Raw genomic sequence first — 72,089 nt, forward strand, 5'->3', positions numbered from 1 at the left:
CGACGCACCAGTATGAAGATACCTGTATGGTAAATACCTTGTACTGATGTGTGAAGAAGTCCGTAATTGCCTGCTGCACATCCTCCTCCGACAGAAATCATTGACCCTTGAATGCCTTTTTAAAGCGACCGGAAGCGTGATAACTGCAGAGGGCTCATGCTCGTATGTCTCCACTTGAGCTGACGAAATTCTCCGTTAAGTCATTTGCAATATTCGGATTTGTGTTATTATGCAACTACAACCTCTGCAGTTATCTCGGACCTTTGGCTTCAATAGCACAAAATATTCTCCAGTGTTGCGCATCACGTTTCTCCAGTGATTAACACACCAGTTTCAATGAAATCATCAAGCAATGGACCAAAAATCAAAGCCCGGCAAGTGGCTGATGCTTGAAATTCTTGATACGAGGGAACGAAAGTCTACCAGTGTTGGTCCAACGTCAGCCAAGGAAACAATAACAGAACATTGGCTCTGTTTCGATGTGTTTGGTAATAACATGGAAATAACTCAGGCCTTTGTATTTAGCGAATGCACTTCGGAAAGTCACGAATGCCACACACATCTCTTTCCTATATTTGAGTGCTTATATTCGAACATGATTGTCCCGCTACATTCCATATAATTTCAAATGGAAACTCTCTCAGACGGACTTTCTTCATCACCCCTTATATAAACCACCCCTTTGGGAGTGACAATAGAAACTGTGTTACATCTATTGGTTAACCAGTGTTTGGAGTTACTGGACCTTTCCAAGGCTCAATAACGTCATGTTCGTGGCATATCGATGTTTGATTGTTCTGGGAGAAGTTCTCAAGATACTGAATACTAGCTGTATGGCAAGCTGTTGAGTTTAGGGAATCCATTGACCGACATTTCCTTGGAGAAATATATGAGCGCATAGTGTATAAATTGCCGAGGACTACCCTCAATTTCTTCCGTCTATCGTGCAAACTATCTTCCTCTCTACGATATAAATGGGTTTAACACTCCAAACATCCACCATAAGAAAATAAATTCCTAAAAGCACATCATTGTACACTTTACTTTCACCGATGTATGTTCACAACGATATAAATACGTCGAATGTGGTCTCTGGCCTTTCGAGTATCCAGCACGGTTCTGGGATCCCAGGTAAACAACGAAAATCCTCCGATTTGACATACACTCGCTGGTTAGAGGTGTCTTGTCAGATCCGAACCTCGTGGCCAGCACTTTAGTGGAAAACGACGGGACTGAGAGAGGTGGGTCGGATCCGTCAACGATCTCCGAAAACTTACCTGCCGTTTTCAATTGTTCACAAAAATAACCTCGCGTGCGCATTAACTGTTACACAGCATATGGACCAAACGTAATACCTCATAAAGAAGACAAAAAATTTGGTAACATTAAACAATCGTCTGCTCGAGAGAATAGCAACTCACCTGCATAAAACCACAAAGCTTTAATGAGTAGGCAGCTTCCGCTCCGCATTGTTATTTTCTCCTTCTGGTTCATTCTGTGGATGTGTCCGAAGAACATGCTCTTCCTTGTCCTGATGACGACAGAAATTTTCTCTACCTTGGTATACAGTTTCTGGTTTCTCGGTTTCTAAACTGACAATCTTCTGTTTTTTGAGGTCGTAATGTTCTGCTTAGAATCTAGCGTTCTATCATTTCATGTCTCTGCATCACTCCGTTTCTTGCTAAGTTGATAGTTTCCGCTGCGTATAGAGCTTCAGGGCATATCACTGTTTGATAATGTTTCAGTTATGCATTTATCGAAATATTCTTCTAATTGTAGGTGTGATATTTACTTTATATGCTAAGTTCATTTTGTTTATTCATGCTCCCATTGCTTCTTCTTCGGTCAGTTCAATGTCTATCCATTCTCCAAGGTGTCCGAATCCCTCCACCTTCCGAATTTTGCCTCCTTCTATTGTGATCCATCTAGGGACTGTCTTGATGCCTGTCATATACTGTGTCTTCTCGACAGAGACCTGTAGGCCCTTTTTAGCTGCATGTCTCTGCAGCTCAGTGGTTTGGTTAATTGCCTCTTCTAGTGATTCCGACAATGTCACAATACCATCTGCGAATGCTAGACAATCTACCTGTAATCCTTTATTCTTACACTCATTTTGTATTCCACCCATTCCTTTCATACCTTGTCGCCACATTCTGATCGCCTTTTCGAGGACACAATTAAAGAGCTTATGGGAGAGTCCGTCTCCCTATCTCGCCCTGGTGTTAATCTTATAGGCCTCGGAGAGCTTTCCTTTTAACTTGACCATGGACGTTATGTCTTTTATGGTCCGTTTAAATAGTTCACTAGATTTTGTATCCAAAGTCATCGCTCCTAAAATTTGGAACACAGTGTGTCTGTCTACAACATCTTAGGCTTTTTTGAAAACTATTAATGTAAACACGAACTTTTTGCTCCACAGTTTTTGATGAGCGATTATCAGTTTTAGATTCAGGATCTGTTCTGCGCATGATCTCCCGTTTCTTAAGCCTCCTTGGTACACACAAATATATGGATTTAAATATTCTTTCACTCTGTTTAGCAGTGTTTTTGGAAATATCTTATAGGTCACAGGTATTAATTAAATTCCCCTATAGTTCCCATGTTCCGTTTCATCGCTCTTCTTGTAGGATGTATTAGTGCCGATGTTCAGCCTACTTGAAGCTGCTCTCCTTCCCAGATTTTTCGTATAATATTCTATAGCAGTCTCCCGTATTGTTCTTCCGGAGAACTACTTCAATTACACTCCTGGAAATGGAAAAAAGAACACATTGACACCGGTGTGTCAGACCCACCATACTTGCTCCGGACACTGCGAGAGGGCTGTACAAGCAATGATCACACGCACGGCACAGCGGACACACCAGGAGCCGCGGTGTTGGCCGTCGAATGGCGCTAGCTGCGCAGCATTTGTGCACCGCCGCCGTCAGTGTCAGCCAGTTTGCCGTGGCATACGGAGCTCCATCGCAGTCTTTAACACTGGTAGCATGCCGCGACAGCGTGGACGTGAACCGTATGTGCAGTTGACGGACTTTGAGCGAGGGCGTATAGTGGGCATGCGGGAGGCCGGGTGGACGTACCGCCGAATTGCTCAACACGTGGGGCGTGAGGTCTCCACAGTACATCGATGTTGTCGCCAGTGGTCGGCGGAAGGTGCACGTGCCCGTCGACCTGGGACCGGACCGCAGCGACGCACGGATGCACGCCAAGACCGTAGGATCCTACACAGTGCCGTAGGGGACCGCACCGCCACTTCCCAGCAAATTAGGGACACTGTTGCTCCTGGGGTATCGGCGAGGACCATTCGCAACCGTCTCCATGAAGCTGGGCTACGGTCCCGCACACCGTTAGGCCGTCTTCCACTCACGCCCCAACATCGTGCTGCCCGCCTCCAGTGGTGTCGCGACAGGCGTGAATGGAGGGACGAATGGAGACGTGTCGTCTTCAGCGATGAGAGTCGCTTCTGCCTTGGTGCCAATGATGGTCGTATGCGTGTTTGGCGCCGTGCAGGTGAGCGCCACAATCAGGACTGCATACGACCGAGGCACACAGGGCCAACACCCGGCATCATGGTGTGGGGAGCGATCTCCTACACTGGCCGTACACCACTGGTGATCGTCGAGGGGACACTGAATAGTGCACGGTACATCCAAACCGTCATCGAACCCATCGTTCTACCATTCCTAGACCGGCAAGGGAACTTGCTGTTCCAACAGGACAATGCACGTCCGCATGTATCCCGTGCCACCCAACGTGCTCTAGAAGGTGTAAGTCAACTACCCTTGCCAGCAAGATCTCCGGATCTGTCCCCCATTGAGCATGTTTGGGACTGGATGAAGCGTCGTCTCACGCGGTCTGCACGTCCAGCACGAACGCTGGTCCAACTGAGGCGCCAGGTGGAAATGGCATGGCAAGCCGTTCCACAGGACTACATCCAGCATCTCTACGATCGTCTCCATGGGAGAATAGCAGCCTGCATTGCTGCGAAAGGTGGATATACACTGCACTAGTGCCGATATTGTGCATGCTCTGTTGCCTGTGTCTATGTGCCTGTGGTTCTGTCAGTGTGATCATGTGATGTATCTGACCCCAGGAATGTGTCAATAAAGTTTCCCCTTCCTGGGACAATGAATTCACGGTGTTCTTATTTCAATTTCCAGGAGTGTAGATTTAAACGGTCTTGCAATAATTCCTCTTGAGACTTCTGATAGTTTTAGCAGTGGCTTTCCTAACTTCTTGAAAGTTCTTTGGATTTTCTTGTGTTTTATGAAAGCACCAATCAATCCACGCTTTCCGCCGCTTTTCGATTGCTTTATCTAAAACTACCGACCACCATGCATGTGTGTACCTCTTCTCAGGGTGAATTGTTTCCTTTGAGCTGTCAGTCAGTGCATCTTTCAACTGCTGTCAATCCCCATTTACATTAATGCAAGACAGAAGACTGTATACGATGATCCAGGAGTGGATATCGGGAATGTTAGAAGATGGATTCATAGCTGTAACAAAGTTGAGGGTCAAACACCCTTTGATGACGAATCGCTGGGCGGCAGGCCTGTGCATTTAAGGCTTCCACACAACATTCAGCGAGTCGGCATCGTTCCTGGTTGTCGCCGGTTGATTTCATATGATTTGTTTCACGTAACCTGCGTCAGTAAATTGTGACGATTATTCAAAAGCTGGGATGCTCGAATGTTTACGCAACTTGAGTACCAAGAATGTTAATCCATCACGATAACGAGGCAAGGAAAAGAATCGCCTCTCAACCCATGCAGCTCTTCTGTTTGGACGGAGACGAGTTTCTTGAAAGAAATTGCCCAAAGACGAAACTTGATTAGATTTTTTAAACAAGAATCAAACAGGCAGCAAATGGAATGGCATCACAGAAACTCACAGAAGGAGAAAAATATCAAAAGTGTGCTATCGGCAGAGACGTTATGATTACAGTATTCTGGAATGCAGAGTGTGCGTTTATGGTCGATTTTTGGAGCGGGGATTATCAATCAGTACAGACCAGAACGTTACCATCTTGAGGCACCTTACAACACATCTTTTTTATAATTCGCCAAACGAAAGTTATGGCTGATGTTCTACATTTGCATGACGATGACACTTCCAGTTGTTTCGGTCCTAAAAGAATTTCGTCGTGAAATTCACTTTGAACACGATGACGCTGAGAAAACATTTTTGATTCAATGCCGTCAGAAGCAACACGAAGCGTTTAACTTTACTAAAATATATCCCTTTGTTAAAAGGATCCAGAGCAAGAAAATAGACGGCAGTTATATTGAAAGTACTAAAATCAATCGCCAATGTTGTTTTGTCAGCCGAAGTAGTTCGTGTTCGGGGTTCCTTATGCCATCCACCATACTATTTTCCCCCAATTAACTGGTGTCTAACCCGTTGTCGCTCAGTTATATTGTTTTCAAGGGATTACTCTCGTTTTAGATTTTTTTTAACAATGAGATCTTGCACCTATTTTATCTCTTTATGCCACACAAAGACACGATTACACGATAAATCATTTCATTATTTTTACCAAAGCATTATAAATTGCTATAAATATAGCATGGAACATGTAATATGCTAAACTTAAAAATATTTCAACATTCAAAGAGTTTACAAACACTTTTGATTACATTTACAACACCTGTGTGAACAGCAGTTCGTAATATTTATAGCAAGTGATGAATCAAGGTTAACCACACTCATTTTTACTCTTCGGATTCAGATATGGCTTCTTGTGACATACACTCCTCGCAAATAAGAACACTCGATGCTGTATGTTCTTTACAGATAGGGCTGGAACAACGATGGCAGCGATGCTGTGTAAATATGTTTTTCCTTTTAGGGCTGTAGTGACATCTTGTTTTTTTCTCTTGATTCATTTTCCTCTTTACCTGTCGGTAGTTTGCACATGTGTACAACACCTTTCATTGTCTCCTTCAACTGAAGTGATATCCTCGGAATCGACATGCATTTGATCATGTGGGCTTTTGTAAGCATCATACCGAATTCTGTGAAGAATCTTCTCTGTGCAATTAAGCCATTTGTGTTTACCTTTTATATAATTTGAGCATTTATTGCTCCAATGTTAAACAAGCCGAAAACAATACTGCCTGAATTTGCAACGTCCACCGAATGGTTCTTCCACCTCGTCTATCGTTGTCAATGCACTGGCACTAAAGTTCTTGCAAACACCCACAAATTCGTCAAATATTTCTCTAATAGGTGCCAGATTATCTGTTTCCTTTCTCTGAGAACTCGTAGATGCGTCGTCAAAACATTTAGTTTGAAAAAGTGTAAGTGGAACCTTCGTTTGCTCATCGATGCAGTGAAGAAATTCGGTGTAGTCCCATCAGTGGCCCATAGCTGATGAATATTGAGATTTTGTGCCTTTTTCACTCCTGCGAGATATAATACACCAAAGAAAGCAGATAACTCTTCAAAATCTGTCTGACGAAAGCCTTGAGAATTCTGCGAATTATATGCTGCCATTCTGTCAAGTTCTTGGTTTCTGTATTCCACAATACGAACAATTAAACTATATGGAAATATAATTTCCAGCATTCCAAAATTGTTTTCGAATTGTTTACGGCGCTCTTCGCACCCGGAAATTGTGTTACAATAATCAGACGGGCAGTTTTTCCTGGAGGAGCATGTTCTTTCAACCATTCTGTTATTACATCCTTACCAAGAAATGTTTCACGATCTGTATACTAAGAAACAGTTGTAGCAGATGTATCAGATTCGCTGTCTGACTGATCGGTTACGGTATTGATCTCTTCAAGCACAGAGAGGTAATCGTTACGTAAAGATCCCGCGTTAGAAAAGATCTAACACTGTCCACCACTTCAATAATGGCACAACTAGCAAGGTATTGTTGAAATATGATTTTCGAGTCAGAGATTAATTGAAGCACGGGATATGAAAGAAAGCATTTTTTTGATCGTTAATTCATTATTTTTGAAACGCGCTGGAATATTTAACTGAAATCATAAGTGTTAGATTTTTTCTAAGAACGCGAGTGATGGCGGGTTGTGGGAGACAAAGTCATATCGTTTCATTTTTTACTTCAGATATAATATTATGTCCTCTAGATATTTAATGCGTATCCTCTGCAAATTCTTTGCTTACCGACATTTACTTAGCAATTTTTCAGCCGTTGTGTATTGCGTCTGGTAGCACTTTTTGATATTGTGATAACTACATCTGAAATATCACTAGTGTTCCTTAGGCAACAGGTATGCACACTATTGTGTACTCCATATGTAATATCGCGCGTTTTTATTTTCAATGGTAATAATTTTTCCCAAGAACTAGAGTTATTATCTTCTGTAAGTGTTGTGGATATTGTTTATAAATGAGCTAGACAAAAGTTATCCCTTTGTGCCTCTGATCTTATAAACTTCCTATTTTATGCGTTTGCAGTTTTGGACTCATTATAATATAACTCTGTGATGTCAAGATTGCTAGTTTCGATGCTACCCAGCATGTGTACTAATTTTTCTTTGTTATGCACACAGATACTCTTCTTGTAGGTTTTCGAGGGTTTTTGTCACTACGCTTCATTTTCTAGAATGTCAGCTGTTGTATACCTTACATATACTACACGTACACTCGTTTTTAACATGTAGTTGCCTGGAGACGAGGTTAATTGAACGCCGAAACTGGTTGTGACAATAAAATAACCATTTCTAAGAGCGGACGATTGTTTCTTGATCCTTTTTGCGTAAATATTTGACAAAACTCTGCCCTGTAATCGCGATGGATCTTCACAGGCAGTCTACAACATTCAGCTTCCCCCCTAAGCGCTTTATTATCCCTCACAGAACCACATTGTCATCGGCAAACTCCAAAGATTTTATTTCTTCTCCTTGAACTAAAAGTCCTACACATAATCTTGCTGGGGTTTTGATTAAAGCTTTCTCAATGTGCAGGCTGAGTAGGCTCCAGGATAGGCTACAAACGTGTCTCAGTTCCTTACCCACCACTGATTACCTTTCACGACCTTCGACACTTGCAACTGCCGACTGGTTAAAGTAAAAGTTCTAAAAAGGCTTTCGCTCCCTGTTTTTTTACCCCTGCTGCAATCGAAATTCCAAAGAGTTTAATCCAGGCTACAATGCCAAAAGATTACTGTTAAGTATACAAAGGCTATTAAATTAGTGTTGATTCTCCTTAAACTGTCTTCTAAGGTAAGTCACAGGGTCAGATAGCCACATGTCCTAATATAATTCTTCTCAATCCAAACTGATCTACTTCAAAGTCTACTTCTACCAGTTTTGTCATTCTTCTGTTAGGAATTCGTGTATTTTCCGACCATGACTTATTAAATTCATAGTATGGTCGTATTCGCACCAGCAACATCTTCTTCCTTTGAAATTGCAATTATTATATTTATCTTGAAGTCTGAGGATACTTCGGTTGTCACACATTTTGCGCACGAAATGGAGGAGTTTTGTCACAGTTGGCTCTCTCATGGCTACAGCAGGTCTGGCGGAATGAAATCTACTCCTGTGGCCTTGTTCCGACATAGATATCTCAGTGCTCTGTCGAATTCCTCTCGCACTATCAAATCTTCCATCTCGTGTTCATCTACGTCCTCATCCATTTCTATAATATTTTTTTCTCGTTGATATTCCTTTCATTAACTATCCATGTACATAATTTATAGATTATTGCTCAACAATTTTTTCCATGTGTTACTTGTCTTCTAAATATGTGGCTGAAGTAGGTTTTTGTCATTGGTTTCTCGTGTGGTGCAGGTTACCTTGTGAAATTTGGTAGTAATTATTAAGTTAGTCTCGTGTGTGATGTTGGATATGGTTATTGTTATGATGTTATGTAGGCTGATATTTCACTGATGCACAGAGATGCATTATTACACCATATCGTGTTACAACAGAGCACATTAACAGCCACATCAACTAAGCCTATGGCGCTTCTACAAACCTCTTTTCCATCTGGGAATCAGAGGAAAAAACATTGCGAACCAAATTGTGGATATTTGAAAGTAATGTAAAATCTATGTTTCTGTATGGTTGTGAAATATGGAAAGTGACAAAGCAGCTAATCCATAAGCTGCGAGACATCCAACAACAGATGTCTCTGGAACGTACCAGGGATATGTTGGCCACATGTCATCCCTAACGTAACAGTCTTGGAACGAACCAACCACAAGTCAACTGAGCTGCAAATAAGAAGCAGGAAGTGGAGCAGGTTAATATATACAATTAGGAGGCCAGATGAACATATTGCGAAGGAAGCACTTCTTTGAATGCTGCATGGACGACACAGACGAGGCAAGCCCGAAATGAGGTGGAGACGACCTGTTGGAGCAGAAGGTCAACAGCAAATAAGGATGGGATGAAGTGAAAATAGTAGCAGAAGATAGAACAAGATAGCGATTCTCTGTTGCAGCTCTATGCCACATGTAAGGAGTTGGAGGTGATATCAATAATTAATAATAAATAATGCAGACGTTTCTGTTCACTTGCTGACTATATATAGAAAATGATCGTCAATTATCGTACCTTAAATAGTATCTGCTATTCTCATAGCATTGATGAAAATTGTATGGTGTGTTTTAAACAGTTCGTCATCTTGTTGCCTTTTTAGTGGTCCATAGACGCGTTGTATCCCAGCAAGTACAGGATTCTGAGCCATGTACCAGCATTTCACTCCTCACTGTTCCACGCTACATTATTTGCTCTTTTTTCCATTTACCTATGTGTCCTACCTCTCCCCGTTGTGTTTACACTCTGAGCGGTACTCCAGTTATGATTTTAGCGTTATAATATTACGTCACATTTGTCACAAAGTCTGAGTACATTTTACATTACATATTTAAATCAGAATGTTTCTTTTAAAAATGAACTTGCTTCTTTTTCATGCATTTTTCTTGAGACTCCACCAAAAAGTAACTTGATCAATTTTAGTTCTACTAATTATCTTAATGATATAAGTGTCACACTGGTATCGAAAAAATTGTTGCAGTGTTGAGTGATAAAGTCTAATTACAGAATTGTTGAATATAAATCGACAATAATTAATTTTTGTTCACCTCTCTAAAGTGTGCTACAATCAGCCATTATGTAGGAAACATGTATATGTAAGGTGTAATACCATAAGTAGCACCTTTTGGGAACAATGCCAGTTACACATTAAAGTCATTGTTGGTCACCAAAAAAAATCTTAATTTAGAGTCAAACACAAAAAGCCAAACATCTTGAAACAAATAAATGATATACGTTCTTGTGAGGTTTGAGAAAAAATTATATTGAAAATTCACTATTTATGTTGAACAGCTAATTTTGTCTCCAGTCAAGGTATTAGAGAGACGTAGTGAACTAAGCCAATGATTAACATTATTGCGAAGTTCCACTTATGCTTATGTATCAAAGATTTTTGTAAGATGTTAAGAATACAAAGAAATGCTTGAAAAATACGTGAATTTTTAATGATCATGGTGATGATAGTTTTATATTCTATAAAATTATAGCATTTTTAATGTTGGGTAATTGTTTGAAAATCTATGATATTGATGTTTCGTTTGGTAACCAATAATCACAAAATGTAGTATGTTGTGTATTTTTAATCATGTCACGTATATTTACTGGAAGTGTATATGATTTATTTCAGTAAATGAGGAGATGGTTATTGACAAGAGAGATATTTATGTGCCAACTCTAGGTAGAGCAGTGAATTAGTAATAATTAACTGCAGATTATATTATGATAAAATTTTGGTGCTGTCTAAATCTTACCAACTGCCACAGTGAAGAAACAATACCGTATAGGTAATAAGACATGGAAACATTAACGATAATTCATTGGGATATAAAGGAGAGTCTCCTTACCCTTCACTATCGGTGATCCTCTTATACTATGGACCTTGAGTTCACAGGGTGTCTCATGACTACAGATAGGCATACCATAGGTACAACGACAATGGAGATATATCTGTTGAGAGATCAGACAAACATATTTTACCTGAAGAGAGGTAGTAGCCTTTCCAGTGATTGCAGGGCCAATGATCTGGTGATTGGGAGATCTGGTCTTGTAACTAAAATGAAAACAGACCTGCTGTGCTTTATCAGTGAAACAGCTGAATGCAAGGGGAAACTACAGCTGAAAATATTTCCGATAGCACGCAAATTTCAGAGGTAAAATAGTTCCCCACTCAGACCTCAGGGTGGAGACAACTCAGGAGGATGTTGTCATCAAGTAAACGATTACTGTCATTCTGTAGAATGGAGAAGACTCCTTAATCAGGTAGGTTAGAAAATTTAAGAAGGTTGAAGTTCGACGTAGTGCGGTTAGTGTAATTCAGTAACTCTTCTGCTCATGTGAAATCAGGGTTATAAATACGAAATGAGATATGGTAATGGAGGTGTAGGTTTAATAATGGATAACGTAGTAGGAATACGCTTAAGCTACTCTGAACGGCACAATGACCAGATGGACACGAAAGCCGCACCTGCTACCATAGTACAAGTTCATATGATAATTAGTTCTGCAGATGATGAAGAGATTGTAGAAATGTGAGATTACATGTAAAAAATTATTCAGATACTTAAGGGAGACGGTAATTTAACTGTGATGGCGGACTGGAATTCTTTAGTAGGTAGCGACGACGAAGAAACATAGTAGGTGAATATGGGCTGGGGAGGGATGAAAGAGGAATAAATTACTAGAATTCTGCACAGAGAATACTATAATCATCGCTTGTACTTAGTTTGAGACTCATGAAAAAACAATGTGTGCCTGGAAAATAATTGTAGACACTGAAAGCTGTACATTGAAAATAGAATGGTAAGGCAGAGATATAGCAAACAAATTTTCAGACATAAGACATTTTTGGGGCCGCATGTTGACTTTATCCACAGTTGATTGTTTATCAACTGAATCCTAAAACTGAAAAAATGTAGAGGTGTAGGCAATGTTGGAAATGGGGCTTGGATGAGTTGAAAGCACCATAGGTCGTTGAGAGATACATAGCAGGTATTAGGCAATTATTGCCTATAACAGGGGAGAGGAACACAATAGGAGACTAATGGGTAGTTATGGCAGATGACACTATAGGATTAAATAGGTAGGGCAATACTGAATTCCACTGATGAAAGAAGAAAATATAAAGTGGAGCAAATGAAGTAGGCGAAAGGAAATACAAATGTCTATAAAAAAATCAGGATGACAGGAAGTGCAAAATGGCTACGCAGGACGGTCATAAAACAAATGTAGGGACTTAGAAAGATATCGTCTACAGGAAAATTAAAAGAGGCCTTTGAAAGATAGAGGCATAGCTGTGTGAATACTAAGAGCTCAGATGGCCAATCAGTCCTAAGCAAAAATAGAAAGGTGGAACATCTGAGTGCATAGGTTGTCAGTGTAAGGGAGATGAACATTAAAGCAGTGTTACTGAAATGGATGAGGACCTAGATAAACTGGAGGTCGATTTCTGATACTGCCAAAGGAATTTGACAGATAACTTGGGGAGACGTATGTCGAAAGAACGCCCCAGAAGTAGTGAGGACCGCTGATAGCCTTGGGATAGCCATCAATGACAAAACTCTTCCAGTTGGTGTGGAAAATGGGAGACAGGCGAAGTACCCTCAGACTTCAAGAAAGAATATAATATTTGAAATTTCAAAGAAAACAGGTGCTGAAAGGTGTGAATATTACCGTTCCATGAGTATAGTAAGTGACGATTGGAAAATACTAACACCATTTCCTTACAGATGAATGAATAAACTCGTATAAGCCGACTCTGCATTAGTATAGTTTGGATTTATATGAAATGTGTTCACACATGTGGCAATACTGCACCTGCGACTTACCTTAGAAGATAGTTTAAGTAAAGGCACCCTACTTTTGCAGCATCTGTACACTTACAGAAATCTTTTGACATTATTGACAGGAATACAATCTCTGCAATTTAGACACACTTTTGAAGCTCATCACTATATTTTGAGAGCATTAACACAATAAATTATCACCAAGGGAACTTCTAAATCAAAAATTAAGCAGTACTGAATTCTTTTTATATGGGATGCAGTTGTTATTGTACAGTAGAAATAAACAATGGTTTATAACTTTTGTTTAAGAATTAGATAAGGAATACTCAAGTTTCTAAACTACCTAATTAAATGTCATCCTTAATTCCTAATGTCATTTTTGCGTCAGAAATGGGTGAGTGCATGCAACTGACCAACATGTGCCAGCAATCCGTTATTGAATATTACTAGAATATTGGAGCCTGGGTTCCGGTAAAAGATATTTATTTATGCGGAAAATAGTTTTGGGCGTAGACCATTTTCAAACATCCATGTCAAAGAGGAATGCGACAAACACATTATAGCTGTTAATAAAACCATAAAATATCGATAAATATGCATCTTCTATGGTTTTATTAACAGCTAGAATGTGGTTGTCACAGTCTTTGTTTAACATGGCGGTTTGAAAATGGGCTTTGCCCGAAACTAGTCGCTGCTTAAATAAATATCTTTTACTGCAACCCAGGCAACAATGTTGTTGTTAGAATAATGCTAAATTTTTTATTTAATTAGTGATATTTTCACTAAATTTAAGGACAAACTTCTACCAAGAAGTTATGGAAAAATCCATAAATTTGTACCAAGTTTTTATTTTTTCACTTTCTGTACGAACATTTGGAGCATCCATTCTGTGTTTGCCAGCACAGGCTGGATGTTTCACATATTCGTACATAAGCTATTTGTCAGCAGAGTACTTCATCTGGAGAGGCTTCACAAGCTCACATAATTCGGTGATTTTTGTTCTACACAATTATATTTCCCATCATTCTTTCTCATCCGGGCTTTGGACCGGCAATGGCGAAGTTAAAAATATATTTTTTAAAAAAATTGTTCTAAATGTTTTTTTAATTTTTAAGTAATTTTTGTTCAGAAGTAAGGGCTTTGTTTCATCTTCCAGCTGTAGCAACTAGGCTAAAATTTGTTATTTGTGTGGTATGTTTCAAAACATGGGTCAATGCACAAAAGTACATTGCATGTTTTGCATTCATATTTCCTTTCTTGATGCACATTCTGTTTCGACCAAATTGCACATCTACGCCATAGTACGCGTTATTGGACTGGTAACTTGGAATGACATGTGGAAATTGCCTCCCAGTAAAGCGAAGGGGATTCTCATCATCAGAGCGTTTTCCTTTCCTATCTCTTCTCCGATCTGTAGCAAATTTTTCCACAAGTTCTCGTTCCAGACATTAATGAAAATCTGCTAATGATATTTTGCTCCCTGTCACCGGTCTGTTAAGAGTGTGAGCATTCAAAACACAAAGTTCCACAACATGAAAAAAAAATTTTTGTACCATTTAACAGATTTAGACGCAGATGCAACAGAGCTTAATAGCATATCGGAGTGATCTACTTCTATCATATTTGCATTGTAATCAACAACACATTGCAGCTTTGTTACTTTTTCGCCAGTCGTCCTGTTTCTCTTTCCCATGTCACGCATTTCTGTACTGTTGCAGGTAGTCGGCATGAAGACTTATCTCTTGTCGCAACACTTGATCGCAAGCATTGCGTTAGTTGACATAAACTTAACTTCTCCTCTTTTCAGTTTTCCTTGTTGCTTCGGAAAAGTTGCTCCTGTTCCTACATACAGTACCGCATGCTGCTATTCTCTGGTTGTGAAGCCAAAAGAACAAAGCTGGACATGTATACCAGTTACCGACATACAGGGTATGTCCAAGTTGAAGGTACGGCTTTATTACTGTTGCCACAGTATCACCAGATTTTCCCAAATTATGGACTCCAATTTCTTTTATTGTGTCTGTGTATACGATGAAATCCAAGACGTATCTAGTTTTACATTCGCACAACACGAATGTTTTGATTCCAAATCTACTTCGTTTCGAAGGAATGTATTGTTTAAAAAATAAACGGACTTTGAAAAATACTAGGCATTCATTGACACAGAGTTTTCTGTATGGATCAAATGCACTGCAGAACGCCACACGAACTGTATCACTATTTTCCTAATTTTAAACAAACTGTCATTTCCACGATTGGTCGAGTTGTCACTAAAATGCACCATTCTCAAAAGTAACATAAAACGGTCACCGGACATAACTTCGCCAAAAACTGGAGTACTCAGAAGTACATCTCTGGACTATTATTCCATTATTCTCAACTTTTTAACACGATCCATGAGATGCGAAATACCAATGAGGCTATACTTTTCCTCAAAACCTGTATCTTTCCAGGTGGATAGTCAATAACGAACTGATCCCGACGTATTTGAAATGGTGAAAGTGAAAAACCGGTTCGTTTCAAGTGCTATAAATTTCAACAGATCTTCTGATAGAAATAGCATGAAAAAGGATAGAACGGCTGAATCAGGCACTGGTTGGCAATTATATCCTGAAGGTGAGTCATCAAGCGCATGAATTGCTGGACTGAAATCACATTTTTGCCAATCAAATTTCTCATTCTCACTGTGGGGCGTGGCCTTTTACTGATCGATTCGCCTTCACTTTCAGAATCTGCTATATTACTTTTATCGTATTGTGCGAGGGTATTCTAAAAGTAATGCCTCCTACCTTTTTCAATGATGCTTCTTTTAAAAAACCATATATTTCAGTATGGTTACACTCTTGGTCCTGCTTGTGAGGCCATTGGTGCAAGGATGTTTCCACAGTGTCCCCATCTTCAAAGAGAATCCCACGATGAGCTGCTTTTAGCAGCCCACAGAATTTGTTGTCTAATCATCTTGCGGAAGGAAAACATTCACCTCAGCATTCGTTGTGCGAACTCGCTGAAGACGTGCTTTAAAGTGCACGAGGATGATGACGTTTTGGTCTGAACTTACTGTGCGTTCCTGCTCCAAAAATCAACCATAATCACACACTTTGCATCGCAGAATACTGCAATTATAACATCTCAGCAGGCAGTACAATTTTGAACCTTTTCTCCTTCAGTGAGTTTCTGTGATGCCATTCCATTTACTGACTGTTCGGCTCTTGTTAAAAAAAATGAAACCAAGTTCAGTCTATGAACAATTTTTTCGAGAAAGTCCACTTCGTCCGAACGGAAACACTGCATGAGTTGGGAGGCAATTCTTTTCCTTGTTTCATTATTCTAGTTACTTAACATTTTTGGTACTCGAGTAGTACAAACATATAAGCATCATAGTTGTTGAATTATCGCTATTACGCTTTGCTGGGAGAGATAATGAGAAAGAAATCATATGCAGTCTACCGGCGGCAACCTAGAATGACTAGGTGAATGATGTATAGAAACCTTAAGTTGGGAGCCGCTCAGCGATTCGTCACCCGACGGTGTTGGCCTTGCACCCTTGTTATAGCATTGAATTAATGTTTTACTATTTCTGCTACCCACTGTTGGATCACAGTAGGCAGTTTTCTGTCTTTCTTTAATGCAAATGACAGTTTCATTTTCTGGTCTACATCATCACAATATCACTCCATTAGTTTAATGAAGCATTTGAGTGGCTATACTTTCTGTGTCTACAAATAGAACCACTACACCGTATTTCGCTATAAACTGAAAGAATAATCATTGTATACCATTTGGATAGGGTTTTGCTGCGTGATTTCCTACTATTGGCCTTCAGAAAACATAGCTGTTGACATGCAGTACCACTGCGCTTAAGTAAAATTTGTGCCTTCGTGAATATCTCGTCAATGATTTCTGTTACGATCAGATATTCAGTTGGATAGAGAGTCGTAAATACTCGTATAGCTTAATACATCATCAAGACGCTACCTTACAACTTAGCAGCATAATCATAGAATACTGCACATAGCTTGCAAGTTTGCTTTCGAACGAGCTGATGTAACATGTACGTCGATGTTGTGAGATTGTTAGATGTACACTTTAAAAATTCGTAAATTAAACGATGGAGATTGAGATAAATAACAGTAAAAAACGTTTGAGGTGTTATGTGAGACTCTTTAAAAGTGTGTAATATCATTAAACGTTGATTTATCTATACCATAACTACAAAACACTTCAAATTTCTTCACAAATAGAGCATAATACGAGACGACCAAATCAAAAAACTATCCTTTTTAGACAGTGCCAGGTATTAGCGTTACGCATTAGCTTGACAGTTGTAATGTAGTAATCTAAAACAACTTTTTAAAATTACTAAAATGGCCATGAGTAGCGAAAGCTGCCTTTTCATTTCAGCTTTGCGATTTTATGAAGGCGAATTTCTATTTGCTCGAGCAAATGAAGAGCCTTTCCATTCAATTAACTGTGTAACGTTACCACATTGATTTCTCTCTACTTTATGATATGTTAAGTTTGGCCCATATGCTGTGCACTAGCTCGCCCACACTCAACCCGTTTCTGTGGAGAGCCGCAAACGTATCCAAGTTTTTCAGAGATGTCTGACAGATACCACTTGCCGACCTCAGGTCCTTCGTTTTCCACTAATGTGGTGGCCCCGTCGTTCGGGTCAGAACTCGCAGGTCTGTCCAGTGGCCGGGTACTGTCCTCGGTGTGTTAACTCGTTATATTATCTTGATTTCTCCGCTGCCCCAGCAGAGCGCAGCACGCTCGGTGGGCCGGGGTTCACAGGTGACTTATGTCTGTGGCTGGGACTGTGTCTCACAGAAAGTAACGTATTCAAGGCACCACATTTAAGCATTAAATTCTTGGGTAGAATTTTAATATTTTGGCACTCATCTGTATCGTCAAGAGGAGGTTACTACTGTAGAAATGTCGTTCAGTAGATTGCCGAAACCCAACACCTTGCAATATAGGTCTGATTCAAAATTGTGAGAACTCGTCTGAGAAAACTCAAAACATCGATATGCTTCGAACACGACGTTCATGAGCCTTGGGAAAGTCCAGTATCTCCAAACAACGGTAAACCAATAGTTGTAGCAAGTTATGGGTGATATATTAATGATCATAGTGGAATAAACTTTTTTTTGTCACTCTCAATGGGTTGGTTTTTTAAGATGTGAGCAACAAAGTCCATACGAGAGCGTTTGCATTTTAACGTATGTGTAATGTAGCGGGATACCCAAGAGAGTATATAAACACTAACATATAGGCAAGAGACTTGTGTGGCATTCGTGTCTTTCTGATGTACATGCGGTAAATTCAAATTGTGCGTTATTTCGATGTTTCTAAGAAATGTGTCGAAACAGAGCCAGTGTGCTGTTATTCTTTCCTTGGCTGCCGAAGGACGAACACTGCTAGACATCCTTTATAGAATGATCAACACTGCACACATCGTCCAAACAGTTCAGCTAGTTCACGCGTCAGCCATTCACTGGTCTTTGATTGCTGGCCTCAGTTCTTGATGATTTTAGTGAAACTGGTGTCTTTATCAATGGAGGAACGTGATGCGCAAAACAGTATGAGTTGACGCTTACTATTAAGGACAAAGGTCCAAAAAAACCGTGGCAATGGTCGAGGTTGCATAATAATAACCCAGACCCGAATATCGCAAATGACGTAAATCACAATTTCGTCACCTCACGTGGCGTGGAGAAATACAAGCACCCACCCCATGCAATTACCACGCTTTCCACCCTTCTTTCCACCCTTTTAAAAAGGCGTTCCAAGGTCAAAATGCGAGCAGTTGTTCCAGCGTCATGTGTCGGCGCACCTTGCTCCACTTAGTCGACCCACCGTTATGGAGTCTGAAGATGGTTCTTAAATAGAATCGAAACCTGTCACTCCAATAAAAATAAAAAAGTTGCGATCAAGACTATTTTTAATGTTTAAATTTTAATTTTAAACGATAGCTGATAATGTTGTCAAAAATTTTGTACATTATTATTGTGCCAAATTGGGTTCTAAGTTTGTTTTGTTCCAAATTGAGTATAGGTTGCCGATTGTGGCCTAATTGCTCCATGTTTGTGTGGACTGAATTGCTGTTATATGACTACAATTTTTATTGTATGTTGTAGATTGTAATAGCACTGAAATTTACAATATTGTCGTAATCCATGCTACACAATGAGTATCATATCATTGTGGGTATTTTTTTATTGTTTAAGTAGCACTCAAGTCCCCTCTTTAGTCTTACCATGTATAAGCAATTTATCATCAAAATACCTTACGTGGTATACTGCCTTTTAATATAGTATATTTACTGCCTTAAAAACATTATCTTCCAAACGTCTGAGAGATACATATGCCTGGAAGCTTGATATGCTACACTACATGACAAGATCATCTTCCTGCTGACAACCTTTCTCATTAAAAGTAAGCTGATTACGCGACTACATCACTTGCAAAGGTCGGTAACTTCTGATATTTCATGGTTTACTAAATTTTTCAAAAATATGGTACAATCGCTGAGTATTTTTCCTGATTTTATTACACACCTTTATCCCAATGTGCCTGCTATTATCGGGGATGGTACATTTCCACTTCTACCATTTAGATCTCTCATAAAGGACATCCGGTTTTGTTCAAGGTCTTAAACACACTTGTAATTATTTGTGAACGGCCCTGGAGGAGTGAATGTTTCCTTATTGTGGAGCACTAGTTTCTACCGTTCTTTGGATTCCACTCGTACCTTTAATATCTACTTGTACAATGTATTTGTTGGTTATGATTATGAACCTATTTATATTGATACTTTACTTATGTACGTAGGTGCATGATTACACCACATGGTAGTCCAACATAGGACATTGATAGCTGCACCAACAAAGCCAAAGCGCCTTTACAACACACTGCTCCATCTGGAGATCGAAGGAAACGGCACTGAGGACCAAACTTTGGATTTGTGAGTATAATGTAAAACCAATGCTTCTATATGTATGTGACACATGGAAAGTGAGAAAGTGGCTAATCAATATGCTGCAGACATTCAACAACAGATGTCTGGGGAACATACTGTGGATACCGTGGTGAAATGTCATCTCTAAAGAAACACTCTCGGAATAAACCAGCCACAGGTCAACAGAGCTGCAAATATGAAGTCGAGTGTAGATGGTTAGGACATACACTTAGGAGGCCAAATGGACATGTTGCGTCGGAAGCATTTTATTGGATGATGCATGGACAATGGAGATGAGGCAGGCCCAAAATGTGCTGGAGATTATCAGTTGAGGGAGAACGTCAACAGCAAGGAATAGGACAGGAGACACAAGAAAGATCTAGCAGAAGACAGAACAAGACTGCGATCCTTTGTTGCAGGCCTTTGCTGTATTTTTATCTCATTTTTTCCATTTATGTATCTGGCTTACCTTTTTATGTTGCATTTACAGTCTGAGCAGTACTCCAATCGCGTTTTTGTGTTTTAATATTATTTCATATTATCCACAAACCTAAGTACATTTTAGATTACATACTTAAATCAGACCATAGCTCTTAAAACCGAACCGGCTTCTTTTTTCATCCATCTTGCATGAGGCTCAACTGACACATAACTTGATTACTGCTAATTCTTTAGATGACATAAGTGCTATAGTGTTATTCACAAAGTCGTTGATGTTGCTCTTAGCTGTGAAGTAAGTCTGAGCTAATGTATCAACGCTTTTCGTAAAATGTTTGAAAATTAAATGAATTTCCTTATGATCATGAAGATGTTAGTATTTCATTAAATAAAATTTTAAATACTTGTTATTGGTTTCAAATGTGATGTTAATTCTCCTAAGTTACTGATGTTCGGGTTAGCCATAAACAGTTATGAAATGCAGAATGTTGCAAGTGTTCAATCACGTTACGTATATTTATAGAAGTGTTAATGATTTAATATAGTAAACAAAGATTTGGTTATTGACTTGAAAGATATTGGCATGGAAACTGTGAAAGTGTTTGTACAATGAAGAAAGGGTGACATGTATAGTTAGAATAGAGAATTAATGATAATTAACTGATTATTGATTCTGACAAAATTTTAGTTCTTCTATATGTTATTACCAAACGCAGTATTGAAGAAACCAGTCGTAATAAACAATAAGAGAAGGAAACATTAATGATAAATTAGTCAGGTTTAAGGGAGATCCTTCTTACTATTCTATAATGATGATCTACTTATGCTAAGGACCTTGAGTTCACAGGGTGGCTTGCATGTCTCATCGATACAGGGAGCCGTACTATAGGTACAATGACAGTGGAGGGATATCTGTTGACAGAGCAGATAAACATATCTTTTTCTGAATTGTGGCTGCTGCCTTTTCAGTGGCTGCAAGGGCAACGTTCTGGGTGATACATCAAACTGGACTTGTAACTACCTGTACAACGAAAACGGACCTGCTGTGCTTTAACAGTGAAACAGATGAATACGACGGGAAACTGCAGCTGTAATTTTTCCCGAGGGCAAGTAAAACTAATTTGTGATTAAATGACAAAGGCATTCTCTTGCTTAAAATACTTTAGAGTTAAAATAGTTTCCCATTCAGACATCTGCTTGGAGAGTATTCAGCAGGATGTCGTCATTAAGAGAACGATTGGAGTGTGTAATAACATACACCTTAATCAGGTAGGTTAGAAAATTTAAAAAGTTAGATTCAGTGATAAGTAGTGAAATTTAATGGCAAGGACGCAGCGCTTCCAGTGAGAAGAATGCAACGTTATAAATACAAAATCAAAAAGGATAATGGAAAATTAGATTTAATAATACATAAGAAAATAGGAACAGCTCTGCCGATGATGAAGAGATTGTAGAAATGTATGATGACATAAAAGAAATTATTCAAATAGTCATGAGAGACAAAGTTTAATTGGGATGGAGGATTGAGATTCGATAGCAGGGAACGAAGAGGAAGAAACATAGCAGGTGAATATGGGCAGGAAGAAAGATAAATAGCCTTGTGAAATTCTGCACAGAGCATAGTTTAATCATCGCTAACATTTTGTTTAAGAGTCATGAAAGATGAATGTATAACTGGAAGAACTGGATACACCGGAAACTCGCAGACTGATTAGATAATAGTAAAACAGAAATATCGGAAACAACTTTAAAAACGTAAGACATTTCCGAGGGCACATGCACATATTGCCTCAATTCCGTGTTATGAACTATAGGTTAAAACTGAAGAAACTGCAAAAATGTAGGACATAAAGAGCAAAGAATTTGGGTCGTTTGAGAGAACCAGAAGTCGTTGAGAGATTCAAAGGGATCATTACACAACGATTTACTATAGCCCGTCGACCTGGGACCGGACCGCAGCGACGCACGGATGCACGCCAAGACCGTAGGATCCTACGCAGTGCCGTAGGGGACCGCACCGCCACTTCCCAGCAAATTAGGGACACTGTTGCTCCTGGGGTATCGGCGAGGACCATTCGCAACCGTCTCCATGAAGCTGAGCTACGGTCCCGCACACCGTTAGGCCGTCTTCCGCTCACGCCCCAACATCGTGCAGCCCGCCTCCAGTGGTGTCGCGACAGGCGTGAATGGAGGGACGAATGGAGACGTGTCGTCTTCAGCGATGAGAGTCGCCTCTGCCTTGGTGCCAATGATGGTCGTATGCGTGTTTGGCGCCGTGCAGGTGAGCGCCACAATCAGGACTGCATACGACCGAGGCACACAGGGCCAACACCCGGCATCATGGTGTGGGGAGCGATCTCCTACACTGGCCGTACACCACTGGTGATCGTCGAGGGGACACTGAATAGTGCACGGTACATCCAAACCGTTATCGAACCCATCGTTCTACCATTCCTAGACCGGCAAGGGAACTTGCTGTTCCAACAGGACAATGCACGTCCGCATGTATCCCGTGCCACCCAACGTGCTCTAGAAGGTGTAAGTCAACTACCCTGGCCAGCAAGATCTCCGGATCTGTCCCCCATTGAGCATGTTTGGGACTGGATGAAGCGTCGTCTCACGCGGTCTGCACGTCCGACACGAACGCTGGTCCAACTGAGGCGCCAGGTGGAAATGGCATGGCAAGCCATGGCATAAGAGAAGGAAACATTAATGATAAATTAGTCAGGTTTAAGGGAGATCCTTCTTACTATTCTATAATGATGATCTACTTATGCTAAGGACCTTCAGTTCACAGGGTGGCTTGCATGTCTCATCGATACAGGGAGCCGTACTATAGGTACAATGACAGTGGAGGGATATCTGTTGACAGAGCAGATAAACATATCTTTTTCTGAATTGTGGCTGCTGCCTTTTCAGTGGCTGCAAGGGCAACGTTCTGGGTGATACATCAAACTGGACTTGTAACTACCTGTACAACGAAAACGGACCTGCTGTGCTTTAACAGTGAAGCAGATGAATACGACGGGAAACTGCAGCTGTAATTTTTCCCGAGGGCAAGTAAAACTAATTTGTGATTAAATAACAAAGGCATTCTCTTGCTTAAAATACTTTAGAGTTAAAATAGTTTCCCATTCAGACATCTGCTTGGAGAGTATTCAGCAGGATGTCGTCATTAAGAGAACGATTGGAGTGTGTAATAACATACACCTTAATCAGGTAGGTTAGAAAATTTAAAAAGTTAGATTCAGTGATAAGTAGTGAAATTTAATGGCAAGGACGCAGCGCTTCCAGTGAGAAGAATGCAACGTTATAAATACAAAATCAAAAAGGATAATGGAAAATTAGATTTAATAATACATAAGAAAATAGGAACAGCTCTGCCGATGATGAAGAGATTGTAGAAATGTATGATGACATAAAAGAAATTATTCAAATAGTCATGAGAGACAAAGTTTAATTGGGATGGAGGATTGAGATTCGATAGCAGGGAACGAAGAGGAAGAAACATAGCAGGTGAATATGGGCAGGAAGAAAGATAAATAGCCTTGTGAAATTCTGCACAGAGCATAGTTTAATCATCGCTAACATTTTGTTTAAGAGTCATGAAAGATGAATGTATAACTGGAAGAACTGGATACACCGGAAACTCGCAGACTGATTAGATAATAGTAAAACAGAAATATCGGAAACAACTTTAAAAACGTAAGACATTTCCGAGGGCACATGCACATATTGCCTCAATTCCGTGTTACGAACTATAGGTTAAAACTGAAGAAACTGCAAAAATGTAGGACATAAAGAGCAAAGAATTTGGGTCGTTTGAGAGAACCAGAAGTCGTTGAGAGATTCAAAGGGATCATTACACAACGATTTACTATAGCCCGTCGACCTGGGACCGGACCGCAGCGACGCACGGATGCACGCCAAGACCGTAGGATCCTACGCAGTGCCGTAGGGGACCGCACCGCCACTTCCCAGCAAATTAGGGACACTGTTGCTCCTGGGGTATCGGCGAGGACCATTCGCAACCGTCTCCATGAAGCTGGGCTACGGTCCCGCACACCGTTAGGCCGTCTTCCGCTCACGCCCCAACATCGTGCAGCCCGCCTCCAGTGGTGTCGCGACAGGCGTGAATGGAGGGACGAATGGAGACGTGTCGTCTTCAGCGATGAGAGTCGCCTCTGCCTTGGTGCCAATGATGGTCGTATGCGTGTTTGGCGCCGTGCAGGTGAGCGCCACAATCAGGACTGCATACGACCGAGGCACACAGGGCCAACACCCGGCATCATGGTGTGGGGAGCGATCTCCTACACTGGCCGTACACCACTGGTGATCGTCGAGGGGACACTGAATAGTGCACGGTACATCCAAACCGTTATCGAACCCATCGTTCTACCATTCCTAGACCGGCAAGGGAACTTGCTGTTCCAACAGGACAATGCACGTCCGCATGTATCCCGTGCCACCCAACGTGCTCTAGAAGGTGTAAGTCAACTACCCTGGCCAGCAAGATCTCCGGATCTGTCCCCCATTGAGCATGTTTGGGACTGGATGAAGCGTCGTCTCACGCGGTCTGCACGTCCGACACGAACGCTGGTCCAACTGAGGCGCCAGGTGGAAATGGCATGGCAAGCCGTTCCACAGGACTACATCCAGCATCTCTACGATCGTCTCCATGGGAGAATAGCAGCCTGCATTGCTGCGAAAGGTGGATATACACTGTACTAGTGCCGACATTGTGCATGCTCTGTTGCCTGTGTCTATGTGCCTGTGGTTCTGTCAGTGTGATCATGTGATGTATCTGACCCCAGGAATGTCTCAATAAAGTTTCCCCTTCCTGGGACAATGAATTCACGGTGTTCTTATTTCAATTTCCAGGAGTGTAATTACTATCTGCCAGTTCTTTCTCACTCTGCGAAATTCGTTAGTTTCCCGTCGGGCAACTGTTGTTGTTGGTACAATGTAATCTTTGCTTTCTTTTTCATTGTCATTGCTCTATTTTGTATCAACACCATTAGCACGTTAGCGCTGTTCTGAGTTACTCGATGACCAAACAGTTCAACTACACTTCGTAGCCTCATGCTGTGCTCGCCATTGGATACCTCCAATCCCGCCCTCTGTTGCCATTAGCAGCCAATATTGTGGCTGCACGGTAGAGAGTATGTGGGACGACGAATGCCGCGAATATCAATGCCCTTTTGCGACCACACTCTCAAAGGGTTCCTTGTAAGAAATGGGTCAGCAAGCCAATTGCCTCAATCTTCATTAGCTGCAGCCCCTTTTCCGTGATACGTTCGAGTGCTACTGCTTGCTGTTCCTAGCCATCACTTATGCGCGTACGCTTCACCGCCGTGCGAAGCTGATGTCCATAGTTCGATTCTTCAGGCTTTGGCGCAGCACTGCGTCCTGGGGCGTGAATCGGCTGTGCAAGCATCCATCCCGGGGTCCGCGATAGCCTCCCGTCGACAGGGCCAGAGCGCTGATTTGGCAGTTCCTTGCTGTCACACTACCGGCGGGGAACGCTGCTGCCACAGCCCACTCACACACTGTCAAACATGCCGCTAAGACCACTTGCCGAGTCCGCCACTTCGGCGCTCTCCAGGCCATGGCCAGCGTCCGGCTCCGACCGCTATCTGTAGCCACAGCATTGTTGTATTATAACACAGAATAAACGAATCTATGAAACTACCCTCTGTGTGACCAGGCGTTGGACGACCACCTTGTAGCGCTTCTCCACACGCTGCATCCAGGCTTAGAAGGGTAAACTGTAAGCTTATCTCATCACTAGTAGTCCAGCTCCATCAGTCACTACGGCCTCCTCATTCCTGAGACAAAAAAGAAAACAATACACAGGAAATTTTTCTTTTAATATTTTGCAACACACTAATAAAGAATCATGACACAAATGATTTTTAATGATTCAATAAGGCACAAATGGATATCCACATAAGGGTACCTCAAATGGCACTGAGCACTATGGGACTTAACTTCTGAGGTCATCAGTCCCCTAGAACTTATAACTACTTAAACCTAACTAACCTAAGGACATCACACACATCCATGCCCGAGGCAGGATTCGAACCTGCGACCGCAGCGGTCTTGCGCTTCCAGACTGTAGCGCCCAGAACCGCACGGCCACTCCGGCCTCAAGTCGCACTTATAGTGAAAACGTGTTAGTGTCTGATTTATATTTTCTTTCCCTTTCCTTCAGTATCCATTAAAAACATTATATACATAACTTAATACGTGCAAGAATATGATCATCATACTATAATTTCTGGCAAGTCATAATTTGCTACTGATAATAAATAAAGCTTTATGGTACATTTTACGATAAGCTTCATAACAATTATTTTTCACTATAAATAAATACGTTCTACATTTGACGCACATGTCTCTTATCTCTGAATTGCAGTCATGTTTCTTGCATTTTGAGGCATTCCTTGTCTTCACCAATTCTGATAGTTGGCCAACGTTGTAAAACCTAACTTCTGGAATTGGTTGCTACACGACTCCTCTTGCCTTTCTACTCTCATTTTCGACGCCATCTACATTTTCACTGTTAGAGGAATTCACTGCACAAGGACGTCCACTTTTACTAGCCACTGGCACGATATTTTGACATTCATATTGTTTATCAATCAGTTTCCTCAAGCCCAGCAGAACAACCTTCATTTTAAACGGAGAATTCCTCATCTTCCAATCCGATGAGTCCGCACTGCTGTCATTAAAACGAGGTTCTAATTGACCATCAGTTAATATTTCAAGCATTGCTGTGTAGTGTAGAAATAATAGTTATTTCAGTATTACATCATCTAAATCAAACTGAATTTAGGAAAAAACCGTTATGACTCGAGGTACGCATCAAAAGGACCTTCAGAAAATGAGTTATTTCATAGTAACGAACTAAATGCATACAAATGTGAACTATTTCTCAACATCTAGAATAGCTAGCAAACATTAGGAAAAAACAAAGGTTATCAGTGTAATATTTAGGCCCAATAATTATTTACATGGTACCTTTCCGGTCTGTAGAAGCAACCATTGTCTGCCTATGGTCAGTTGTAAACTAACACCCCACCCGTATCGCACGTTACAAGATCCTGGGCCGTGGTTTTAAAACTAAGAACTAGAAAGTCCACTTTGGAGTACGAGTATTAAAGCTCTATACATGGAAATCCACGCCCATTTGTGGATGAAAAATTAACGAAGGTTCACATTTGGGACCTTGGGAACGGAGGGGATATAAGTCCTTCACCCCCAACCTCTTTTTTGGACCTTGGGAATGAATGGGATAGAAGTTCTTCACCTCCAATCTCTGCATCGTACTGTGGGAAAGGCTAATGATAGTCAAATAATTGTTGAATTAGAAAGAAAAGTGATTCGGCCACAACCTTCACAGATACAGAGCAGTGAATCACGAATCATATTATATAGTTTGCTCATGTTTAAGACATTAGTTTTACTTCACAGTGATTAACATTCCAATACTGCCACTGCACTTCAGCTTTATACGACCACGCTTGCAATAATAATGGCTGAATTTTGAATTCTGGATCGAGAAACGGCACTACGTCGAGTAGTACAGTAAAGCCACATTTGGAAGCTGTCTCCGCTAATTTCTGCGGTAAACGAGCGATTTTTAATAACTCGATATAAGCAAAGAAGTAAATTTTTGAAGAAACGCATTTTAGATATCATACCGAGGTACTAATTACATAAATGAGGTAATTCAATACTTACACAGTACGATTCCGATTCTGTGTTCTACTTTCCTGAAATTTCCAAAGTTTATTTCAAAATAGAGGGACAATGCTTCCAAGGTTATTCAAAAGTCGATAAATGCCAAGATAAAAGTTAAATGTTTTGCAGATATACACATTCAAATTAATTTTTTGGGTTCTCATTTATATTTAATTACAAGTAATGCTATCTCCTTGTTCATGTTGATCGAATACATACAATAAGATACTTAAATATAATATATACAATAGTGTACTACACTGTATCAGTTAAGTAACGTTTGATAAGCAAAACAAGATAATATTGGCTACAACAGTACTACACTGGAAATCTACTGATCACTTTCTACACTGTCCTTAAAAAACTCTTCTCGTCCCTCTGGTACTTAAGATACCTCCCAAGTTTCGAGACATGCTTTTTATTTTTCTCGCTGACTGTGTTCTTCTTTTCCAAGGTTGCTACTTCTCTGACTTCCTGGCTGCAGTATCTGTATTTCCGTACCTCAGCCTCCACATAACTTCCATTATAAGTGTCCTATACTCACAACAATACCTTCTTCTTAGGCTTTTCAGTACCAAGCTCTTGCTGAGAAGTTATTTTGAAAGGCATCTTAGATGGCAGGCTATTAGTGCACAGAAATTGAGATCCTTTGCTTCCCAGTCCTTATTTAGTATCTTACCGCTGCCGTGTTTTATGAGCACTTTATATTATTCAGTTGGTGAAAGAATATCACCCTTTTCCCGGTAGTCTTATCCACTGTACCAGACACTCTATCAGGATTGTAAAAGCTGTGGCGATGAATAAGGTAATAATGTACCAGCTTATTCAATTTTCCGCTTATTTCCATGCAGGCCATTAGTGTGCACATCATTACTATATTTTTAGTTTGACTGCTACAGGTGCGCAGCTCGTGGTCGTGCGGTAGCGTTCTCGCTTCCCACGCCCGGGTTCCCGGGTTCGATTCCCGGCGGGGTCATGGATTTTCTCTGCCTCGTGATGACTGGGTGTTGTGTGCTGTCCGTAGGTTAGTTAGGTTTAAGTAGTTCTAAGTTATAGGCAACTGATGACCATAGATGTTAAGTCCCATAGTGCTCAGAGCCATCTGAACCATTAGACTGCTACAGGAATCAGACACTAAGTAAATTTTATTTAAACCGTTTTCTGGCTGGGACACCTCAACGTTTCTGTCCTCCTGTTCCAAACCATTCATAAAAAGCAATAATTTCGTTTGCATGTGATCAGGAATGAATCGTAACGCATAAACCGTACAGATATGCATATCTTGAGTAGAATACTAGACTTACGGAGAGCTTTGTGTTGGGTGATTCTGTTGTACAGGGCGTCCGGGGTAGAATTATACGCAACAAATCAGTGTACCAAAAGAAGTCTACATTTTACATTGATAGGTTAGTACGCAATCGATAGAAACGCTCCAAAAGATATGATGCTCACAATTTATAAATAGCGTTCATTTTCCAACAGTCTGGTGCCGCTCCCCCTCCCCCCAGTATTGTGGAAATGTTAACACATTTCTCCATGAGACATTCTCTGAGCGTTTGACCCAAACGGTTGGTCACACTGCCTGGCCACTTCGTCTTCTGATTTGACTATGCTGGATTTCAGTGCAAGGTGGTTTGTGAAGAACATTGTTTACAGCACATGGGTTCGAGGTATGGTAGCTTTGTGTCACAGTATAGACCATAACACTTCTATCATGTTTATGAACATTTGGAGACAAATGCATAAAAATGTTTGAACCCAAGTGTACAATGTTGGACGAATACAGTTATAAACCTTAATAGGTAGTGCAATATAAACAATACCTTCCCTGTCCTTCCCTAATCCGATGAGATCGATGACCTCACTGTCTGGTCTCCTTTCCCACAACAACCCAAACCAACTCGCTCGACAGTCTACAGCAACAACAAATATCCCATTTTGATAAAACCGTTCCAGCTGGACATGCATGGCCACAAGCTTGATTTGTAATTACAAAAATCAGTATTTTTAACTATTGTGCATCTTCTCTGTATTGACTGTTACGTTGTTACGCTTAAGGCTCTTCAGCGTCATCGAGGGCACTCCAGTATAGGAAATCATAGACACAATGCAAAGAGCAACCGAAAGCGGTAGCGTATAGGTTACAGGAGCTGTATATTAACACAAGAGTCCTACAAATTGCGTACGCTCTGGGCAGCTGTCCCAGGGAAGAAGTTTCACTTCAGAGAATTAACTGGTAACTCCATCCATCGCCTAGACGCTGCTGCAAGACGTCGCAGTTAAATATGGCCACAAAAAGGCGCGTCTTAACAGAAGCAGTAAGCTCGATACTTTCTCCTGAGAACTACAACCTTACTGGGTTGACTGAGGTTAGAGTGCTACTACAGCAGACCCCTCTCACAAGAGGACGAAGGGCGGAGCTAAGTGACGTAAAACTATGTTGCTGTTGATACCAAACTTGGAGTTTGATACTGTAAAATCCAGAAGCATCCCAGCCTACCGAGTAGGTGTAGGGAAGGACTCTAAATGTGGTTGGCCAGAGGCGCCCTGGAGGCGTAGAACAACTCGCCGAATTGGCCAAAGCTTGTCAAATGCCAGTGGATTGCTGGGTCGGTTGTAGGAAGGGAGAAATAGTGCGTCACCACGTTTCTTTACAAACCCATGTAAACTACTCGCCATTAAAATTGCTACACCAAGAAGAAATGCACATGATAAACGGGTATTCATTGGACACATATATTATACTAGAACTGACATGTGATTACATTTTCACGCAATTTGGGTGCATAGATCCTGAGAAATCAGTACCCACAACAACCACCTCTGCCCGTAATAACGGCCTTGATACGCCTAGGCATTGAGTCAAATAGAGCTTGGATGGAGTGTACAGGTACAGCTGCCCATGCAGCTTCAACATGATACCACAGTTGATCAAGAGTAGTAACTGGCGTATTGTGACGAGCCAGTTGCTCGGTCACCATTGACCAGACGTTTTCAGTTAGTGAGAGATCTGGGGAATGTGCTGGCCATGGCAGCAGTCGAACATTTTTTGTGTCCAGAAGAGCCCGTAAACGACGTGCAAGATGTGGTCGTGCAGTATCCTGCTGACATGTAGGGTTTCGCAGGGATCGAATGAAGGGTATAGCCACGGGTCGTAACACATCTGAAATGTAACATCCACTGTTCACAGTGACGTCATTGCGAACAAGACGTAACCTAGACGTGTAACCAATGGCCCCCATACCATCACGGTGGGTGATACGCCAGTATGGCGATGAGGAATACACACTTCCAATGTGCGTTCACCGTGATGTCGCCAAACACGGATGCGACCATCATGATGCTGTAAACAGAACCTGGATTCATCCGAAAAAATGACGTTTTGCCATTCGTGCACCCAGGTTCGTCGTTGAGTACACAGTCGCAGGCGCTCACGTCTGTGATGCAGCGTCAAGGGTAACCGCAGCCATGGTCTCCGAGCTGATAGTCCATGCTGCTGCAAACGTCGTCGAACTGTTCGTGCAGGTGATTGTTGTCTTGCAAATGTCCCCATCTGATGATTTAGGTATCGAAACGTGGCTGCCCGATCCGTTACAGGCATGCGGATAAGATGCTTGTCATCTGCACTGCTAGTGATACGAGGCCGTTGGGATCCAGCACGGCGTTCCGTATTACCCTCCTGAACCCACCGATTCCTTATTCTGGTAACAGTCATTGGATCTCGACCAACGCGAGCAGCAATGTCGCGATACGATAAACCGCAATCGTGATATGCTACAATCCGACCTTTATCAAAGTCGGAAACGTGATGGTACTCATTTCTCCTCCTTACACGAGGCATCACAAGAACGTTTCACCAGGCAACGCCGGTCAACCGCTGTTTGTGTATGACAAATCGGTTGGAAACTTTCCTCATGTCAGCACTTTGTAGGTGTCGCCACCGTCGCCAACCTCGTGTGAATGCTCTACAAAGCTAATCATTTGCATATTACAGCATCTTCTTCCTGTCGGTTAAATTTCGCGTCTGTAGCACGTCATCTTCGTGGTGTAGCAATTTTAATCCCCAGTAGTGTATTTGCATTCAGCGGGAGTTGTTAATGAGATAGCTACTCAGCCGACTTCGTGTCGCTCGTGGCCAGCCTCGGTAATCTCCGGTATGTCTGTTTTTCTCGATTGCAGTACTGCTCTGAAGTTTGTACTTAACGTACTGCCAGTGTTTGCTACATCTGTAGCACCCACCCCCGTGGTTTGAGACACATGCGCTGTTGTGCAACCAACTGCCTCCTTTGTTATTTCTAGTGTTTAGAATTAGACTTGAGTGTAGTAGTTAGTCTGACCGCAAATTAATGCTATTGACCAGACCCCTGCTGCAAGCACCCTCTCGAATCCCAGAATACGTGTCTCTCGTAGGTGCCTTATGACAGAGTATGATGCTGATCCAAGTCATCAATCTACCTCCACTGGGAATCTGTCTTTCTGCAGTTGCTCCTCACCACCAGACTGACCTCAAACCTCCTGTCTCTATTTATATTTATCGACTTTTGAAAATCGCTCTTCTAAATTATGCTGTCACACTCTGCAATGATAACGGCTGACGGTAAAATTTGAATTCCGGAGAGAGAAACAGCACTAGATCGCACAGTACAGTACAATCACGTTCGGAAGCTACCCCCTGCAACTACTGCAATTCTGATTTCATAGGCAGGTAATGAACCGTGCCGCTGCAAGCCGAGTAAGAGTGAATCGCAAACGAGATAATAATGGTCGGCAGCTAATTAAGCGGGCCCATTGTGGCGGCACATCCCACGCCGGACGCCGCCAGAATTATTCACAAGGGTAGTAGGCCGGGGCGATACTGGGGTGCTCTGGCGGCGGTGCCTGGCGAGCGGCGCGCATTCATAACGGCGGCTATCTCGCTAACGAGACAGTCGGCGTGATGGGCACGTGCCCCGGGTTTCTTGCCCTCCGCTGGCAGCGATCCTCCACTTCTTGCTCCAGCACAGTTCTTGTCGCAACGGGCAGGAGGGACTCGAGTGCGGGATAGAGGAGATCGTGCAGGGCCCGGCACAATGGGACGTCGCCCGGAAGCAGCGGTCAGTGAACCATTGGTACTACCAGCGAGTCGGTACAAACAAGTAAACGTCCACGCTCTACGAAGAAAATGGTTCTCAGAGACCTACTTCCAGTAATTTTGACCGTCAATATATATTATTTCAATTCAAAAGAGACCGTTTTATGCAATTTTGTCATATGATGACATGGTTGGACACCGTGACTGTTATTCGAAGACAGATGTAGATGGTGTTGACACAGCAATCAGCCACAAATTTATTTTGAGTTCCTTTATTCAAAAAGTACCATTACAGGTTTCGAATCTTTACAATTCGTCGTCAGACGGCTTTCATGCTTTCATTAGAACGTGTGGTGCGTTTTTTATTGATTAATATATATATATATATATATATATATATAAGCACGGCACACTGATGGTTGCGTTACGGGTTTGCATTGGGATGTGACATACGTGAATATCGGTCTGAAGATTTTGTTTTGATAGTTATTCAATCTGTATATTGAGCAAGCAGTAAAGGAAACAAAAGAAAAATTGGGAGTAGGAATTAAAATCCATGGAGAAGAAATAAAAACTTTGAGGTTCGCCGATGACATTGTAATTCTGTCAGAGACAGCAAAGGACCTGGAAGAGCAGCTGAACGCAATGGACTGTAACTTGAAAGGAGGATATAAGGTGCACATCAACAAAAGCAAAACGAGGATAATGGAATGTAGTCGAATTAAATAGGGTGATAATGAGGATATTAGATTAGGAAATGAGACGCTTAAAGCAGTAAAGGAGGTTTGCTATTTGGGGAGCAAAATAACTGATGATTGTCGAAGTAGAGAGGATATAAAATGTAGACTCGCAATGGCAAGGAAGGCGTTTCTGAAGAGAAATTTGTTAACATCGAGTATAGATTTAAGCGTCAGGAACTCGTTTCTGAAAGTATTTGTGCCGGCCGCGGTGGTCTCGCGGTTCTAGGCGCGCAGTGCGGAACCGTGCGACTGCTACGGTCGCAGGTTCGAATCCTGCCTCCGGCATGGATGTGTGTGATGTCCTTAGGTTAGTTAGGTTTAAGTAGTTCTAAGTTATAGGGGACTGATGACCACAGCAGTTGAGTCCCATAGTGCTCAGAGCCATTTGAACCATTTGAAAGTATTTGTAAGGAGTGTAGCCATGCATGGAAGTGAAACATGGACAATAAATAGTTTAGACAAAAAGAGAATAGAAGCTTTCGAATTGTGGTGCTACAGAAGAATGCTGAAGATTAGATGGGTAGATCACATACCTAATGAGGAGGTATTGAACAGAATTGGAGAGAAGAGAAATATGTGGCACAACTTGACTAGAAGGAGGGATCGGTTGGTAGGACATATTCTGAGGCATCAAGGGATCACCAATTTAGTAATGGAGGGCAGCGCGGAGGTTAAAAATCGTAGAGGGAGACCAAGAGATGAATACACTAAACAGATTCAGAAGGATGTAGGTTGCAGTAGGTACTGAGAGATGAAGAAGCTTGCAGAGGATAAATTAGCATGGAGAGTTGAATGAAACCAGTCTCTGGACTGAAGACCACAACAACAACAGTTTTAGTCCAAATGATGATGTTCGTAGTTTTCGCTACATTCTTATCGTTGCACACATCAATTTTTATTATTGAGCACGTTAGATTTGACACTGAGTACATTTCAAACATATTCGTATTGTTGCACACGTAAATTTGTATCACTGAGCACTTTAGATTTGTCACAGAATATATTTCTAACATGCATCGCATGTTATGATAGATACAAAGTGTTTATAAAGTGTGTGTGTCAAAGATGATATAATATATCGTAACATTATAAAGATTTTCATGTTTGGAAAAGGATCATATATTCACTAATGCAACTGAAACCCCATTTACACTAGTACAGAGAGACATTGGTTTTGTGAATTTTAGAGCGAATACTGTTACGTTATAAAGACGTTCCACGTTAAAGATTTTTTTTTCTTTTTACTTCAGAATTTAGCTAATGTGGCGTCGGAGTTTCATAACAAACTCCAAAAGAACACATATTAAAGAAAAAATTACATTCCGTAAATACAGGGTGTTTCAAAAATGACCGGTATATTTGAAACGGCAATAAAAACTAAAGCAGCAGCGATAGAAATACACCGTTTGTTGCAATATGCTTGGGACAACAGTACATTTTCAGGCAGACAAACTTTCGAAATTACAGTAGTTACAATTTTCAACAACAGATGGCGCTGCGGTCTGGGAAACTCTATAGTACGATATTTTCCACATATCCACCATGCGTAGCAATAATATGGCGTAGTCTCTGAATGAAATTACCCGAAACATTTGTCTGGCGGAATGGCTTCACATGCAGATGAGATGTACTGCTTCAGCTGTTCAATTGTTTCTGGATTCTGGCGGTACACCTGGTCTTTCAAGTGTCCCCACAGAAAGAGGTCACAGGGGTTCATGTCTGGCGAATAGGGAGGCCAATCCACGCCGCCTCCTGTATGTTTCGGATAGCCCAAAGCAATCACACGATCATCGAAATATTCATTCAGGAAATTAAAGACGTCGGCCGTGCGATGTGGCCGGGCACCATCTTGCATAAACCACGAGGTGTTCGCAGTGTCGTCTAAGGCAGTTTGTACCGCCACAAATTCACGAAGAATGTCCAGACAGCGTGATGCAGTAATCGTTTCGGATCTGAAAAATGGGCCAATGATTCCTTTGGAAGAAATGGCGGCCCAGACCAGTACTTTTTGAGGATGCAGGGACGATGGGACTGCAACATGGGGCTTTTCGGTTCCCCATATGCGCCAGTTCTGTTTATTGACGAAGCCGTCCAGGTAAAAATAAGCTTCGTCAGTAAACCAAATGCTGCCCACATGCATATCGCCGTCATCAATCCTGTGCACTATATCGTTAGCGAATGTCTCTCGTGCAGCAATGGTAGCGGCGCTGAGGGGTCGCCGCGTTTGAATTTTGTATGGATAGAGGTGTAAACTCTGGCGCATGAGACGATACGTGGACGTTGGCGTCATTTGGACCGCAGCTGCAACACGGCGAACGGAAACCCGAGGCCGCTGTTGGATCACCTGCTGCACTAGCTGCGCGTTGCCCTCTGTGGTTGCCGTACGCGGTCGCCCTACCTTTCCAGCACGTTCATCCGTCACGTTACCAGTTCGTTGAAATTTTTCAAACAAATCCTTTATTGTATCGCTTTTCGGTCCTTTGGTTACATTAAACCTCCGTTGAAAACGTCGTCTTGTTGCAACAACACTGTGTTCTAGGCGGTGGAATTCCAACACCAGAATAATCCTCTGTTCTAAGGAATAAACCATGTTGTCCACAGCACACTTGCACGTTGTGAACAGCACACGCTTACAGCAGAAAGACGACGTACAGAATGGCGCACCCACAGACTGCGTTGTCTTCTATATCTTTCACATCACTTGCAGCGCCATCTGTTGTTGAAAATTGTTACTACTGTAATTTCGAAAGTTTGTCCGCCTGAAAATGTACTGTTGTCCCAAGCATATTGCAACAAACGGTGTATTTCTATCGCTGCTCGTTTAGTTTTTATTGCCGTTTCAAATATACCGGTCATTTTTGAAACACCCTGTAGGTTCGTCAATGATGACGAAACAATCTGTAATTTGGGTCACTTATAAATGAGTAACCAAAGAAACTAGCACTTTTTCAGAAGTATGTCGTAATATGACGTCCTACAGAATGTAAACAGAGTTTGTGTAGGTGACAGCTTTTGGATTTAATGTTCCCGACAATAGCTTGGCTTACAAGAATGGTGAACGAACAGCCTCGCTATGACTGGTCGACGTTGAGAATGTAATAGCATAACAGACGCCCTTCACACATACAGGATTTTCGGAAATTTCCGTCACAGATTTCTAGCACTTGTAGAGGGGAATGAGTACATAATATTTTGAATAGGAAGCCATGTCAGGAAAAGTACCATTTACGTTCTACAACATTTTCAGTTCAGATCTGCAACTCATCCTCATCTGTTGAGGGAAAGAGAAATGTCTCAGGGTTGCCTGTTCCGGTATGCAGTAGAGCTAAGAGGATGACGTGTACTATGTCAGACGGTCACCTGATGATGTGATCTATCGGTACTGTACGTACAATATGCTGGGCTCTTTTTTGTTTTGGAGCAACGTAAACACGTAATGGTTAAGAGTTAATACAAACAAACGTGCCTGAATGGTAAATGGACGTTTCATTGTGTTTGCTTTCGAATTGTTACCTAATAACTATACAGCGTCACACCTAATTCAGTTCCTCAAGCAGAAGTGGAGGAGTTAATTATCTTGAATGAAACCATCGTAGAATGGAAAAGGTACGTCTCAGGACATGGTTTACAATTTAAAATATATGTACGTACTCCCTTCTACAAGTCCTGGAAGTTTGTAGCGGAAATTTCCGACCACCCTGTATAAACACCCTCCCAAGAAATACGTAAAACACGTGCAACAACAGCCACAATAAAGTTAATGAATTAAACAGAGAAGATAAATAGTAACCATAACTATTAATGATTGGCTGAAAAACGTTAACACTGATTGCGAACTATATTTCTTTCAAAAAGCGAATATTAAGAAATATTTTACAAAAGACAGAAAATAAATTATAGCTCTGTTTCAAAAAAATGGCTCTGAGCACTATGGGACTTACCATCTGAGGTCATCAGTCCCCCAGACTTAGAACTACTTAAAACTAACTAACCTAACGACATCACATAGCCGGCCGAAGTGGCCGTGCGGTTAAAGGCGCTGCAGTCTGGAACCGCAAGACCGCTACGCCGCAGGTTCGAATCCTGCCTCGGGCATGGATGTTTGTGATGTCGTTAGGTTAGTTAGGTTTAACTAGTTCTAAGTTCTAGGGGACTAATGACCTCAGCAGTTGAGTCCCATAGTGCTCAGAGCCATTTGAACCATTTGACATCACATACATCCATGCCCGGGGCAGGATTCGAACCTGCGACTGTAGCGGTCGCGCTGTTCCAGACTGAAGCGCCTAGAACCGCTCGGCCACACCGGCCGTCTATATCTCTGGTAGAGCGCTTGGCGCATACCTGTGTGTGTTTCAGAGCTGCATAGTGGAAGGAAGGAGGAGGAGGGGTCAACATCGTGGTCATTTAGAGAGACCACTGGGTGGCTGGACCCAGATTTGAAGCACCGTTCTGCCGGATACCAGTCCAGTGTGCTAACCACTGCGCCTTCTCGAGCGGTCCGTTGCGCTGTGAAATCGACGGGTGTTCGTTGACGCTGGCGACGTATATATTGTGGCTCATTATTCGTGAAATTGCTATGAATACATCCTCTTGCTTATTATATGATTATCCTTGCGAAAATACACTAAAGCGCCGTGGAAACTGTTATAAGACTGCGTATTCGGTCGGCAACGCTTATATAAGACAACAACTGTCTGGCGCAGTTGCTACATCGGTAACTGTTGCTAAAATAGTAGGTTATCTATATTTAAGTGAGCTTGAACGTGGTGTTACCGTCGGCGCACGAGCGACGGGACCCAACATCTCCGAGGTAGCGATGAAGTGAGGATTTTCCTGTACGACCACTTCATGAGTGTACCGTAAACATCAGGAATCCTGTAAAACGTCAAATCACCGACATCGCTGCGGCCGGAAAAGGATCCTCCAAAAAAGGGTCCAACGACGACTGAAGAAAATCGTTCAGCCTGACAGAAGTGCAGCCCCTCGGCAAATTGCTGCAGATTTCAATGGTGGGCCATCAACAAGTGTCAGGGTGCGAGCCATTCAACGGAGCATCATCGAGATGAGCTTTCGGAGCCGAAGGTCCACTCGTGTACCCTTGATGAGCGCACGATATAAAGCTCTACGCCTCACCTGGGCTCGTCAACATCGACATTGGACTGTTGATGACTGGAAACATGTTGTCTGGTGTGTGTGTGTGTGTGTGTGTGTGTGTGTGTGTGTGTGTGTGTGTATGTGCGAATTGCTAAACGACCAAACTGCTGAGGTCATCGGTCCCTAGTCTTACACACTACTTAAACTAACATATGCTAAGAACAACACACACGCCAATGCCCAAGGGAGGACTTGAACCTCCGACGGGAATGGCCGCGCAATCCGTTCCATGGCGGCTCAAACCGCTCGGTCACTCCGCGTTGCTGTTTTCTGGTCAGACGAGTCACGTTTCAAATTGTATCTAGCGGATGTACGTGTACGACTATGCAGATAACCTCATGAGTCCATCGTTCCTGTATATCAGCAGGGGACTGTTCAGACTGGTGGACGCTCTGTAATGGTGTGCGGCGGGTGTAGTTGGAGTAATATGAGACCATGATACGTCTAAATTCGACTCTGACAAGTGGTACGTACGTAAGAATCCTGTCTGATCACCTGCATCCACTCATGTGCATTGTGCATTCCGACGGATTTGGGCAATTGCAGCCGGATAATGTGACAAACCACACGTCCAGAACTGCTACAGTTCAGCGCCAGTGACACTCTTCTGAGTTTGAACGCTTTCGCTGGCCACGAAACTCTCCAGACATGAACGTTATTAGAATGAGATTTTCACTCTGCAGCGGAGTGTGCGCTGATATGAACGTTATTGATCACATCTTGGATGCCATGCAACAAGCTGTTCCGAAGATATCTCCACCTCCTCGTACTCTTTTCAATTTATGGACAGCCCTGCAGGATTCATGATGTCGATTCCCACCAGCACTACTTCAGACGGTAGTCGAGTCCATGGCACGTCTTGATGCGGCACTTCTGCGTGCTCGCGTAGGCCCTACACGATATTAGCCAGGTTTATTAACTTCTTTGGCTCTTCAGTGAATTATCATCGTTCTCATGCCTTTTCTCACAGGCCGATTGAGCGTAGCTGTTTCTGTATAGACGGAATTTCGTATGTGCGCGACAGTAACGCCTCTTACACACCCGATTCCGTTATCAACGTCCCGTACACTGTTTTAAAATAGTATAAAATTCGACTTGACTCGTCGATCACGAAACTACACTCTATCAGCTTTTAGAAAAACGTTCGAGAATTCGAAGTTCTGGCTAAAACAATATCACTTGAAGCAGACAGTTTAAAAAGTATCCTCAGCGAGAGTTGATGTTTAATAGCGCGCGGCAGTTTGTTGAGTTCCAGATGATGTAAGTATTTTACGGTGCAATGGTTCGTACAACTCAGATGGATGGAAACAGTTCGGTTCTCACAACGATAGTCACTCTTCGGCCGTGTATACATTGTCACAAAAGTTTGTAGTACTCGGTGAAGATCACAGTATTCCCACAGTTTAACATATTTTTTTCGTAACCCACACTTCTAAATTTAGTTCAAACCGTGATCGTAAAATAAGAACGCAGCCATAAATTTTCTTTTGTTTCCGTCTAGCTCGCTTACCCAACATCAACACACATAGCAGACGCCGCGTCACGCAAACCCACTGTCTGTCACTGGTCGACTGTAACTAACGGATACTGATATTCGTCTCGCATTACAGTTCGTATAAATTACACAACTGGCACTTTACATTTACTTTTACACAGAGCATTTACGAGAAGCCTTACAAAGTGATCAAACATACATTGTACCTTTGCATACTGAGTTGATCAGAGACCTTTGTAACAAAATATATAAAGTAACACATCGTACATCTGATGTTGCAGAAACAAAACAATATTCTAGAACATCAAAGATATTTGAACAAAGTAAATGAAAGCAAAGGGAAGAGCAAAAAAAAAAAGTTTATCCATCGCAACTAGCAATATTTTCGCAGCCCGATTCTTTCAAGACTCGAAATGCTATGTGTAAAAATGTCATAGCTTCAGAACTATTTGTCGTACAGTGACATAATTTTGTAAACATTCTGTATGTGGACACTGTGTGCAAAAAATGTTGCAAATAGAGTTAATACTAAACATCTAATAAATGAACACGTCATGCATGATGCAGACGTTTTGCCGCAATAACAGCTAAAATATAAACTGGGGTGCAAAACGTAAGAGCGAAAGTAACTTTCGCATAATGTGTCACTTCCAAGTAACGTAGCTCGAGGAAACTTGGACCACACTTAAAATGAACTGACACTTTGGTACAGAAGGTAACTAAACGAAACACCTAATAAGCCGAATAGAATTTACGAAAGTCAAAAATTACACTAAAACCATAGTGACTCATTATGGTGCCCCAGGCATTTCAAAATGTAGATGATTACCACGGACGGCGATGCATCTTCTGCAATGTGTACCAGGCTGGTCAAGACTTTACTAAAGAGTTCTTGTGGTAGAGCGTTCGATTCTTGGGGCTGACCACTGCTGGATCGACGTGTGGCACAACGTTTCGCCAACGCATCCCACACGTGCTCGACGTGGGTTAAATCGGGGCAAGGCGCAGTCCCGTCCACTCACCGCATATTCGCTTGGAGCAACAGCCCCTCCACGTATGCTGTACACTGAAAGCAAGCATTGTCATCGAAAAAAAAATATTCATGGCCGAAAGCAGCATAGAAAAGACGCACATGCGGAAGGAATACAGTGTCACCACAATACTGACCGTGTTCAAAGATTTGGAGGTCAGCACTCATGTTTGACAGTGCTGGTCACCCTCATGTGGCGGCAGCTGCATACACGCAATGCACTGATGACCATTGTCGAACACCTTCGAGCTATGTTACTTGGCAGTGACACAGCTGGTTGGTTGATTCGGGGGAGGGGACCAAACTGCGAGGTCATCGGTCCCAGCGGATTAGGGAAGTATGGGGAAGGAAGTTGGCACTGCCTTTTCACAGGAACTATCCCTGCATTTACCAGGGGTGATTTAGGGAAATCACAGAAAACCTAAATCCGGATGGCCGGACGCGGGATTGAACTGTCGTTTCCCTGAATGCGAGTGCAGTGTGATAACCACTGCGTCTCCTCACTGACACAGCATGCAAAAGTTACTTTCGTATATACGTTCTGTGGACCAGTGTAGTAATTGAAACACTTTTTTCCATTCATCAGCTTGCTTGTGGTGAGAGCAAGAAAACGTTTCGTAAAGTTTTGAAATAACGTGTAAATTTTTTACAAGTCGCTATTTGTCCTCCATCTCAAATAGTGAATGAATGAGCCTGAGTATTTTACGAGCCGTGAATTATTTTATTTTGTCTTAAGATATATAAACACTTAATAACTGTGATTCTTGATTTACTATGTCGGACATTTACCACGAGATTTTATCTGTAAATGAATAGATTATGCCAGTTTTAGTAGCTTATTATTATAGATGAGTCATAAATTAGCTAGCACATCCTTTGAGATGAAATATGGAAGTAAGATTAGAGTTTAAACTTCCGTCACCTGCGAAATCATTTGGTGCGGAGCGTAACCTTGGACTAGGTAAGGACGTGGAATGAAATCGGCTGTGCTTTTTCAAAGAAATCACCCCCATATATGGCTCATTGGATATATGGAAATCGCCGAAAACCTAATGCGAATGGCCAGACCGGGATATAAACCATTGTCCTCCCAAATGCTTTCTAAATTTATGTTCATAGTTACGATGTTTAATGGTGTCTATTAACATGAAAGTTCAATTCCTGGTACATATTTTCGTACTGTGGCTCTATGTAAGGTAGCAGTCACGGTTTTTCAATAAGATTACAGTCTTGCTTAGCGCTAAAATGCCTCCACCAGTGGTTGTGTTGATTTGAGGTAGTTGGATGTGTCATCTTACTACAAGACTATAAATTCGTGTATGTTAGCTCAACCACAAAACGTTGTACGTTTCTCAGAACTATTTTGCTCTCGAGATTATGGTGATAATTTTCAATTTAGGGCCGTGTATGTTCAACTGAATAATATCTGTTTTATTATGCCATTTTTTTGCAAGGCACTATTAGCCGCCAGAAGTATATACATATTTACCTGCACACTAAATGGTTAAACATCTCCAAGGCTAATGACGTTTTTTTTATAAATTAGAAACTGGTACAGTAGTGAAAAACACAGGGACCTAATGTTATCCACAAAGAGCATGGATGTATCACACACAGGATCGCCGATTTCATTCGTTATAGAAAACTTGTACACCTTCATTCCTATCACGGAAGCATCAGAATTTATACAACAAAATCTCACACAACGCAGCAGCCTTACTATAGAAGCAATAATAGAGGTAATAAATGTCCCCAAACTGATCACTGAACGAATGTGCTTCCGATGTGAGGATCAATACCATATTCCAAGAAATGGACTGCCAATGAGTTCCCAATTGTCTGAAAATTTTTCAGCATTTTTATCACTTACTTAGAAAACCAGGTATTTGAAGATGTAAGTCATATGTTGACGTCAATATGTGGATCACGATGTTAGTGTGGTAGATGAGCCAAAACAAAATAATAGTAAAACAATAGGTGAACTCTACATTATACTTGGAAAAGAAGATCAAATAAATTCCTTTGGCATAAAAATAACAAAAGGAAAACGGGAAACAGTCTTTCAACATACGTGTAGAAAACCAATAGGCAGAGACATAATAATACATTCCACATCGAACCACTCCCATAACCAATAGATAATTGCATAATGGTAGGTGTCTTAAGGGATAAACAGAATTGCCCTCAACAAAAGAAATTATGGAAATGAAATGCATACAATTACACAAAATGTAGGAACGATAGTTATGACACGTGAGGTAGAAAGTCGACCAAAAACGTAAAATATGCACAAGATGCAAAGTGACAACATCGTAGAGAAACAAAGGATATAATAGATAACGGCTTAGCGTGAAGTAATACACATACTGGCAAACATACTAAAGAACTGGGCCTCCATCCAGCACAGACGTCTATACAAGCTCTCTAAACAAACAGAAGCCAACCAGTCATCAAAAGGGACAAATTCCCAGTGGCAAAGTTGTGATGTTGTATATAGTCAATTTAAATAAAAACGTTTTAAAACACCTTACAAAAAATACTTTTAGAAGCATGACTCAAACTATTTCACATTCGCTGAGCACTTTAAGCACCATAACTATCGTCTCATCAACATAGATCAAGACGTGGACATCGTAAGGTAAATAGCCACATCAAATGCCTTACCTCAATAGAGGTTCAAATGGCTCTGAGCATTATGGGACTTAACATCTGTGGTCATCAGTCCCCTAGAACTTAGAACTACTTAAACCTAACTAACCTAAGGACATCACACACACCCATGCCCGAGGCAGGATTCGGACCTGCAACCGTAGCAGTCGCGCGGTTCCGGACTGAGCGCCTAGAACCGCTAGACCACCGCGGCCGGCACCTCAATAGAGGAGAACTACTACGTACATGAAAGCTCTTCCAAAGAAGGACCATGTGATAAACGACCAGAAAAACACCAACTCTCTGCCAGGACTGATAAAATGAACGAAGTAGTGAAAGAAATATACAGGCATACGTATACACAGTGTGGTCAAAATTAGTCCGAAAAACTTTTAAGGGTGTTGCAGGATATATTGCGCTGAGAAACCGTTGCTAAGAAAAATTCGATATATTGCACCGTTTCCGAGTTCACTAGCTTTGAAGTCACCCAGTGAGGCCGCTGCGCGTGCAAATGTAAGCGGCCCAGCAGATACAATCAGCGCCAGTTGTTCTCATAGCGTAAATGATACCGCACGAGACTGCTCAGCATTTGGCTCATATTCGATTCTTACTACCCGGCAATGTCCAATTTCTGTATCGCTCTCTCGTTCGGTATTAGGAAACCAAACGAAGCAAACGTTTGACGACATTATACCCGGACGGGATTTGAATCCGGGCATCTCGCTTGGCAGCTCTGTCATTCTGACTGCTCAGCTACCGGGGGCGGACGCGTAACTTCGGTGCTCGAGTGGGTACTTACTTATCTCATACAATTTCCTTGTCTCCGCTGATTTTTAATGTGACTTCTGTATCATCATGAACTTTGATGTAACGTCTATGTAAAGCTTTTTGTTTTATTTTTTGCCATTTAATTAATCTAAGTATGTAATTTTAAAAGTAATTTGCTTTAAAAGAAAGGAAAATATTAAAAATTTACTTTTAAAACTGGTTCATACATTGGGAAGGCAGGATTGTAATCATATAAAACATAAGACAAGTCTCTTTTCAACGGAACTGTATTGGCGGGAAAAGAAAAGGTGGATTTAGCTATCGAACTGCAAGGCTCTTTAGTGGCACAGGTCATACGGTGGCTAGCAGGCAAAGCGTTCACATCTTGTGTGCTGCACGAGGCAGGAAGAGCAGCAAGATTACGTAAGAGAGCTTCAAAAGTGGTTGCAATTTGGCTTATTATTGAAGGCGAACATTGGGTAGCCCTGTATTACGAAACTCCGACGCTAAGAATAGAATCTTCAAAGCTTGCTGCACAGCAAGAGCAGTTGGTACTTTTGCTACGTTTTTGAGTAGCCACAGTAATTCGGTACAGCTACCCCGTCCGTCTCAAATTATCGGATGAGTATTGTATAGCTGGAGGAACCAGTTATTTGGTTCCTTATCCAAATAGTAATGCTACTTTTTTAAACTTTATTTCGAGGGCCCTATTTAATTCCTAGTCATTTACAAAGGCAAGGTCCTATTCCAAATGCTGGAGTATTTTTTATTGAACTGAAAAGTAATTATCTTCTGTAACAGAATTTAGTAACTTTCGCGGAGAAGAAATTTTTTAATTATGCTGTGAGCCTAGTTTTGAAGTTCTCCACCTGTTTTATTGTATATATACACTCCTGGAAATGGAAATAAGAACACATTGACACCGGTGTGTTAGACCCACCATACTTGCTCCGGACACTGCGAGAGGGCTGTACAAGCAATGATCACACGCACGGCACAGCGGACACACCAGGAACCGCGGTGTTGGCCGTCGAATGGCGCTAGCTGCGCAGCATTTGTGCACCGCCGCCGTCAGTGTCAGCCAGTTTGCCGTGGCATACGGAGCTCCATCGCAGTCTTTAACACTGGTAGCATGCCGCGACAGCGTGGACGTGAACCGTATGTGCAGTTGACGGACTTTGAGCGAGGGCGTATAGTGGGCATGCGGGAGGCCGGGTGGACGTACCGCCGAATTGCTCAACACGTGGGGCGTGAGGTCTCCACAGTACATCGATGTTGTCGCCAGTGGTCGGCGGAAGGTGCACGTGCCCGTCGACCTGGGACCGGACCGCAGCGACGCACGGATGCACGCCAAGACCGTAGGATCCTACGCAGTGCCGTAGGGGACCGCACCGCCACTTCCCAGCAAATTAGGGACACTGTTGCTCCTGGGGTATCGGCGAGGACCATTCGCAACCGTCTCCATGAAGCTGGGCTACGGTCCCGCACACCGTTAGGCCGTCTTCCGCTCACGCCCCAACATCGTGCAGCCCGCCTCCAGTGGTGTCGCGACAGGCGTGAATGGAGGGACGAATGGAGACGTGTCGTCTTCAGCGATGAGAGTCGCTTCTGCCTTGGTGCCAATGATGGTCGTATGCGTGTTTGGCGCCGTGCAGGTGAGCGCCACAATCAGGACTGCATACGACCGGGGCACACAGGGCCAACACCCGGCATCATGGTGTGGGGAGCGATCTCCTACACTGGCCGTACACCACTGGTGATCGTCGAGGGGACACTGAATAGTGCACGGTACATCCAAACCGTCATCGAACCCATCGTTCTACCATTCCTAGACCGGCAAGGGAACTTGCTGTTCCAACAGGACAATGCACGTCCGCATGTATCCCGTGCCACCCAACGTGCTCTAGAAGGTGTAAGTCAACTACCCTGGCCAGCAAGATCTCCGGATCTGTCCCCCATTGAGCATGTTTGGGACTGGATGAAGCGTCGTCTCACGCGGTCTGCACGTCCAGCACGAACGCTGGTCCAACTGAGGCGTCAGGTGGAAATGGCATGGCAAGCCGTTCCACAGGACTACATCCAGCATCTGTACGATCGTCTCCATGGGAGAATAGCAGCCTGCATTGCTGCGAAAGGTGGATATACACTGTACTAGTGCCGACATTGTGCATGCTCTGTTGCCTGTGTCTATGTGCCTGTGGTTCTGTCAGTGTGATCATGTGATGTATCTTACCCCAGGAATGTGTCAATAAAGTTTCCCCTTCCTGGGACAATGAATTCACGGTGTTCTTATTTCAATTTCCAGGAGTGTATATATTTTACCGGTTTCCGATTGTATTCATACTTTAATGTGTATATAGTTGAAAGGTATTTTTCTGTTATTATGTATTAACTAAAATGTTCAGTTTTGATGTGAGTCAGTTTATATTATAATTTATAGGCCGTCATGCCAGTTGTTGAACCAGTTTTGCGGTATGTATTACAATAACAGTAATAAAGAAGTGCAACTTTAACTCGTATGTGCTATAATAAGTTGCTGGCTACCACTGTTCAGACCGTAACTGATCTAGGGACCACATCTTTCATTTGAGTTGTATAATATAAAGAACTGAATGCTACTTGAGAAAACAAATATTATTCACAAGAGAGAATATAAGTATTAGGACACCATTTCATAAACAGTGTTTTACAGTAATTAAGCGGATAAATGAATCTCATGTCCAAGTTAGTATTGATCCATTAATAATAATCATTTACTTATGATGATCATTAGCTTTCTAATTTAATATACGGATACTAAGTGTACCGAGAGCCAGTTGTTGCCAGAACGTTTTAATACTGCTTCTGTGTTATTCATGCCAAACTACTGGTATATTGCTTGCTAAACTGTGCTACTGTCTCATGCCCTAAGCGCAAAATTAGTATTTCAGCATCAAATAAAGTAAATAGCAATAATTGTCCTTTTTTGTTAACTGTGCTAGTACTTCATAGAAATTGGCTTAATTAGACTGCCGACCGTTTCCTTTTGTGTAATTGCAGTTTATATTAATACTAACAGAACCTTGGTTCGATACTCGTTTGCTTTGCTACTACTGTTTTCAATAGGTATCTTTAGAGAAAAGAAAAAAAACAGCCCGATACCTTGACCATTACACACAGTCATGGACAAATAAAAATCCTTTTAGCGGAGTAACATTATCGATTTAACAGTTGTTACCAACGTGGCGAGGCCTCTGGCATCGGGTTGATGAATTCTTCAGAGGAAATCGTCTGATAATACAGACACAGTTCTCATGTAAGAGTGGCATACCTCGAGAACGTTTACTGGTCTTCACTGCAGAACTGCGGCACAGAAAACTGTGTGCTCGGTAGCTGACCGGAGTGCTCACTCGTGACATGTAACAGAGGAGATTAGACGGCTGTCAGCAATTGCTTTTGCTTTTTGAATGTGAGGGTGATGGGTTCCTTATTATTTTTATTTATTTTATTTATTTATTGCCAAATTATAGACCTGTTACCTGATGTTTAAAACAGGTCGTACATCTTACAATTTTCGTTTCTCATCTTTTTACAGTTTTCTTTCCTTTTTTTTTTATCTACAACATTTACAAAGAATGGTTCAAAATAACAATAATTTGAGGTTGAAATATAAATAAAATTTTGTTGTTTTTAAGAAGAATATAAAAAGAAGATAGGATAGATGAGAGATATGTTAGTACCGTCACCGAGTGTGACTGACGGTGAATACCTCGGAATGGTTTCATCGAGCCGTTGACCGCCAGTCACACACACACACACACACAAATGGTTATTAGTAGAGAAATAATGTTTCTTATCCTATTTGTTACTAATCCTATGTATTATCTACATTAGGTGTGCATCCATGTACAGCATTTGGTATTTTCTTGGCTAGATTGCCATCAATTTGCTTATTTACAGTCACATCTCAGCTTCCTCCTCCTGTTCCTCCTCATTGTCTCTATTTTCGCTGTCACTGTAGGTATCGCTGTCCACCCTCTGGAGATTGTTGTTACGCTGCACATAGGCATGTCTGTGATGTCGTGTCCGCATATACTCTTCATGTGTTGTTTTTGAAATACTGTTTGTCAGTGCGTTTAATTGTGCCCATTGTTCTTCGTCTCTTATTGCGGTGTATATATCTATGTCTGTATCAGTGTAATCTAAGTGTAGTGTATGTCTATTGTTCGCGTATTGCCCGCAGAAAAAGACAGTGTGTTCTGGGGAACCTTCTTCCCCGCATGTGCATGTAGGTGTCTGCCTCAGACTCACGCGGTTTAAGTGCGTGGGATAAGGTCCGTGCCCGGTTAAGAAATGTACCATACCGCGGCTGGGATCGATATGTCTCATTCTCAACCGCTCCCCTATGTCAGGTAGGAAGTCGTGCAGTCTACGTCCCTTATCACTTACATCCCACTCACCTTGCCAAGTATCCAAACGCCAACTTTTAAGGTGACGTATCGTCTCTATGGGCACACCGGTTATTGTGTGTACCTTATCTAGTCTCCCCACCTTTAACCAGTACCTTGCAGCTCTGTATTTGATCGTGATATCTATGGGGCATATTCCGAGCACCACACACAGTGCATCCGCTGAGGTGGTACCGAAGGCTCCAGATAGCCTAAGTAGGACACTTCTCTGCCCTCGTCTGACGGATAATGGGTTCCTTAGCAACATAGTGACAGGTGATGAAGGCTAGGTTCACCACGAAATTTAAAGAGTATCAATGGCATTCCATCACAGATGATCACCTTCGCCAAATAGTTCGAGACCACGTTATCATCAAGCAAAGTCACGCCTTCAGGGTTCTGGGAAGTTCAATGTATGGCGCATTGGGCATTTGGAACTCATGCCTGAAGGCACCACCATAGACTATGCAAGGAGCTGCGGGACCCTCAGAAAACTGAAAGCAAGAGTTCGCAAAGTTCCGAATGGTTCGTCAATACGGATCACATTCTTCTTTAGCATGAAAATGCCAAACCACACACTAGCAATGGCACATCAGCACAAATCCGACGCCTCGCTTTCATTGTTATCGATCATCCTCCATACCATCTCGACTAGGAAACATCCGATTTCCCATAACTTAGATATTTTCAATCTGGCAGTGATGAAGTGGTGCAAGCAGAGGTGAGATTGTGGCTCCATCAACAAACATTCTACAGTGACGGTATTAACCACTTAGTCTCTGGTTGGGAGAAACGCGTTCGTGACAGGGTTGCTACACCGAGAAATAAATATGTAGACATTAAGAATAACGGTATAGAATGTTAATAAAATCCGGTTTATTTAAATAACATTAAGAGTTCTCACATAACAAAATTCTCGGAGCAATTACCAGCCACCACGCCCTCGTAGATGTTCCTCCTGAGGTACTTCTATGTATTGGTAAAGGTTCATCCAGTGTTTAAGCTTATATTGCGTACGTCAGAGTGGACCTACGGCTCCTATACATAGTCGCAGCGCTTTGTATTGACGTTTGCCTGTGGCAGTTTCCCGGAAGCAGTGCCATACAACATGCAGGAGTAATCTAGGGGATGTCGCAGCAGCGCGCATTACACATTTAAATCTATGGTGGGGATTCATGGCCTCTGCGTTTCCCTTTGTGGAGAGAAATAACAGTCAGAGCGGTTTCACACTTTGCTTTGACGTGATTCATGGGTTGGGATCATCTAAGCTTATTGTGTGTATAATGCGCTAGATATTTAACGTATCCCGTGCAGTGTGTTTTGTAAGCAAGTAGGTGTATGGATTTAGTCGATGTGATTATGTTTCGTGCGTATATGCTTACTACCGAACTTCTGTTTAGTACCGCAAACCATGCATCTGAAGCTAGCGTCAGAAATCGTACATAGCTTCATTCACATTGTTATCAGCGATCCCTAATAATTCATCAGTAGCAAAAATATGTAGATTTTTTTGTGTCTTGCAGTAGTATTGCCCTTCTTGCAGGGTGGTCACTTCTCTCAATGTTAAGCAGCAATCCCACACTGGCCATCCTCGTTTCTGTAAAATTACTAATCCCCTTTCCTGAAACAGGTAAATTAGGGTGCAGTTGAAACTTTGTGGGACAGTAAATATTTAGCTTTAGAAAAAGTATAGGTAACAATATTTCGTTGCACAATCTGCATCCGTATTTAATATTATTCGTTGTCTAACACAACTGGATCACCACTGTCACATGCGATAGCATAATTGTTGTGTCCTGCCCACCCCGGAAACCCTGCTGAATAATGGGTAGTAAATCTTATTCTACATACCATTCCGTACACCCTTCAATCATGTTTTCCACAATGTTATGCGCGTAAAATTACAGCGGCGTCAGCCTGTTGAAACTTCCCACGTTGCACCTTCATTTTCTTTTCCCTGAAATTCCCAAGATGCGTGTCGTTGTCATTCCCAATATCTTAATCCTATTCTTCTCACGCAGAAGCATACACCGTTACGTTTATTTCTCTGCATTTGTTCAGTCGCGTCGAAATCCGTCACTCAGCGACGGGATAAGTTTCGAGTGCACTCGCAACTAGCTGACACAAGCCGGTGCACGGCTCGGCCTGCTGAAGAAATGAATTGAATATTGATACAATCCCCTAGCAACGACTAACGTTTGCGAAAGGTTTTCGTTAGTTGTAAAGCTATGTCGCAAAATGCAATCCTCTATGAATTATTTCAATGTGGAAACCCCTCTACTCCAATACCTGATCGCCTTGTTTTTGCCGGGGGTGAAATAGAAAGAGTATGTGAAATGGTCACTCTTGATGTTAGTTACAACGCACGGGCTTAAAGCCTATAGCATATAAATGGCACAATGGAGGAATTATATCCCTGAAAGTATTTTCAACCCAAAACAGTTCATATTATCATACGAATGTGAGTTGCAACCGTTGCTCAGATTCCTAATTAGTTTACCGTGATCAGCACTCCAATCTCCCGGCTGTTGTCAATTTTCATGACCGGAGCAGCTACTTCTCAGTTAAGTAGCTCCTCACTTGGCCGCACAAGGACTGAGTCCACCCTGTTTGCCAACAGTGCTCCGCATACTTGCACAGTCACCCATTCAAGGGCTAGCCAGACAGCCAGACAGCTCTTAACTCGAGTGATCTGACGGCAACCGAAGATACCACTGCAGCAAGGCCATTCGCGTTATCCTAACCATATCGAAATAATATTCAATGCTATTCGTAATGGATGTAATGCGAAGCTCCTTGACCATAGCAAACAAATTGTATGAATCATAAAAAGGCAACAAGTATTTTTAAATCACGTTTGTTGATGCCATTAACTGTAACGTATGTTTTTAGTGCCACTGCAAGAGAAGGGCGAAGAAACGGATACCTCTTTAATGGGCGCAAATTTGCCGTGTGCATTGTACGTGTTAATGTTTGTTTCTAGTGTAGCATGAGACTATTACTGCACCACATGCAGAATCCTTTCCATCACGGTGTCCTCAAATAGGTAAATGCAGATTTGAAGAGGAGAATTCACAACACCTGAAGATGAACTTGAAACCTGTTACAATATGAATAAATGTTGTTTAAATTAACCGACTCATCATCTTACTCACGGGTCAACTCACTTTTTACTACACTACACTTTCCGTCGTTCTGCCGTATGTGATAGAAAAACACTTGATTAACGGTCATAATCAACATGTAAGAGCTACAGATCTCTCAACACTAGTCTTAAATGCTTGAAATAGCATTCTGTCTTGTCATTCGGAACGAGTCCAAAAATAGCTCTTCCTGCTCAGCTACAGCAAGCACATCTTTTTGTGACAGGCTCCCCTTCCCCTCCCCCCCAAACCCCCCTTCACTCCACCATGTTACATTACAAAGGAAATGACAGCGTTCTGTCATCTACAGAGAAAGAGACGTCAACAACGTTCTTGTCAATTAAGAGCCAGAGAAACATTCTTCAGCATTTTTACTAAAAGCGTTTTTAATTGCGACAGCAGACGGTTGAGTGGAGCTAACTGACGTAGCGAATTAGTTCTCTTAATGAGGAACTGGATGCTTTTGTCTTCCCTGCGTGCGTCTCCCTGGCGTTTTCCCTTCTGCGTACCACCACTTGAGTTCCGAGAATTAATCTCCAGGTTTGCGTGTTGCTGTGAAATCTTTTCTTTACTGAATAAATGCAGGAAAATGGTATTTCCTGGAAACTAATCAACCGCTGTCTATGGTGTTTAAGATGAGGAAAAAAGGAAATCTTTGTTAAAATGGGTAGAAACCTGATTTCAGCAGATCGGTAACGTTTGATACGTGGTTCATTCAGGCAAAAAAGAAAGTAAACCGTTGTGAAAGTGTTTGAGAAACGTATGTGAGTGTGAGGGTTGCGCATAAGCATCAGTCTTCCATATCACTGTAGCGGTGACCGCTACGAATTTAAAATAATCTGAATGGTTCTTGGTAAAAGATTAAAATTAAGGATATGCAAAGGAAACAATGCTGGATATTTCTCCTTACTTCCCTCTTTCATAGTCAGTCTATCGGGCTTAGAAGTTTGTCGGCGGTCTTTTGAAGACTATTTTTTTTTTTTTTTTTTGTTACACCTAATGTCTCCAGTAAACTGCTCTGGGTTTTGCTGGGTTTTGTAGTCCACGACCTCTCTTACAATATTCTCTCCTATACTATTATTTCGGCAGTGAAAGTATTTGTAGATACTTTTGCACGTATTCCACTAAAGCGCACCTATTTTTGGGAAGGGTGTTCCGTAAACTTCTCTGTTATCCTACCCTAAGGAAACAAATATAAAAGAAGTTTCTGTTAACAAGAAAAGTTGAACTAAAAACCAAACTCCGCCCGAGCAGGCCATGAAGGCCCAATGGTACCGACCTGCCACCATGTCATCCCCAGACCACAGGCGTCACTGGATGCGGATATGAAGGGCAATGTGGTCAACACACTGCTCTCCTGGCCGTATGTCAGTCTATGAGAACGGAGCAGCTACTTCTCAGTCAAGTAGCTCCTAAGTCTGCCTTACAAGGGCTGAGTGCACCCTGTCTGCCAATAGCGCACGGCAGACCGGATGGTCACCTATTCAAGTGCTAGCCCAGCCCGACAGCGCTTAACTTCGGTAGTCTGACGGGAACTGGCGTTACCGTTGCTGCAAGGCCATTTGCTCCTGTTAACATGAAGGAAGATTATAGTACAATAGGTGACTGAAACTTGGAGCTCGTTACGCAACGTTCCCTGGCTGAAACTCGGGGAACTACTTTTAACAATATTCCCCCATGCGAACCTCTGTAGCATGGGTGATCATGGACCGTCAGAGGTCAGATCATACACTGCAGTCCCAAATTAAAGCAAGAAACGGAAATTTTGGAACGTTGCGTTTATTTTGCCACAAAACATAATAAACAGATGATCGAAAAATAGAAACAATGCAAAGAATACAGAAAGTAAACAACTGCAACATGAATAGCATCAAACGAAAATGTTCTTCGTTTTTGCTAAATTAACAGATTTTTACACATATTCCGACAGCTGATTAATGTGCTCACTATAGGGGCTGACCGCCTCTGGCAGCAATACAGGTCTGACAACGATGGAGCATACTGTGAATAACATCAATATCATGTTGGGGCAATAACGCCGATTCATCCTGAGGAGCTGCTTGCAAGTCTTGGAGAGCTGCAGCCTGTCTCCCTAGTGAATTCCACCAATGCTCTGTGGGATTCAAATCTCGAGGGCGAGCAGATCAAGTCATGCGTGCAGTATCTTCCGTTTCCAAGAAAACATCAGCTACTCGTGCTCTGTGAGGTCGAGCATTATCGTCCATCAGTACTAATTCTGGGTGCACAGCACCTTGCAACTGTCGTACATGAGGTTCTGGGACCTCGTCACGATACCTGACAGAAATTAAAACTTTCCAATTCAGTTATTCAAAAACAGTCTTAATCGCATTTATTAGTATTTTACCGCCAACCAGTTTCAACCCAACGTAGGGGTCATTTTCTGGGCGTTTACACCATTGGTCGACATTCCTACCGTTATGTAGACAGAAGTGACACCACCAGCAGTCGACCAATGGTGTAAATGCCCAGAAGATGACCCCTACGTCGAGTTGAAACCGGTTGGCGGTATAATAATAATTAATGCGATTAAGAATGTTTTTGAGTAACTGATTAAAAATACTAATCGCTGCTTCATCTCCACAACCATGTTGTCAAAAAGCCTTTCCAATACGCCTGTACAGTTTTATGAAGAGATGTTGGAGTAGTCAACATAATCCCAATCCCTGCCCACATCATTAGTGATCATCCTTGATATCGTTCTCTTTCCACAATGTTCGGATCTGGAAATCGTATTCCACATTCCCTCCAGATGCGAATCCGTCGAGAATCACTCTCTAGACCAAATCTGCGGAAAGAACGTTTGTCCACTGTTTGACTGTCCATGTGGTATGTTAACGACTCGACTCTAGGCGTCCATTGAAGACGCGTCAGAGATATACGTTCAGTAGGTCTCCGACAGTAAAAGGCCACCCTGCCGAAGCCTTCTGTGCGGCGTTTGCCTCGATAAAATACGTCCAGTGGATGCTGCTGGCTCAGATGCCAGTTGCTGTGGAGTACCAAGGCGGTACGGTCGTGCTCTTACAACAAAATAGCGGTCCTCACTTTCTGATTTCACATATGGTCGGCCCTTCCCCGTTCTTCGGGATACAGTTTGGGTCTCTATAAACTGTCGCCTAATCCGAGAAACAACAGAACGATTCACATTAAGCCATCGGGCCACATGAGCTTTCGACTGACCTGCTGCCATTCTTCCTAAGACCTCCCACCGCTGTAAGTCTGGTAAGCGTCTTCTCTGTGACACACTGCACCGTCTGTGACTGTGTATACAGCAACTGTGGGACTAACCAGCAAACACTGCTCCGTTTGATACGTGCCCTGACGCCAACGTTAGCGTAGTTTTCCGTTGACCGAAATGCCATCTTGCACGCAGAACATTATTGTACGGACATTTGTTGAGAGTTTGTATGAGTATATCGTGAATTAGACACAGGACTGGGAAATAGCTGTGGGACTACCCAGCAAACACTGCTCCATTTGATACGTGCCCTGACGCCAACGTTAGCGTAGTTTTCCGTTGACCGAAATGCCATCTTGCACGCAGAACATTTTGTACGGACATTTGTTGAGAGTTTGTATGAGTATATCGTGAATTAGACACAGGACTGGGAAATAGCTGTGGGACTACCCAGCAAACACTGCTCCGTTTGATACGTGCCCTGACGTCAACGCTAGCGTACTTTTCCGTTGACCGAAATGCCATCTTCCACGCAGAACATTATTGTACGAACATCTGTTGAGAGTTTGTATGATTATATCGTGAACTAGACACAGGAATGGGAATTAGCGGTTTTTTGCTTTAATTGTCGACATCAGTTGATATCCTTAGGTGGCAAAGCTATTGATATTGTTATTACAACCGTATTTCAGACAATAACTTACCACCGAGGCAATCTGATTCAACTTTACCAGCCAAGGTGTGTGTAACTTTGACGTACGTAGCAACTCGTGAGTAAAATTCATTCATGTGCGACTGATTTGGCTTAGTTTGGATTCATATAAGACTCTATGGATACGAAATGTAAGTAGTGCCTAGGAATGAGTGAGAAAGTATTGTTGTTCGAATTGTCCAATCAGTACATTAAGGAAGCAGTAAAGGGAATCAAGAAACAATTTTGAAGGAGCATCAGAATTCACGGACAAGAAATAAAATGTCTGTAGTTTGCCGATGACAGTATAATTCTCTTAGCGGTGGTAAAGCATTTGTGAGAGCAGTAGAGCAGTTGAAAGCAGTTGAATGGGTAGTGTCTTGAAAATAAGTTGTTAGATGAACATTAATAGACGTGAAACCAGTGTACTGGAACGTCATCAAAGTAAATGAGCAATACTGAGGGAATTAGATTAGGGAACGAGTCACTAGGAGTAGTAGATGTGTTTTTACATTTGCGTAGCAATGCAAATAGCAGTGGTGGAAGTAGAGAATATTAAATGCTCATTCACAACAGCAAGAGAAGCGTTTCTAAAAATCAGAAATTCGTTAAAATATAATACAAATTTAAATTTTAGAAGTCTCCTCTGAAGGTAATTCTGTGGAGTGCTCTCTTGTGTGAAAATGGGGACAGTATGCAGTTCAGACAAGACGAGAACAGAAGCTTTTGGAATTTGGTGCTACAGAATAATACTGAAGACTGGATGAGTAAATCGAATAACTAAAGAGGGAGTACTAATAGGGCAGAACAAATCAATATTTATGCCACAACTTGAGTGAAAAGTGATGAGTTGACGAGGCACATCCTGAGGAATTAAGGAACCCCACGGTTTAGTAACGGAAGGAAGTGTGGCGGATAAAAACTGTAGAGGAAGATCAGAAGTTGAGTGTTATAGGAAGGAGGTTCAAACGCATGTTGGCTGCAGTAGCTACGCAGAGATGAAAGGACGCACAGGGCAGAGCTGCGTGGAGAGCTGCCTCAAACCAGTCTTCGGACTAAAGATCGCTTCAGCAACAATGTCCTGTTTTGGAGTAATGATGGTGACGTGTATTGGCATGTACTCCAAACGGCAGAGAAAGTCCCTTTTTCCAACACGGCAACGCAGTCTGTGACCATAACTCACGAAGACTGGCCAGAACGGCGACCATTGGGTCGTATCCTGCTATGTTGCGTCCGAGACGCTTGTAAAAGGACTGAAGCTGGTGGAATGTTTCCCAAACGGCTTAAAAGATAATTTGCTTGCGGTGTGGTAGTGCTTTATCTTGCTCTCATCAGTCCAAGCGAACTTATTCTATATTTGAAAATTATTGGAAGATAAAAACTGTGTGCCAGTCAGGGATTCCAACTAGGGATTTTGCCTTTGTTGTGTACGTAAACTACTGACTGAGCCATCCAAGTAATACTCACGAGCTGCCGTCACATCCTTATCACCGCCAGTACCTCTTTCCAATATCAGATGCGGATACTCTCTGTCCATGCAAATTTCTGTGCCCTGTGACATACAATGAGCAGAGATAAATGAGATAACGGTCGTTCCTCTAGCTCATTGCTTGGAAGTGATTCTGTATTGTCTGCTTGCTCAGTCATTGTTTTTTGCATTAAATTGGCATATGTCCTTCTCTATCCTGGTTTTAATTTGACAATGTCAGCCGCGCGGGACTAGCCGAGCGGTCTGGGGTGCTGTAGTCATGGACTGTGCACCTGATCTCGGCGGAGGTTCGAGTCTTCCCCCGGGCATGTGTGTGTGTGTGTGTTTGTCCTTAGGACAATTTAGGTTAAGTAGTGTGTAAGCTTAGGGACTGATGACCTTAGCAGTTAAGTCCCATAAGATTTCACACACATTTGGACATTTGTTGACAATGTCACACGCATTTCACGTATTATGCAACTACCGTTTCTGTTTACAGCATACATTCACAAAATAGTTCACGACCACAGTCTTTACCAAATACATACTCTCTCTTTGCCTCTCTGTCTGTCTCTCTCTCTCTCTCTCTCTCTCTCTCTCGCACACACACACACACTCACACACACAAACACCTGCAAATGCAATGGTTCGATCTCAGCATATCGCACATACACACAAAAATCTTTCAAATTGATTCCTTAATCCTACTCGGGAATCTCAACAAGTGCCCCAGTGCTATTTGCATTTCAACATTCTTACAAGATCCATGTGGCTGAAAAATAATAGGTTACGTTAGGTGGGTAGACGACATCCCATTTTTAGGCCCTCACTTGGTGTAAGGCTGTATGTATATTCAGAATAAGCAATTCCAAAACCTAAACTGTTCTATGATTATTGTCAAGTATCACAGTGTTAGTTCTGTGTCTGTAAAAATATGTCAGAAACACAATTTTATGTCAATGTCATTTTTTTGAACTTGTAAAAAAAATTACAAACAGATACACATACACATTGGCTATGTTATTGGTGGTTCATAGAACAACCTGTGTAACAGATATAACGCAAAACTGACAGAAACGTATGTAATACGTTCATATCTAATACCTAAAATAGATTTCTCAAACTTGGATGCAAAGTATCTGATCTGCATTACGTGATGACATTCAACAGCAAACTGACGAAATGTACACTTCAAAGTATAAGGTAAAGAAGACCAATAGATGGTAGTACTATATGGCGGTTATGAAAGTCTAAGTTCTGAAATACAGAACTATTGAGGCAATAATTCATTAATATTGTGCATTACGAAATGGCAAATAATTTTCTATTGTCTCTTATATCCACCAGTTTCTTATTTAACAAATTTCTATCTGATGCATCAAATGGATACTGAACCAGGGTTCGATGAATTATGAGGGATGTATGTTGCATATCTGGTAATCGAAGGTTTCCTTAATAGTCTGTTCAAGTGGCAAATAGCAGTAACTTCACAAGTGCGGAAAATGTTCAATGTGCCGGCCGAAGTGGCCGTGCGGTTAAAGGCGCTGCAGTCTGGAACTGCAAGACCGCTACGGTCGCAGGTTCGAATCCTGCCTCGGGCATGGATGTTTGTGATGTCCTTAGGTTAGTTAGGTTTAACTAGTTCTAAGTTCTAGGGGACTAATGACCTCAGCAGTTGAGTCCCATAGTGCTCAGAGCCATTTGAACCATTTGAACCAATGCTCAATGCCAGGAAATTTTGGAAATTTGTGGTAAGTTCCTAAGGGACCAAAGTGCTGAGGTCATCGGTCCATAGGCTTACATACTAATAATTCTAACTTAAACCAACTTACGCTAAGGGCAACATACACACCCATACCCGAGGGGGGACTCGAACCTCCGACGAGGGGAGCCACGCGAACCGTGGCGAGGCACCAGAGACCACGCGGCTACCCCATGCGGCTCAAGGCTAGGATTGTTCTGTAGTGTGTTTGATCTTGTATTACTTAAAACAATGAAAAAATACTTATATGGTAATTACACGTGATGCTAATTTGAAACCATTGCCAGCAAATATTTCAGCTATTTCAACACGATGCTTTTGATCTGAGGTCTAGGTTCTGCAATGTTGTTATGTTTATTTTAATACGGTTGTAGTTATGCAGCTCCTTTTAAAGTAAATGGTTGGTATTTAATGCTGAATGTAGTAGAATAAAAGGTTTCTTAACATGCTTGATGTGTCGTGTGATTCATAAAACATTTTTGAAAACAGACATGTCTTTAACTATAAGTGTACATTATTTCTGTTGTTCAGTCATTAATATTCATTCAAAAAAGTAAGTAACTTATCACTATGAGGTCACTTTTTAATGTATCTGTCCCCATGTATTCGTAGAGATGTGATGAATGTTATAGGTAATGTAGGACTCGTTTTGTTTTTATATAAAGAAGAAAATACAAATGTGAACATTATTCGACTAGGTGGTTGAATAACACCTGGATCCTACATTGATGTATTAACTAACTTTAATATAGCATACTGTTAAATTTTTATTTCTTTTTATAGTCTGAAATGCACTGGGAGTTTATTTGTGGTATAAAAGAGGCTATTTCCGGTTAAAATGATTGTACATAGAAAATCTCAGTCACTGTATTCACTTGGTTCAGAAGGACAAATGGCCACATTAATACACTAAATTTTGAGTATGTATGACATTCTGTATTCATTTTTTTCAATTGTCTTCTTTAACTGCATGGTTACATACTGATTCGCAATGATATGTACACGCCAAGTTTGTTACCATGGAGTAGCAGACTATGGTCTATAGTAGTTCGTGACCACAATCTTTGATCCTTCATGGTCACGCGTTTTTGTGAGTTCCGTTTATACCACCTTTGGCCCTTAGCCTCTATATAAGACGTAACCTGACGATTATGACTACTTATTTCAAGTTAGTGATCCTGATCTTCTGAATTTTGTAAACACTGTGTGAGTCAAGACAGAGGCAAGTTATAATGAGGTGCCATTGTACTAATATCTGTGTGTGAAATACCAATGTCAAGCTTTGTAAGTAACTTCAAAAATATAAGTTTTCATAAGAGCATTCTGTGTTTTCCTGTGTGTCCTACATAGCATTTATTGCATTTCTATAATCCACTAGTGATGATGGTTTTGGTGAACCGAAACTGGCAGACGAATAAATATTTCATGCATTAGACTGTTGCTTCAAGAAAACTATAAGCCTACGGAGAAATTCGCTATTTCATTTCGGGCCCATTTTGGTGTCAATGTCTTTTCATACATAGGGAAACCTGGGTAGCACTAATCAAAGGGTTCATTATTTCTGATATAAATTCATATTGCTACACCATCTCCAATTGATTATAGTCTAAAGTTCTCAACCAGTCTTCATATCGAAATGAGATATGGCACAACCGAAACGTCCAACAAGAAAATGCCCAACACGTAAGAAATCGATCTCCAGGTCCACTACGACCACTGACTGTCTTAGAGGCAATACTGTGAGTCACGCAAAACTTAGAAAATAAACTGTATTGTGCAAACTCGATACTTGAAATACGTGGGCGGTGTGATCCACTAGATTTCCACTGAAGTGTGTCCTCTTCAGTGGCTGGCTGTGCGTACCCTTGCCAATTCCAGGTACATGGTCGACAGTGAGTGTTATGTAGAGCTGGTGAACTGTGTGACTGCGCTACTGACGTGTGAGCAGTAGTCTCTTCTCTATCACAACTACCGACTGCTCCGCTAATGTATAGTGGTTTGATAAAACCACTAGACTGTCAGCAATACTGAAACACACATGATGGTTTGCTTACACAACTAAATGGATCTGAAACTTATTCAAGGATGTCGTAACTAGTTATACTATTAAAATATGTGCAGCTGAGACTGAGAGATAAACTATAAAGAATTTTTTTTAGTATAAACCCAGTTTCTTAGATTTCATGTGCTGAACATGTCGACGGTATTGACAGAATCTGTTTTCGTGTGCTGTGGAAAGGAATCGCGTATAATGATTAGTCCAAGAACGATACATACCTGCCATTATGGGCGAAGAAGAAGAAAGATTGTGTACGATTTCTGTTCGTCCATCATGGTCAGGGGACATCGGCTGGTAAGAAATTTTCAACGTCAATAAAATTCACCGACAGTCGTATACTTTAAGACATTTTATTTTATTCTGAAAACAACCGGTTTCGGCATTTCATTTTTCCATCTTCAGGCAGCGTACGTGGCCTTAAAATGTCAAAATAAAATGCCGAAACTGGTTGCTATCACAATGAAAAAAATCTTAAAATGTACGATTTTTAGTGAATGTCACTGACAGTGAAGATCACGCACGTACTAAAGCGGAAGATTAATTTCGTCATAAATACCGAGAGTTTTTGCATGTTTTGACAGTGCTGCTCTCATTGTGCTACCAAGTTTCTTCATTGTGTTTTGTTGATTAATTGTGCACTGCCACGTTCGCAATGGACACCACAGGTAAGTGCTCCTCCAAATTTAGAAAAGTAGAAAATTGGGAAATAGGTTTCATTCATGGCAAAACACTATAAATTCTTTATGTCACTGAAAATACTGTTTTCAGAAGACACTAGTAGTCCTCAAAAACAGATGTGTTACAAGTGCATTACAGGTTCGCTCGGAAAATAACATACTGTGATTATTCTGTTGTACATACTATAATGCTACATACCCCTTGCTATCAGAATGTTCGTAGAAGAACAGAACGTATTTGTCCGACGTTGATGTAGCAATTTTAGTGTTGTCAACAATAATACATAATTTCTCAAGGGCACAAACATTATATTACAGATAAATGTTATTTATCTTTCTATCGCTATCTCGTCGTTCACGGAGTCGCGTACTGTTTATGCTTGCTTGTTAATAGGTCCAGGATTTTTGTTTCAGTAAAAGCAGCTGGAATACTGTTGCTTTTTGACGTCGTCGGTATTTATTCATATATTCTTGACACTTTCCACAACACCACCAGTTAAGTGAATGTATTGTGCAACGTTTCATCACAACACGAAGAACTTGATAGTTATGGCTGTCTTCATTCAAATTAGTTTTCGTTTATAATTTACGTAATGTTTTATGGAAATAATTATTTATATAAAGATTTATTCGCCTAAAAATTGATGAGGAAGGTTGCAAATTTTGAAAATATAAAAGCTCCCAGCTTCTTGTCTTTGAATACTTGTCGACTGAATTATCGATAGTAAAATCAGAAAAATTAAAAATAAAAACAGATATTTTGCTTGCATAAAAACTAATACGTTACAGTATTAATTTCAATGTAAAGAGTTTTTTGACTCCTTTAAGTTAACAACTGCGCTTACTAATATTCATGGTTCACGATCGATGTCTCTAAACGGATAGATATGAAAAACAAAATTATATTATCGAAAAATATATTTTATTGGTCAGCGGTATGCAAAATTATCTTTTGATGTGAAATATATAACCAAAGTCTAAAAATTAACTCAAATTAGGCCGAAATTTATAAGGAATCTAACATTTTAATTTGAAGTACGAAAGTTTTGAGGTGGCAAGACTCATTACAACATAATCACACCTGACAAACAAGAATTAACTGATGAAATTGTCAATACTGTCTTTCAGAAAATTACTAAGTGGTTTCTTGTAAATGGACTCTCACTGAATTTTGATAAGACACAGTACATACAGTTCCGTACAGTGAATGGTATGACGCCATTAATAAATATAGACCTTAATCAGAAGCATATAGCTAAGGTAGAATATTCCAAATTTTTAGGTGTGTCCATTGATGAGAGATTAAATTGGAAGAAACACATTGATGATCTGCTGAAACGTTTGAGTTCAGCTACTTACGCAATAAGGGTCACTGCAAATTTTGGTGATAAACGTCTTAGTAAATTAGTTTACTACGCCTATTTTCACTCATTGCTTTCATATGGCATCATATTTTGGGGTAATTCATCACTGAGGAATAAAGTATTTATTGCACAAAAGCGTGTAATCAGAATAATAGCTGGAGTCCACCCAAGATCATCCTGCAGACATTTATTTAAGGATCTGGGGATATTCACAGTAGCTTCTCAGTATATATACTCTCTTATGAAATTTGTTATTAACAACCAAACCCAATTCAAAAGTAATAGCAGTGTGCATAACTACAATACTAGGAGAAAGGATGATCTTCACTATTCAAGATTAAATCTAACTTTGGCACAGAAAGGGGTGAATTATACTGGCACTAAAGTCTTTGGTCACTTACCGAATAGTATCAAAAGTCTGACAGATAACCAACAAGTATTTAAGAAGAAATTAAAAGAATTTCTGAATGACAACTCCTTCTACTCCATAGAGGAATTTTTAGATATAAATTAAGAAAAAAATATAAAAAATATAAAAAAATATAAAAAATAAAAATAAAAATAAAAATAAAAAATAAAGAAAAACAAAAAACACAAAAAATAAAGTTGTTATATTAACTTAAGTATGTTGTTAAATAAACCTAATTATGTCATGTATTGGAAAATTCGACTCGTTCCACATTATTACGAAATATCGTATTCATGATCCATGGAACTTGTATTAATCTAATCTAATGTAATCTAATCTAATAAAGATAAAGTAACACTCTGCCCCTTCTTTGAACTTTACTCCAGAAGACCACAGACAAGTGTAGTGTTGGCAGTGTGTTTAATAGATTTGTTGCATGTTCCAAGTGTCCTTCCAACAGAATGCAGTCTTTGGTTCAGCTACCACGCAACACTATCTGCATGATTAATCCAATTTACATTGTTTTTAATCGAAATCCTTAGGCATTTAGCTGTATTGACAGTATCCAAAATTGAGTAATTTATCGTGTAACTCATATGTAATGCAATCCTTGTATCACCTCATACTTTTTATTGCTTATCGCCAACTGCCAGTTGTCGTGCAACAGTCATACCCAATCTATATTATTTGGCAGTTAGTTTTGATCTTCTAATGACCATGCCTACTTTAAAAAAATCTCATATAATTTCACAAAGCAGCTGTAAAAAATGGATCACGGTACTGTTTATCAAATATTATTGAAGAAATTATTTCTTTGTGTCTAAAATGTTGTTGCTTTATTGGTGCCTTAAAGCATTACTTAAACTGCTTCCGTGTTTAATGCAAAGCACAACTTGCGCATTTTTTAATGAAGAGCTGTAATTTATGCCACCAGAAAATGAAACGTTTGTTAACTGTAGTGACGTTGTAAATACGGTTGCTACGTTTTTAATTCTTTTGTTTCCTATTTATATTAATTGTGACATGGTGAATGAGTGATGTAATAACTGTGTTGTTAGGTCTTAATTCATTGTGGACATTGTCAGAATAAAACGCAGCTCTCACTCTACCTCGTTTCATGGTTAATGAATTAGTTATGCTGGATTTTAACATAATATTCATGACTTCTGCACAATATGGTTAGTGGTTGTTTGGTTTTCTGGCTGTGACTTGCACGTTCGTCACGTTACCGATAGCCCCAATAGCCACTGATAAAGCGCTCGTGCTGTTTACGGCTGGTATTAGTTCCATGGATCATTTGCACGATAAACGGTAATGATGAAGAACGAGTGGTTTTATATCCACATCGCAAATTAATTTCTAAATATGGCTGCAGGGTGAACATTTATGAAGCAGTGCTTAGCCACAACCTTCTTTTTACACTGCGAAACATAAAAATTGGTCAAGCAGAAACTATTTAATTTTTTTCTATTAGTTTTATTTTGGTGTCAGTCAGACATTTTATATCAGTGGGTATATAACAAAAATTTTCGTTGCAGTATTGTGCGCACCTTTTTGTGCTGAAAACAACATTAATGTGGAACAATAAACGCCATTTTTCCTTCTCGTATTGTAATCATGTAGATTATGGTTTTTTCAGTGCTCTAGATTATTTACATTTCATGAAGGAATAAATAAGCTGTGAAGCAGTAGTCAGAATTTCCGTCTCCTTAAACATTTGTTTACAAGATTACCGTGTGGGAGCATCAAATGGTTCAAATGGCTCTGAGCACTATGCGACTCAACTGCTGTGGTTATCAGTCCCCTAGAACTTAGAACTACTTAAACCTAACTAACCTAAGGACATCACACACATCCATGCCCGAGGCAGGATTCGAACCTGCGACCGTAGCAGTCGCACGGTTCCGGACTGCGCGCCTAGAACCGCGAGACCACCGCGGCCGGCGTGGGAGCATCACATATTACTGTTTCAGCACGTTTCTGATCAATGAAGACTTTCTTTGTTAAAGATATGCTACCCCAACCGTTGTTCCATACGACGTGATTGAGTTAAAATATGCAAAAATATTAGCTTTCTGATCAATGTCTCCCGAGAACTGTAATGATTCCAAGTGCAAAAGTTGCTGAAGTAAGTTATTTTAGGAGCTCCAAAATGTCCTTTTTCCAGTTTCAGTTCTGATAACTCTGGACACTAAGACTTTTGAAGTTCGCAACCTACTTAATATTTCCTCACTGTGTGTTACAGTTATCATCGTTGTAATACTCCTGGATGTGCAGAACTGAGAAGCCTATGCTGTGTATTTTTTAAAACAAATTGAGGGTGAAATAATTCACAGGGAACTAGTCAATGATTTGAGAACATTGCTTACCATTTTTTCTGTTTCTGAATTCCCTAGTGGATGCTGTTCAACTCCGTGACTGTTCCTTTATAGGTTGTAGAAAACTTTCCGCTACCAGTCACAATAAAAGGTTATTTATTTGTCACACTACCGGTTTCGGGCTTGCGTCCATCCTCAGGTGTTTATACATTCATGTACATGTTTATATTGCTAGAGATCACCGTATAAATACAAAAAAAAATTTGCTGTTGACTAAAGAAATACAAGTGGGACAATTGAAAGTGGTAAGGCCGCATTTGTCCAAAATATATGTGTACTTACATAAAGATGAAGCATCATTACTATAGTTACGCTGTGATGACAGTTTTTCCACTTAGTTGCACACTTATTATCATTTTCACGTCCATAGTACACTTTTGTAAAGTTTAGCTGCATATTTGACTATTACGATGTGCAGTCGTTAAATACGCTGTGTTTACATACAAACATGTGGGCTATGGTCAAAGAACATAGACATAGCAGGTGTAAAGATGTTGCTCATACAGAAACATGTAGGTTATGGTCAAAGAACGTAGCCACAGGAAGTGCAAGGGTGTTTGTTGCACATATAGAAACTCAAAAAGCTGATATAGACTACGAAGTTTTTTGATACACATTATAAAATTTTTTGATCCACAGTTTTGTCAGAAAACTTAGATCTAGCAAATACAATGATGTTGTATGTATGAAATTACTAAAAGCTATTACAAATTAAAAAATGACAGCTAGAATTGTTCTGTGCCACATTGCCGTCAGAGAACATAGACCTAGGAAGTGCAATGATGTTACACACATGAAATTTTGAAAGCTATTACAACTTATACAATGAAAGTTACAGCTTGTGTTTGCAATATGACTTTTACAAATTACGGTAATGACACTTGAACTTTTGTATGACTGCTACATTGAATTTCCATTGATCCTTACTTTGGTATTATATCAGAGGATAATTAGTTTTTGCTTTTGAATGTTTCATAAAATATGTGAAGATAAGATCTGTTTTCAAGCTTCACTTGTTCGTTGAGAATAAGGTGTGGTGAGTTAGAGCAATGGATATAAATTTCTAGCTCTTCGAGCAGATTCATTTTCTTTCCTTAGTTCACAGTGTGTAGTATTTGTTGGTTGTCTGTAATGGCTGTGGCTGAGTGACCATGGTCTTTTAGATGCACTACAGAGGTGGATTTATCAAAGTTATACAGCCGGAAGGCATCAATATGCTCACGGTATCTCATAGTGAAACTCCTTCCAGTTTGGCCTCTGCAGAACTGTGGGCAATGTCACATAAAAGTTTGTAAATACCTGATTTTTGGTAGCATTGGTTATTTGTCTTACTGTTGTGGATGATATGCTGTTGTAGCTTGTTGTTAGTGCTGAAAGAAATGTGAATACCAGTTTTCCAAAAGCGGTTGGCAATTTGGTATGAAATTTTACCTATAAAGGGTATGCGGGCAAATGTGTTTTTCCCTTCTTGTGTATCTAATTTAGCAGGTGTGCATTGTTTCTTTTTGATTTTGTAGTTAAGAGTATGAGTTACATCTGGGTTGTATCCATTTCAACGTGCAATTTCTTTGATAATGATAATTTCTTTTTGTTCATCATGGGGGCTGAGTGGGATTTTATGTTCATGATCAAGTGTGGATCTGAAGAATGCAATTTTGTGTTGTACTCGATTACATGAGGAGCTGTTAAAGACAACGTCATTAGTGGTGGGTTTCCTCTAAATCTGGAAGACATGTTTGTTGTTTACATTAGATAACATTAGATATTGTAAGGTCAAGAAAAATGATGCCTTTATCTACTTGATGTTCTAGAGTGAAGTTGATGTTGTTGTGCAAGCTGCTAAGGCCCTTAGCTAGTTTCTCAATCTCCTCAGTTGTACAATTGTACAAGATAACAGTATAATCCACATACCTTTTGTAGTATATTATTTTATTTTCAAGTGAACTACTGATCTGAAAAATTCATGTTCTATGTGGTTAATGTAAAAATCTGCAAGTTTTCCTGCCAAACAACTGCCCATTTCAGGACCAACTTCCTGTTTATAAATTTTGTTGAAAAAACCTTTTATTGTGACTGGTAGCGGATTTTTTTCCACACCTCTTCTCTTTCTGTTTGCATGCTTAGGTTGATTACAGTACTAGATGACTCATCGAGAATTAATATACGAAAAGGCGGAGTTGTTCCATACGTTAAGACAGACTAAACGTTCAAAGTCAATGAGATACGTAGATTTTATAGTGGTCAGCATATAGCAGCATGTCCTTGTGAATTAATACTGAAAAATAGTTCACTTTTAATCGTAACTGTAGATAGATCTCCATTGGGTAGTTTTGAACCATGTATGAGAAATCTGTACTAGTGTGTACTTATCTAACAGTTAATAGACATTTGTCATAATTTAAATTGTTACGGACATGTCACAGGTACATATATGGACAAGAGTGTGTGACGGAACGATTATTTTCATCAGTTGGTGATCAGAGGTCTCCATATTAGGATCACTGCCTACAACACGGAGCTGCGGTCACGTAACAGAGAAAGAAAAGTATATAACCGGATCATGGACGAATGTGGGGTCAGTCTAACGACGGTGTGAATCGAAAATGGGGAAATCCACTGTAATAAGCGATTTTCAAAAGAGAAGGTTATTACAGGCCGGTGCCTGCGACAGAACGCCACTGAAACACTGTAGTTGGCCCGCTGATTACTTGCTAATGACGTGAGCATCTACGGAAATTGGTTGAAGGATGGTGAAACCACATGTAGGCGACAAGGTGGTGGACATCGTGCCTCAGCATGGAACTTGGAGATTGGAAGAAAGCACTCACTCCAAAGCATTATAGGCAGCAATCTGCGACAGATGTGACGACGGAGTACACTGCTGTTGCGGGCACAACAGTTTCGGTTCACACTGCTCTGCGTACATTGTTGAAGAAATGGATCTGCAGCATACACTGCTAAGCGTTCCGATGTTGACCCAACGGAAAATCATTTACGGTTCCAGTGGTCAGGGGATCATGGAATTTGAATGTGGATAATTGGAAACCTGGGGCCCGTTCGCATGAATCACGTTCGTTATTACACCAGGCGTGTTCGGTTTGGCCATCTTCCAGTCAAAGGAATGTTCGATACATCCTCCGCACCACGAACACAGGCGGGTGGGATCAGTATTATGCAATGGGATTCCATGAGACCTATGGTACCAATCGAATGCACTATGATAGCCGTGGACAGCGTGAACAGTTCTGCGGACCACCTCCATACCTTTATGCTTCGAATTTTCCCAGATGCCGAGGTCATCTTCCAGGAGAGCAAAAAATGGCGAGAACGATGCTGCAGCTGTTTGAGCGGCGTAATAATGAACACAAGCTAATGTCTTGTGCACCAGCCTACTATGGATGAGGTTTTATTGTATTAAATCTGCGATGGTACTGAGCACTGGCTCCGCGCCCTCAAACCAACAGTCCGTGATTTACGGAAACTGCTTAATAAGACAATTTACACTATATACCTCCTGATGTCTGCTCAGGATATGAATTATACATGCCACGCATATCAGCTGCTTATTGGCGTTACGAATGTAGCCCAATGTTCTAATGGTCTTAATTTCTCTTTCTACTTCTTTTTCAGCTTCTTCTTGCTCTAATCGACTTATTACACGATGAGGCTGGGAGAAACACTGTACCAGAGTCCACTTCCTTCTTGCACTAATACCTCGTTTTGGAGAGCAGTTAATGGCAACTTCTTTTAATCTACACGGTCGTATAAAAACGTTTCAGAAATATGTTAAATAAAATTATTACTTCTTACCGAGACCTTATTCTGTACCGTCAATCTCGAACTTGGCCCGTAGTAGGCTCAGCATTTGGTGCATTTCTTCGGCCGTTTGCCCAAGTTTAAAAGAGAAGTTTGTATGGGGAAGCTGCTTTTCAGGACAACCGTCACAAAACCACAAAATCATGGAACCACGATAATGGCAACAAGCTCCTCAACAATTGACCAAAATCTCAGCCAGTAGCCAAACCAATCCAGGAGGAAGGTATCGAGAGACATCTACCGGTACGTCGGTGTACTCGCAGCTATATGTGCGTAAAAATCAAATTTCACGAATCAGAAAATATTTGCATGTTAAGACACCACTTTCGTTTATTTTATATAGAGCTTTTACAGAAGAGGCTTTTACAGAACACGTTAAATATATCCAGAATAAGATTTTCACTCTGCAGCGGAGTGGGTGCTGATATGTAACTACCTGGCAGATTTAAACTGTGTGGCGGACCGCGACTCGAACTCGGGACCTTTGCCTTTCGCGTGAAAGTGCTCGGTCCAGCACACAGTTTTAATCTACCAAGAAGCTTCATATCAGCGCACACTCCGATGCAGAGTCAAAATCTCATTCTTGAAACATCACCCACGCTGTGGTTAAGCCATGTCTCCGCAATATCCTTTCTTTCATGAGTGTTTGTTCCGCAAGGTTCGCAGGAGAGCTTCTGTAAATTTTGGAAGGTAAAAGACTAGGTTCTGGCAGAAGTAAAGCTGTGAGGAGGGGGTGTGAGTCGTGCTTGGGTAGCTCAGATGGTAGAGCACTTGCCCGCGAAAGGCAAAGGTCCCGAATTCGAGTCTCGGTCCGGCACACAGTTTTAATCTGCCAGGAAGTTTCATATCAGCGTACACTCCGCTGCAGAATGAATATTTTGCAGCTAGAAGGTGTACGTTTCCTTGCCATAATACTACAAAGATCCCAGGAGACTTGCGTACTCTCCAATACCTGATAAATTATGCTACAAATATTTTTCCGTGGAAGAGCAACTATGCATTGTACACCTCAACTTGCCATTTATTATTTATCACTAATGTATCTTATTGTTAGTGTTAACTATGTATATTAAGCCTGATATTGTCTCTTACCTACGAAAACTTTCACCTTCTATACTCATGCTTTATTATGGCCACAAATTGCCACTTAGTGTACTGTTTCATGTGCAGTACTGCTATGATTTGCTATGCATTGTAGGCCTTAGCTTGTCACACATTATTTATCAGTCATGTGTGTCATCATTATGATCTGCTATTTATGATGTGTCTCACGTTGCAACTTATTATCAGTACATTCCAGCATCTTGTTGAGTCTCCTTCCGAAATTCAGTTTATACATTTATATAATTAGATACTATATATTATATGATATAATGCTGTAAATACTACAGAACAGACTTTCATCATAAAGACAAGTTCTCACGTATAGATTATTAGCTTAGCTATAAACATTTTCTTTGATTTCCACAGCAAATTATTCACTCATTACCTGACTAGGAGTTTTCCAACATTTTGTACTAAGTACCATTACTTATAAAAGTAATATTAGCTTTTCGGGCATTACATTAAACGCATGTTAGCGAGTTCTTGGAACTAGTAATGCTCCATCTACGGTCGATATACTTATTGTAGCAAGCCCTTGGCCAAACTCTATCCCTCATTCTCCTAACTGAGGATTCCTTGATGACTCACGGCGTGTCCTAACAACCGAGCCCTTGTTTCGATGAAGTTCGATCCACCCAGTAATTTTCAGCATTCTTCTGTAACTCCACATTTCGAAAGCTTTTCTCTTCTTTTCTGAAATGCTTGTCGCTCACATTTCACATCTGTACAAGACTACATTTCAATAAATAC

This window comes from Schistocerca nitens, chromosome 9, assembly GCF_023898315.1.
Source record: "Schistocerca nitens isolate TAMUIC-IGC-003100 chromosome 9, iqSchNite1.1, whole genome shotgun sequence".
NCBI lineage: Eukaryota > Metazoa > Arthropoda > Insecta > Orthoptera > Acrididae > Schistocerca > Schistocerca nitens.